This window comes from Cyprinodon tularosa, unplaced genomic scaffold, assembly GCF_016077235.1.
Source record: "Cyprinodon tularosa strain WSP-4 unplaced genomic scaffold, ASM1607723v1 ctg760, whole genome shotgun sequence".
Classification (NCBI taxonomy): domain Eukaryota; kingdom Metazoa; phylum Chordata; class Actinopteri; order Cyprinodontiformes; family Cyprinodontidae; genus Cyprinodon; species Cyprinodon tularosa.
The window spans coordinates 522,103-591,310 of NW_024039519.1; the positions used below are offsets into that span (position 1 = coordinate 522,103).

General features: G+C 45.8%; 7 protein-coding genes across 10 annotated transcripts in view; 5 read left to right on the forward strand and 2 right to left on the reverse strand.

Annotated features, from left to right (window-relative positions):
* Positions 1–325, forward strand: part of mlsl (malate synthase-like) — a 17,850-nt gene extending 17,525 nt beyond the window's left edge. The window contains exon 14 of the mRNA XM_038270450.1: positions 1–325. This exon is cut by the window's left edge and continues 6 nt beyond it. Within this exon, the coding sequence (XP_038126378.1) occupies positions 1–151 (151 nt within the window). The 3' untranslated portion in view covers positions 152–325.
* A 3,632-nt stretch (positions 326–3,957) lies between these two features.
* Positions 3,958–5,169, forward strand: ndufc1 (NADH:ubiquinone oxidoreductase subunit C1). Its single transcript, XM_038270461.1, has 3 exons — positions 3,958–4,090; positions 4,707–4,810; positions 4,923–5,169. Exons 1-3 carry the CDS (start codon positions 4,045–4,047, stop codon positions 4,980–4,982), a joined length of 210 nt encoding a protein of 69 aa, XP_038126389.1. The 5' UTR covers positions 3,958–4,044; the 3' UTR covers positions 4,983–5,169.
* A 1,625-nt stretch (positions 5,170–6,794) lies between these two features.
* Positions 6,795–23,617, forward strand: si:ch211-235e9.8 (uncharacterized protein LOC100002196 homolog). 2 transcript variants are annotated; one of them, XM_038270453.1, is made up of 8 exons: positions 6,795–6,969; positions 10,350–10,450; positions 10,550–10,655; positions 11,644–11,661; positions 16,199–16,269; positions 16,312–16,447; positions 19,192–20,459; positions 22,527–23,617. In XM_038270453.1, the coding sequence occupies exons 1-8, from the start codon at positions 6,894–6,896 to the stop codon at positions 22,527–22,529; spliced, it is 1,779 nt and encodes a 592-aa protein (XP_038126381.1). In that variant the 5' UTR covers positions 6,795–6,893; the 3' UTR covers positions 22,530–23,617. The 2 variants fall into 2 exon arrangements, with proteins under 2 accessions (XP_038126381.1, XP_038126379.1); XM_038270451.1 differs by having other exon boundaries at positions 16,199–16,447.
* Positions 23,618–38,846: 15,229 nt separating this feature from the next.
* elf2a (E74-like factor 2a (ets domain transcription factor)) lies at positions 38,847–50,856 on the forward strand. 2 transcript variants are annotated; one of them, XM_038270459.1, is made up of 9 exons: positions 38,847–39,168; positions 40,708–40,791; positions 46,545–46,794; positions 46,954–47,061; positions 47,202–47,318; positions 49,073–49,156; positions 49,230–49,422; positions 49,497–49,757; positions 49,833–50,307. In XM_038270459.1, exons 2-9 carry the CDS (start codon positions 40,717–40,719, stop codon positions 50,305–50,307), a joined length of 1,563 nt encoding a protein of 520 aa, XP_038126387.1. In that variant the 5' UTR covers positions 38,847–39,168; positions 40,708–40,716. The 2 variants fall into 2 exon arrangements, with proteins under 2 accessions (XP_038126387.1, XP_038126388.1); XM_038270460.1 differs by lacking the exon at positions 38,847–39,168 and having other exon boundaries at positions 40,717–40,791; positions 49,833–50,856.
* A 457-nt stretch (positions 50,857–51,313) lies between these two features.
* LOC119773485 (skin secretory protein xP2-like) lies at positions 51,314–52,052 on the forward strand (the record flags this gene model as incomplete). The annotated part of the gene is made up of 2 exons (XM_038270455.1): positions 51,314–51,979; positions 52,023–52,052. Coding segments are annotated over 2 exons (696 nt in total), but the record flags the coding sequence as incomplete, so codon positions are not given.
* On the reverse strand, positions 52,049–53,990 carry LOC119773486 (involucrin-like). Its single transcript, XM_038270456.1, has 2 exons — positions 52,096–53,990; positions 52,049–52,061 (listed from the first exon to the last, which is right to left on the reverse strand). The coding sequence occupies exons 1-2, from the start codon at positions 53,988–53,990 to the stop codon at positions 52,049–52,051; spliced, it is 1,908 nt and encodes a 635-aa protein (XP_038126384.1).
* Positions 53,991–59,268: 5,278 nt separating this feature from the next.
* nocta (nocturnin a) lies at positions 59,269–63,185 on the reverse strand. Of its 2 annotated transcripts, XM_038270448.1 has the most exons (4): positions 63,043–63,185; positions 62,557–62,969; positions 60,284–60,538; positions 59,269–60,214 (listed from the first exon to the last, which is right to left on the reverse strand). In XM_038270448.1, the coding sequence occupies exons 2-4, from the start codon at positions 62,765–62,767 to the stop codon at positions 59,349–59,351; spliced, it is 1,332 nt and encodes a 443-aa protein (XP_038126376.1). In that variant the 5' UTR covers positions 62,768–62,969; positions 63,043–63,185; the 3' UTR covers positions 59,269–59,348. The 2 variants fall into 2 exon arrangements, with proteins under 2 accessions (XP_038126376.1, XP_038126377.1); XM_038270449.1 differs by lacking the exons at positions 62,557–62,969; positions 63,043–63,185 and adding an exon at positions 61,195–61,282.
* Positions 63,186–69,208: the final 6,023 nt, after the last annotated feature.

A 69,208-nucleotide genomic window follows, 5' to 3' on the forward strand; every position in this document is an offset into this window, starting at 1 on the left:
ACAGAACCTCCACACAGCAGCAGACATGTTCCTGGAGGTGGTTCTGAAGAGACACTTCCCAGAGTTCCTCACCTCATACTTGAACCTGGACCACACCTTCCTCCGCTCCCACAGCAGGAGGGAGGAAGGCCGATGGCGCGCCAGGCTGTGAGGAGAGAGCAGGACCAGGTTCTCCTTCCACCAAACCTTCCAGCACCACAGAAGAACAGGTTCTGTTCTTAGGGTCCAGAACCAGCTAAAACCCAGGAAGGAGTTATGTTCTAGAATCAGGCCGGTTCTGATGTCTGAAGCTGAGCGGTTGGACCGGTTCTGAGCTTCCTGCTCATCGGAAAGCTGGGAGATCAGAACCAAGCAAATGGGTCTTAATCTAAACCAGGGCTTCTTAACCCTGGTCCTCAGTGCCCACAGTCCTTCATGTTTTAAATGTGTCTCTGATTCAAAGGACTGCATTTCCTCAAATGCTGCAAAGAATGTTAATTACCTTTTCATTCAGGTCAGGTGTGTGGAAGCAGGGAAACACCTAAGACATGGAGTGGGCCCTGAGGACCAGGGTTAGCAAACCCTGATCTAAACAATGTTCATCAATAAATCCTCTCCTGCTCTGCTTTGCTGTCTGACATAATTTCTTCAATCTGCAGCCATCTGGACCCGCCCCGAACTTTGCTCTGGTTCTGGTGGAACAGGTCCATCATTTTCAGGAGCTTTAGAAATGAAACAAAGTTGTTTTTTTTTGGTTCTGGTGGAACCCCGGGTCAGGAGGATGGATGATGTTCTGGTTTTCTGTTACAAACACGTTTCCTGCTGCAGAGAACATCTCAGAGAATCCAGAGCCTCCAGGTGAGGTTCTGCTGAGATGAAGTGAAGCTGCAGGCTCCACGTGTTTCTGAAAGGTGAGCACCTTCTCCCCCCTACTACCACCCCCCACCCACCGATCCACCACCAGTGAAGTTAATAAACTGATGTGAGAACCTTGAACACAGTAAGGACGTGTTTATCCTTGTCTAGAGTAGAGGGGGTTTAGGGTTAGCACCCCTGCTTCAACTTCCTACATTCCAGCAGAGACTGGAACAAGGCTTCTAAAAAATCACCCCTACTTAGGCAGAGAAAAGGCACACTTTAAACATTTTATTTCACCAACAGACTAACGAAAAATATACTCTCACAGTTGATATGAATAACATTAACAAGGTAAAAAGCATAAAAAACCAGAACCATGGACATAACCAGCTAAACAGTTCTCTTCCCACAATCCTTTGCCTCCAAAGTTGGGTTGTTCCTTCCTGTAGCCAGGCTTTGGTTGTTCTGGTCCAGTGGTTCAGTGGATCATCATCAGGTTGTGGTGCTTCCCCTCCAAAAGGTCACCGTTGGTGCCCACCGGGGTGCTTTTGCCATGGCAGCAAGCAGGCATGAAGGCCAGGCAGTAGGGGAAGACACTGTGTCGGGAAGCAGGGTATGCCTCAACCTCCTTCTGCTGACCAAGCTGCCCTCTTCTCAGCACGTCCAGAACCTCTGAGCAGACCTGTGGGATGAATGCAGGGTGATAACAGCTGAGAGAGAGGAGGTGAGGAAGACAATGGCGGTATGTCAGAGTCAGGGACTTGTCCAGCAGAGTGGTGATCTCACAGGCCATCTTCTCAAAAGAAGGCTCCAGGTACACCATTATCTTAGCAGCTGCAAACGCACAGCTTACAGCTCGCCGCGAGGCCTCGGATCTGAGAGGAGGTCAAGGTGCAATGCAGCATGATACTGAACGGTCCAGCGATGTACAGGCCAGGGGGTGGGGGGTGCAGTTGCAGTTCTGGCTCAGGAAGTTCTTGTTCAAGCTCTGAGGATTGCTGTCTCCAAACAGCCTACAGATTTCCTCTTCAACACGGTCCACACTGCCACAGCCAGGTCAGAACTCCCCACAGTGGGAGCAGCAGACAGTCAGCCTCCATTGGTCCATCCAAAGGCACTGATACAAACCTCTGATCTCAGCTTTTTTGGAGAACCGGACCAAATACTGATGCAGCCATGAGTCGGAATGCTGGGTGGCCAATGTCCCCTTTATGGACTTGAGCATCCGCAGTCGTTTTTCCCTGGGGGGAGACAGACATGACAGAGCAGACATGACAGAGGAAGAGGAAGTTGTCCCGTCAGAGACAAACCATCAACAGGAAGCAGACAGATGTCAGCATAGCTCATCAAACATGGCGCCATGCTGCGTCCAAGAGAAACACAGGTTTCTACACGGTCAGTAGAGGTGGTACCCGTCCATAGAGGCGGTACCAGTCTACAATGGCGGTACCGGTCCATAGATGTGGTACTTGCTCAAAGAGGCGGTACCGGTCCATAGATGTGGTACCAGTCGATGGTATAGGGTTTGTTTAGAGTACCAGAGAAGCACCAAGCAGATTTGCAGATACTAAGGTAAATTCTAGATCCGGTCCGGCTCATAGTGTCTTATCTACTGAGAGAGTCAGATGACAAGAAGGTCCACAGGAAGACAGGAAGGTCCAAAGGGGGGATAGGAAGGTCCAAAAGGCAGCAAGAAGGTCCAGAGGGGGATAGATAGTCCTTAGGAGGACAGGAATGTTCAGAGGAGGACAAGAAGGTCCAGAGAGGGACAGGAAGGTTTAAGGGGGGCTAGGAAGGTCCAAAGGGGGACAGAAGGTCCAGAGGGGGACAGGAAGGTTCAGAGGAGGATAAGAAGGTCCAGAGGGCTACAGGAAGGTCCAGATGAGGACAGGAAGCTCAGTAGGAGGACAGGAAGGTCCAGAGGGGGACAGGAAGCTCCAAGGGGGATATGAAGGTCCAGAGGGCTACAGGAAGGTCCAGATGAGGACAGGAAGCTCAGTAGGAGGACAGGAAGGTCCAGAGGGGGACAGGAAGCTCCAAGGGGGGATAGGAAGGTCCAGAGGGCTACAGGAAGGTCCAGAGGGGGACAGGAAGCTCCAAGGGGGATAGGAAGGTCCAGAGGGCTACAGGAAGGTCCAGATGAGGACAGGAAGCTCAGTAGGAGGACAGGAAGGTCCAGAGGGGGACAGGGAGCTCCAAGGGGGGATAGGAAGGTCCAGAGGAAGACAGGAAGGTTCAGAGGGCGATATGAAGATCCAAGGGAGAACAAGAAGGTCCAGAGGAGGATAGGAAGGTCCTGGGAGTTACATGAGGGTCCATATGAGAAAAGAAAGCTCAGTAGGATGACAGGAAGGTCCAGAGGGGGACAGAAGTTTCAGAGGAGGACAGGAAGGTTCAGAGGGGGACAATAAGATCCAGAGGGGGGCAGGAAGGTCCAAGGGGGGATAGGGAGGTCCAGAGTACGACAGAAAGGTTCAGAGGGGGACAGGAAGGTCCAAGGGGGACAGAAGGTCAAGATGAGGATAGGGAGGTCCAAAGGGGGACAATAAGATCCAGACGAGGACAGGAAGGTCCAATCCTTAGATGATGGAAACAACAATGTTCTACCTTCTCCACCCATCAAAACATGAATTGGATAAAAAAAAGCAATAATAATAATAATTATTCTTATTTTTATTATTATTATCCCTACATAATGGTGAGTTTAGGAGGTGCTGTTTTACTTCACGGATAATGTGTTTCCCTTTGCTTTATTAATATAAATTATGAGGCAGATATTAAATCTTTCTTAATAACCAACATTAAATGTTATATTATTGTACATTAATACAATTATGCAACAAACTGTTTAACGTTCTTATGGCCTTTACAGCTATGGCCACATTTTGTGATAGCTCTCAATAACAATGATCAACTGAATAATGATAAAATACTAAATACAACGAAAAATTTAAACCATCAGAAAATCTACTTTTTATCCAACTGTCCTTAATTTGAAACAAATTCATAATAATAAAATTCTTTATTAGGTTCTGACACCAAATAAACCGGGATTTTTCTCCCAACATTTATGAGTATGTTTTTTAATTTCAAGGTGCCAGTTCGACTGCTCTGCGCTCTGTTAGTCAGGACTTCCGGTCCCTGTAATCAGCATCAGCAGCATTAGCAGCGTTAGCATCGTTAGCATCAGCAGCTGTTCCTGCTAAGATGACTTTCAGCCGTTTGTTCTCCACAGCAGTCCGCATTAACAGAGGTGAGTCTCTGACAGCGTCCACATTTCAGAGGGACGGCAGTTAAAAGGCGCTGATTTTTAATTCAAACTCTGCGTTTGATTTAAAGCCTGACCTTAGCTTAGCTTAGCATTAGCGCATCGATGGGAGCTTTCACTCTGATTTTCACAGTGAAAGTTAGTTTAGTTTAACCCTAAAGGCTCTACTGTAGTTTATTTAAATCCTTAGATGATGGAAACCCTGAACCAGCGGTTTAGTGTCATGTTAGCCTGAGCTAACAGCTAACAGCCTGCTTTATTAGCGCAGCTACTGACTGACATTGCAGAAGCTGCTCAATCCGACCTAAAGTGAATTAAATATATAATTAAGAAAAGTAACTTTCAAAAACTATTTTTGGAGGTTTATAAAACAATTTAAAAACATATATTTTTGAATATTAACAATAAATAATATTAATGAGTAAATTAATATTACTAGATGTTTACATCTAGGAACCAGTAGACCAATCTGCTTGTTTTAGTTCTAACCCAAGTGATTGACACATTTGTCCAAAGTCTCTTCCTATCCACACATAAAGATGCTGTTTTTAGCAATGAGCTGATTCTTCCACGTCTCATAGATGGTGTTTTGTTCCTACAGCTGGATCCAGATCCGCCTTCACCAGCTCCAGGCCGGACACAGCCAACCCCAACTGGCTGCGGGTGGGTCTGGCCTTTGGGACGTCAGCTTTCCTCTGGGGCCTGGTGAGACACACTGGCATAGAGCCCACCTGCCCATCAGAATGGACTCTGTCAGGATCTGGCTGACCCAGCGGGTCACGCCGCTCACCTCCTGCTTTGTCTCTTCTCTCTGCAGCTTTTCAAACAGCACAGCGCAGACGAACACGAGTACCGGCTGAGAAACGGCCTTCAGTGATCCCAGCCGATGGAGGCCCACTTCCTGCTGCGCTGATGGCGGGGCTGATGGCGACCTTATGACTTCATGTCAGCATGGAACCAAGCACGTCTGGAACCTGCTGGAGTCTGGGTCCTCCCTGATGGACCCGCCTGGTTCTGTTCCCCCTGCCTGAACTCTGTAAAATAAATAAATGTTGACCTGTAAACTGGGTCCTGTTGGTGTGATAAAGACCTGTGGAGGGACAGGGTCTGCTAAAGCAGCATCAAAGCTTATGAGCAGCATCATTACAGAGAACTAAGGTTCTAAGGTTATAGAATAATAATGATCACATCATAAAACATAGAAATAGAGCAGAACTATTTCCAAAGTCTAATTCAGTAGTTCTCCTCTAGACCACAAGGGAGCAGCAGTGATACCCTTTCAGTAGAAAACAAATTTTAAATCTTGGTAAATTAGCATAAAACTGACCAGAGCAGTGGAGTTCTAGGTTCCTCCAATCAATCTACTGATGCTAACGATGATGAAAACAGAATTCAGCCTCTTTCAAAGCTAATCTTAGTGTTTTATAGGCTGAAGAGAAAATAATGGCATCCAGGAGTCTTTAAACCAACATTAACTTTTTAAACCTTATAGAATATTTTTTTTAGCTTCTGGGATTATATGTCAACCTGAAACTGGCTGATTGACCACCTGTCATGACCTGAGGGGGTCTGCATCACTTTCACCGGCACTAAGCGACTTTGAGGAAGGTGGAAGGAACTCGATTGACGGCATACGTGACTCCTCGTATTCCTTATTCATTATAAAGAGGGAGCAAACTTTCCCTGAGGACTGTTTACTGGTGCAAAGTGTACAGAGTTGATAATCAGGCTGATTCCTGCTGGGATCCATACAGAGATGTCAAAAGTAAAACTAAAAGTATAAAAGTAAAGCAGGAAAAACACTACCCTATTAAAGGAACATTTTTCTACTATTCTGGATGATAAGTTCCTTAGACTTCATTTTCTTAGTTTTATAACTAATGGCAACAGTGTCACATTTAACTTTGCATCGTCTTGATAAACTATTTATTTTGGTATGTTGAGAGTAAAAAAAACAAAACAAAAAAAAATATATATATATATAGGAAGGGAGAGAGAGAATAGAAAATCCATTTATTGTCCCACAGTTGGTAAATTGTTGTGTTACAGCAGCACAAGATTACAGCAAAATGCTCACAAAACTTTTTACCTTAAAAAGTGTATAAAAATAACAGAATAAGTCACAGTGTTAAAATATATATATAATAAAACTGTATACAGTGCATTTACAAATGTTAATACTGTGCATCTGAACAATGAATAATCAATACAGCTACAGACATTTTTACAGCATTTTACAGTATAATATATATATATATATATATATATATATATATATATATATATATATATATATATATATATTGTAGAGAGGTGTGCATATATATGTGTAAACCTAAATATTTTTCTGTATATAGTAAAACATTATAAATGTGTCTGTGCTTTGCAGCATGCATCCATCCTATCAGAATATTAAATTACTCTTAAACACAGTAAGTACATTTAAATTTGTTTGTTTTCAGCAAAAACAAAAAACGTGAAATTTAGTGAAACTGGTTCGGTTCCTGTTCATCACACTGAGTGGAGCTACTGACCGCCCCAAGATGGCGCCACCAAATGAGAGAAGCTGTGGATGCGGGTCTGCCCATAGATATCCATAATAAAGGATTATGGATATCTATGGGTCTGCCCTGATCTTATGGGGCGTCACGAGCAGCCCGTCACAACTTCCTGTCTACCTCGGTGGGCGGGGTTAGCTCCAGGCTCCGCCCCCCTGCGTGTTCCCCAGATCTCCCAGCTCTCTGATCCACTCAGCAGTTCGGAGCTCCGAGGCCCCCGGAGAGCAGAGATGTTTACCTGCAGAGCGGCCTGGCAGCGGTGTGGGCCCCTGGCCCGGAGAGCGGCCTACAGGAGGCCCCTGGACGGTGAGTTCACCCCCCACCCTGAATGTCCTGTGATGTAACAGCTCTACCTGCGGTAGGACACGCTGTCCTCTTGTGGATGTCTATGCATGGCCCTATAGGCTGGGTGGTGGGGGGGGGGGGGGACAGGTTGGAGCCCTGGCTGGGTTGGGGCCCAGGCTGGTTGGGGGTCCAGGTTGGGAGTCCAGGTTGCAGCCCTGCACTGTGTCGCTGGCATGTTTGATTCATTCAGGGACTCCTCTGGGCTCCATGTTTTATCGGAGCCACGTGAGGCAGCGCTTCTCCGTGGAACCTGCAGCCCGGTGGCCCCCTGGGGCCCCTGCGGTCCTCTGCTCCCCCAGCACCAGGCTCCTGCAGAGTGACCTTCAGGAATCTGCGGGGAAACGTGGAAACATGGTCGCCGCTGTCTGTCACGTGGGGTGTGACAGCGCGGAGGCACGAGCCGCTGCTGTGAGCGCGCGCCGCTATAGGACGGTCAGCGCGTGTGACCTCGGCTCTGATGGGTTCAGTCATCAGCTCCAGGCTCTGAGCCAATCAGAACGCAGGAACTTAACCAGCGGTTCCTCAGAGGTTGAGGTTGACCTGTGGACCCACGCGTGGGCAGAAGGTCCTCCAGAGGAGAAGATGTTCTCGTCCTCAGCCGCTCCTCCAGCCGATTAAAGAGATGAAATAATCCAGGATTAGATGTGGATGTCTGAGCTTAGAGCCAACCACAGACCTCAGCTTGTCCTTCAGCAGCAGGAACCTTTAACAGATTCATCATTTCATTTAGTAGTTTTTCCTTTTATGGATTAAAGAAAGAAAAAGCTGCAGATGTTTACAGATCAACAGCGTCTGAACTGAGGCTGCAGCCAGGGGCGGATTTAGGAAATGTGGGGCCCTAGGCAAAGACAGGCAGGGGCCCTCTGAATGGAGAAGACATAAAACAGCCCCATTCTCCAGATAGAGGAATGTGAATAGAATAGACATCCATTATCTGTTCTAGGTTTTGTCCCTCTCTTCTTGTCCCTTTTCTTCTTGTTTTCCTCTCTATGTGTTGTACTCTGCTGCCTTTTCGTTAGGGTTGAGCATGGATAAGATTTTCATAATTCCAATCCCTTAACGATTCTGTGAAACGGTTCGATTCCTTATCAATTCTCTTATCAATTCTGTTAATAAAGAGCTTGGTGAATTCATGGTGACATACCTCTACCTTCACCTGGAACATTCTATTTCTGCCCTTCTCGGTGAAAACAGAAGCCAGTGAACGGGAGCTGCAGCCTCTGATCCAACCAGGCTACCCGTCTCCTCACAGTCATCTAAATCTAATGGAGAAGGCATCCGTTTAATGAAAAAGCATTACTGTACAATTTCTGGAAATAAACTGATCTCCCCCTGATTTAAATAAACCAGTGTCACCTTTCTCTCGCTGCCTGAACTGCGGAGCAACTTCATGCGTGTTTAATAACCCCAGAGAGAGGTAGGAAACTGGTTTATTTCCAGAAATGGCATCTGATTTACTAGAAACCACATTAAGCTCAGCCAGTTATAGAAAACTAGCTACTTCCTACCAGAGTTTCCTTCCATGCTGGTCGTAACTTTAGCTTCTGTCCGGAAGCATCAAAAACATGGCATTCGTTAAAATGTATGCCATGTTGTGTACGCAGGTGTTTCTGCATGTTGGATGTATTTCCTCCAACAGATGTGTTTGCCACTTTACATCCAAACTGTCGATCGGTTTACCCGATAGGACGCCATTTTTTTTTTGCTTTTCTAGACTTATGCCTGGCGTAACTTGTGCAAAAAATGTGCTGTAACCTACGTAGAAAATGTGACATAAGTCGTGCTGCCCAGCGCCCTAGGCTCTGGTGCTGCCTGGAATCGTTAGAACCGTGAAGCGAGCTGGTAAACGGTGCCATGGAATTGGAACACACGGAACCGGTTCTGAACAGGAACCGGTTTCCGATTCCCATCCCTTCTAAGCTCACTTAGCTGATTGCTCCTTCCTGTGTTTCCAAAAAGGCCAAAGTAAATAACCCAGTCCTTCTTTTCACTGTAGACAAGCCATGATCTGCTTCTCTGTTCTCCATTTTTCATTTGGATGAAATAATAGCTGCATGAATCATGACAGCAGACAAGATGGAGGAGAGCAGGAGGCGGGGTTACCAATCTACTCGCTCTGGAGACCAGAGTTCGCTGCTTTTAGATGTTGTCTCCAAAGTTCCTCCATGGCGTTCCTCTGCGCTCCATCTTGTTCCTCTATCCTCCATGGCGTTCCTCTATCCTCCATGGCGTTCCTTTATGCTCCATGGCGTTCCTCTATCCTCCATGGCGTTCCTTTATGCTCCATGGCGTTCCTCTATCCTCCATGGCGTTCCTCTGCGCTCCATCTTGTTCCTCTTTCCTCCATGGCGTTCCTCTATCCTCCATGGCGTTCCTTTATGCTCCATGGCGTTCCTCTATCCTCCATGGCGTTCCTCTATCCTCCATGGCGTTCCTTTATGCTCCATGGCGTTCCTCTATCCTCCATGGCGTTCCTTTATGCTCCATGGCGTTCCTCTATCCTCCATGGCGTTCCTCTATCCTCCATGGCGTTCCTTTATGCTCCATGGCGTTCCTCTATCCTCCATGGCGTTCCTCTATCCTCCATGGCGTTCCTTTATGCTCCATGGCGTTCCTCTATCCTCCATGGCGTTCCTTTATGCTCCATGGCGTTCCTCTATCCTCCATGGCGTTCCTCTATCCTCCATGGCGTTCCTTTATGCTCCATGGCGTTCCTCTATCATCCATGGCGTTCCTTTATGCTCCATGGCGTTCCTTTATGCTCCATGGCGTTCCTCTATCCTCCATGGCGTTCCTTTATGCTCCATGGCGTTCCTCTATCCTCCATGGCGTTCCTTTATGCTCCATGGCGTTCCTTTATGCTCCATGGCGTTCCTTTATGCTCCATGGCGTTCCTTTATGCTCCATGGCGTTCCTCTATCCTCCATGGCGTTCCTTTATGCTCCATGGCGTTCCTCTATCCTCCATGGCGTTCCTTTATGCTCCATGGCGTTCCTTTATGCTCCATGGCGTTCCTCTATCCTCCATGGCGTTCCTTTATGCTCCATGGCGTTCCTTTATGCTCCATGGCGTTCCTCTATCCTCCATGGCGTTCCTTTATGCTCCATGGCGTTCCTCTATCCTCCATGGCGTTCCTCTATCCTCCATGGCGTTCCTTTATGCTCCATGGCGTTCCTCTATCCTCCATGGCGTTCCTTTATGCTCCATGGCGTTCCTTTATGCTCCATGGCGTTCCTCTATCCTCCATGGCGTTCCTTTATGCTCCATGGCGTTCCTTTATGCTCCATGGCGTTCCTCTATCCTCCATGGCGTTCCTTTATGCTCCATCTGTTCTCTTGCAGGCGTGCAGCGGCGGCCCATGTCGTCAGTCCCTGGCGGTTCCGGGGAGAACATCCTGTACACCGTGCTGTGTGGCGGAGCGCTGGTCGGCGCGCTGTCCTACGTAAGTCACCTCAGCCTTTCAGCTTATTCGCCTCATCTATGGGGGCGGGGCTTCAGACTAGCAGCAGCGCTAACACTGCCATGTTCTTCTGTTCTACAGGGATATCTGACCGTCACCTCGGACCATGCCAGGTTCAACGAGCGCATCAGTGAAATTAGAGCCCGGCCAAAGACGGACTGGACCCCTAAACCCTGGCCGCCTAAAGGCAAGTCCCGCCCCCCCTTTGGACAGAGACGTCCTCACTTCCTGTTTGAGTCCAACACTCAGATCTCAGATTAGTGATAATAATGGTAACAGGCCGATCCTCCTCTAAACGGCATCATCACGTCGTTTAAACCAAAGAAAATCCATAAAAAGTTCTGACTAAATTAAACTATTAATAGGAAGTGTAGGAATGCTGGACCGCTGCTGGAGCTGAAGGCAGCCATCTTGGATCCTGGGTCTGCCCAGTTTGCCCCTGTCTGCTACTAGCTGGTTCAGCAGGTTTCTATCTGAACAGAGCCTGATTTGGACCCTGAAGTCAGGCGAGTCTCTCCGACCGACTCTCGGGGCTCCAACTGAGTTCTAAAACCAGTGAGCTAACTGGGAATCAGAGGGACTGACCTCCAGAAACCAGTCCAGCTTCCAGCGGCTCCACTCTACCTCCACCAGGCTGATTTTTTAACAGATGAATTCTTACGGATTGAACAATTTTAATCCAACTTTTTGACCCGGCAGACAAACTGACCGCAGCGCCAGTTAAACCCCCACGATCCTTTGCTGCATGATGCCGTGTTTCCTCCTCCTGCTTATTCTGGAAAAGATGTTTCTCAGTTCCACTAATCTTATTTAATTTATCAGATTAAACTGATCAAGTAGTCCAGTTGTTTTCTAAAACCTCAAGAACTGACCTGTTTAACCTCGTTGGTTTTGTCTGTCACCATGACAACCGCCTCCTTCCACATGGGCTGCTGAGGTTGATGTCTGGCTGGACCGAACCGGACCGGGCAGAAAATTAGACAGAACTACTGAAGTAAATCCAGCATTTATTGTCTGAAGCTCCCAGCTGGACTCGGCTGGAGATCTATCGGACTCGGCTAGATCTAGGTCCCAATTTCTAGGTTACAGGAGTTGTGATGAGTCACTGCAGCTCCAGATGTTCAGCTTTTCTCCTGTTGGTCCGACTAACTTCTCTTCTGTTTGTTTGTCTGCAGGAAAAGATGAAGATGAAGGTGAGTTTGCTCCGCCCTCTGACTCAGTGCCTGGATGGAAACACTGTCACCCCCCCTGCTGTGAGCACTAATAAACTGAGCCGACTTTCACGCTGTAGCTCTGCGTCCAGCAGGAGGACACGTCCTTATTCTGGCTCCTCTGCAGGGCCACCTCAGCTGCTTCCATCATGGAAAAACAAAGTCAGTTTCCTCAAATCAGTGGTTTAAATCTGCCAATAGAAGGAGGCTTCTGCCCCAAAAATAGATAAGACAATATTCTGCAGATATTCTGCAGATGTTCTGGTCCGGGTGGACCTGGAGGCTGCAGACCTGATGGCGATGCAGCTGTCTGTACTTCCTGTCTGGGCCGTCCCGGCGCCGCTGATGGCGATGATCCTGATGTTTTGACTAGGGGTATAAATCACATCCATCATGGCGATTCGATTCAGTATCAATTTCCTGACCCAGCGATTCGATTATTTTCGATACTCAAGAATACACCACAATACGATACGGTTCGATTTGATTAATCGGTTAATCGGTAAATTTTTTTTTTTTTTTTTTTTTTTTTTTTACACCTTACAGGCTAAACAAAGTTTAAAGTTTGAAATAAATAAATGAAAGCTGTAATATCGTTATGCATTTTTTTTTAGAAACAGCAAATAACAGAAGTAGAAAAGTTGCATCAAAAAAATACTGCAGAAAATCAGTGCAATGAGTGCAATGCAATACCTCGGCTCCTGACGTCCCGCCCCCCCCACAGACGCTCCACTGCTCCTCTCCCAAATTGTAGCTGACCGCAGACAGCGCCACAGACAGGAGGCCGGCTTGTTTTGTTTTTATGACCGGAAAACAACTCGTGAAGTTTGACCCACTAGAAGACTGAGGTGAGCTAGAATGCTGGGACCCTTTTTCCACCTGGATCTCCGCTCTTTTTGGCCCTCATGTCCCTCCGTCTTCGGACTAAACTCGCCCCCACTTCCTCGCCGCCTCGGCCGTATCTAGACCCACAGTGTGTAGATCAGACCACGCTTCAATACTGAGCATAATTTAAAAATGTCTGTGTCAAGCTCACTGCAACACACTGCTGTAAGAGTATAACCAGGAAGCGCGGTAAAAACATGAATCGATTCTCTTGCGAACGTGTCGATGCGTCGGATCGTCGCCTGTTGGATCGATGCAAAACGATTATTATTTACACCCCTAGTTTGGACCGCCTCTCTGATCTGATGCCCATTAATAACACCATCAGATCCAGTTGAGCAGAATCTCCCAGAGCGGCGATCGGGTCGGCCCAGAACAGCTCTGACCCAGAAAGGTCGGAGATGCAGAAGTTACTGTGATGATCAGAACCATCAGCGGACCCCCCATGCTACCGTGTGTTTGGACCTCCAGAACTAACCCGTGTTACTGAAGCAGACGCTGCTCCCTCCTCCTCTCTAACTCTCTGTATCTTTGCTCTTTCAGCCTAAGCTTAAAGCTCAGGTCCTCTGAGGAGAACCGGCTAGAACTGGATGTGAACAGGGAAACCAATCCCTCTCTTCCTCCTCCTCTTCCTCCTCTTTCCTCCTGTCCCTGGGGGGCCAGTCTCTGAAGGATGTGGGTGTGGAGCTGTGGGGGCCGTCTGCATGTCCTGCTGCTGTAGCTGTCCTCTGCTAGCTGCTGTCCTCCCTGGGGGGGTTCAGCCTGTTGTGTCTCAGCTGCGTGTACTCTGTGATTCTAATAAAGACCCTCCACATTCCTCACTGTCAGACCTGCTTTCACTGAAAACCCCCTAACCTGTTAACCTGATGGTAAGAACCAACTCTCCACTTCACCCTCTTTCTCCCCTCCCCCCTCCCCCACCTGGTCCTTCCTCCCTGTCTTTCAGTTTGCATGCGGTTTGTTCAGTGCATGTCTGTGAACTAGAGGTGAGGCGGGTCTTAAAGCAGGGGAAGGTTTTATTTCTTATTTTTAGACATTTTGACTCATTTTTGGATCCATTTTTGCAGGAAAAAGTTCAGACTGAAGGATGACGGATGGATTGTGTCGTTAAAATGGTTCAACTTTAAACGAATCAGAATCATTAGAGCCCTCATCAATAGTCTCTCCTGTCATTTAAAGGGGAACGCGTCATGTTCTACTCACCCATATGAGTTTTGTGTCATTTGGAGCTAAAGATATTCCGTTAGGTTATATCCAAGTAACGTCTTCCTATGGGCAACGACTTAAAGGCACAAACTAAACTGTTCATCATTTATTCTTCATGGTACGCCAGCATTCAGAACATGTAGGCCAATCACTGTCCCCCAGACATCCGCGCTTATGTTTTTTATATGTATATTTTTAAAAACAAAGCGGCGTGTGTATGACGTCATCCGGGCGCCGTACTGGAGTTGTGACAGGCAGCCCGGGCCACAGGCGGCTACGCTCTACCCCTTCTATTCATTCTAGCTAATCTGAATCGTTCAATTCCATTTGGAGAGCGAGATCATCTATGGTAGCAGCACTAGACATCTTCCAGGCATGTGAGGAAAACTAGCAGCAGCTCAGCGGACAGGATGAATGAGTGGTAGCCGGCATAAGCGGATGATGTCATACACACGCCGCTTTGTTTTTAAAATATATAACCTTGGATGTCTGGAGGACAGTGATTGGCCTACATGTTCTGAATGCTGGCGTACCATAAAGAATAAATGATGAACAGTTTAGTTTGTGCCTTCAAGTCGTTGCCCATAGGAAGACGTTACTGGATATAACCTAACGGAATATCTTCAGAACGGCTCCAAATGACACAAAACTCATATGGGAGAGTAGAGCATGATGTAATAACGTAAAATCAAGGGCGCAATGTAAAAAAACGGCGTTCCCCTTTAATCTTTTTTAAAAAATGCACGTCCTCGTGCACGCTGTGTTTAAAATGTGCTTTTCTCATCACTCATACAAGCTAACTGTGTCCACATACAGCAGGGACTATATAGTGAACTATAGTTAACTGACCTTTCAGACAGATGATCACTGCTTTTTGCTCCGTTGGTCATGTAACTCCTCCACCACGGGGTGCCATCGCCTATGGCGACAGCGGGCCGCTGTGACTGCAAATCCCATAATGCTTTGTGAGGAGAGCTTTCCATGCAAAGCATTCTGGGATATAGCTGCCTCTTCTGAGGCCTTTCTTTTCTCCTCTTCACTTCGTAGACACATTTTCTCTTCCGACCCTCTTACATTTTCAAAGAACTGCAGTGAGAAAGGTGAGCTTCAACGACTGTCTGAAACCGCAGCTCACCACAGATATACGCCTGAAAGTGCGCAGAAAAACATAGCTAACGGGCCGAGCACGCAGGACGGCCTTAAGCACATCACCAGAATGATTGACAGTTAGGAGGACCACTGATTGAGATGATCCACCTGGAAATAAACGACCCTCCTCTATAGCTGTAAACTGATTAACCAGTAGTCCTCTATTTTAACATCCCTCTTCAATCAAGCAGCTTTAGGCTTGGAACGTATTGTACCTGCAGGGGGCGCTGCTAAAAAAAGTAGACTCAGACCACTGCTATTCAGGGCCGCCACTAGGAATTTGGGGCCCCATGAAAGACATTGATAGAACTCCCCCCCCCCCCCCCCCCGCAACCAAAAAAATGTCTGCAAGCTTCAAAACAGCCATAAACATGCACCAAATAATTTACAATTTCAGTCTTCATTTTTATGTACAATTTCAACAAGGCTAATTTATCCTAGCACTAAAAATGTAAATATACAACTTTAAACTTTACATTAAAAATCATCCTCTTACAATAATTACAGTGTATTTAAAACAGTACAACTTAGCTGTATGTGTGTAAACTTGGGCTGATCAATATATTAATGTTTTGTTTTGCTGTTTACTGCTGAAAAATCCCAAAGAAAACAAAGATCATTTACTTCACTGCTGGAGTTTCCTTTTATATTTGAATCTTTAGCAAACATATCATTTCTTCTTTCTTTGAGGCCTCCCTCAGTCGAGGGCCCTTAGAATATTCCTTTACCTCCCCATACGGCGCCCCCGCTGCTATCAGAAATATGACTGCAGAATAACTAAGCAACGAAATTAACTCTCTGCATTTAACTCATCCCCTGTGGAGAGAACTGCCATTGTGCGGCGCCCAGGGAGCAGTACAGGGTTAAGGCTCTTTGCCCAGGGACCCAGAGTGGCAGGCCGAGGGAGTAAAACTCGAACTCAGAACCTCTGGTGGCCCTAATCCTTTTCCGTACTCTTTCCATCTAGAAGGCTTTCTCAATTCAAAATGTCAGACATGGCGTTGAGATCCAGGCTTTATACAGAGGACCAAAAACAAAGCCTGGTTTTGGTTTAGAAAACATGGAAGTTGAACCTGACGAGCGGTCCATCCCTTTGGAAAGGGGGCTGTTTCGTTTCTGTGTTAACCTGTAATACCCGACGATGGATACCAGACGATGGAGGATTCAGTTTGGTCCAAAACCAATAACCATAGCCTAATCCTATGAGTCTACTTAAGTTCTGCTCTTATTAGACTCTTCATAAACAGCGGCGTCTAAACATCAGTTTCTTTTCTTCCAGATGTAGAGGCTGAAGCTGAGGAAGAGGAGGCCGCTGCTGAGGCAGAGGCCGTAGTGGAGGAAGCAGCTGAGGCTGAGGCCGCTGAGGCGGTCGCTGAGGCTGAGGCCGCTGAGGCGGTCGCTGAGGCTGACGCCCAGGTGACACAGGAAGCGGAGGCAGCTGCAGAGGAAGTGGCCGAGGCGGTGGAAGACGCCGCTCAGGCCGTGGCGGAACCCGCCGAGGCCGGCGCCGAGGAGACCCAAAGCGATGGTACGAGCTCTTAATCTGAGGAAGCCTGAGGTTCCTCTCATTCACTGCAGGGAGACGCACACGGCAGACCGCTTAGCATCCACACTCGACCAGCATCACAGGGAGCAAAGGGACCAGTCCCAGTTGGTAGAACCAGTAGAGGCTAGCCGATCGGCCTCACCTCTTAATGCACATCCTCTCTTGTTGTCCTTAAAGTGTATATTTGCTTTTTAATTTATTGGAGCGGGTGCTGCTGATGGGGATCTTTGGGGTCTGCAGTGTAGACCGCCGTGCATCTGATCTTCTGGTTCTTTCCTTTGTTTTTTTGCTCCGTTAAAAAGCACAAACTCTCCGAGGTAAATCTGCACTTTCCTTCCCGGCCGTGAGCTCTCATGCAATGCTCATTTGCAGTTATGGGTGAAATAAATGTGATCACTCAACAAGCCTCACCATATTCCTCCAACTTTAACCCTCAGCAGCATATGGGCCCAAATTTCCAACGCCGTTAGCTGGTAAGGAAACACCTCTAGCCATTTTGTTTCAATGCTCTGAGTGCCGTTGGCTAAGATTTGACCAAACGCTGTTTTTCTTTGCTTTAAGCGTCTGTAAGCTGCTGTTCTGATATCACAGCGTACATGTATGGATGTTTAGCTCTGGCTGTGATACACCTGTGTCTTCATGCAATGTTCCCCCTCTGTAACAGTGTGTTCTTCTCTAATGTCACGACAAATGCTGTGAATCATTCATTCTAGGTTTACAAACCAATCCACATCAATAATGTGATCATATTTCTATTTTGCTTATAACTGGACAATGAGCACTGTGAACAGATATTATTTCATCAGGTCTACAATAAAGTCTTTGTTAAATGAAGATATTTACTGCCGTCTTTGATTTGTCTGATTGGGTGTTTTAATCCAGCTTAGTAATGAGACTCTCCAGTCTTCACACTTGAAGCCACAGCTTTAATCTCAAACTCATGTTTGGTATCAGCGGCTGACATTTAATCAGAACCAACTCTACGGTTACAGCAATTGTCTCGTTTTACTTCCATCTCTCGGGTGTTTGGTCCATCTGGGTACAGAGGTCTGGTGCAAAAGTCTGCTTCACCCAGTCCTCCTGGCAAAGAGGTGTAACCCCAAAATCACGCATCCTCCTTATCCGTTCCGCTCCTGACGCAAAGGAAACCTGCAGCCTCCCGTCTCCGAGTTCCTTTGAGCTCCTCAATTCATAGGAGCAAAACATGAGGTAGGCCTAATAAACACTTAGTTTGATATGACAATAAAAAAAATCAGCATCTAGCATACATGCAGTTTCTGCACAAACATTATTTGTTGTGGATTTTTGTAATAGAGGATAATTGGGATCATACATTGGTTTATGCACTACTTCCAACCTCAGCATCTCTTCACCCATCCATGAGTTTCTTTTGAAGTTGTGAGAAATGTCAGAAATAGCGTTGAGTTCCAGGTTTAATACAGTAGCTCAACAAAGCCTTGTTTTTAATTAGAAAACATGCAAATGAAAACTTTGTTAGCCTGCAATGCCCCATACCTGTCTATGTCTCTAAAAAGGGGGGTCGTTAAAGGGAATTGTTGGCCTGGCTGAATAGGCAAGGTCTTCTTTTCTCCTATAAAGGGGCTGCAATGGTAGCGGGAAGGAATCAACTCTATCGCTACATTGTAGGTTTTTTAAAGCTGAAAGTCCAACCCCCCTCTGTTTAAGGTTGGTTTTTCTTTCTTAACATAGATGGCTTCCTTGACGCCCCTCTCAAACCAAAGGAGGGGGGACCTGTTCATCTGTTTCAATTTTCATGTTTTCTAATCAAAAACAAGGCTTTGTTGGGCTACTGAATAAAGCCTGGAACTTAACGCTATTTCTGGCATTTTCAATTGAAAAAGCTTCCTGGATGGAAGAGAAACATTTTCAGACTTAGAAACAAAGTCCAGTGGATTTTTTGTTGTTTGTTATTAACTCTAATTAGTAGTTACCGATCTATTGTTTTCCATATTTTAATTTGGCAAGCTGGGTTTTCTCAACGTTCTTTTTCCTGTTTGGTGTGATTGCAATTCCGGATCTTGACCTGGCAAGACTGGAGTGGAGCTGGTGGAGGTTGATTGCAAATATAAACATTTAGTCTGATGATTTGGCTCATAAATACCAGCGATGTCAGCGGATTAAAAGAAAAATCTTGGGAAATAGTTGCTGTCACTCTTGGATGACACCAAGAGGCAGAGAAAATATTCATCTACTATGTTTTCTACTTCTACATTTGGTGTTTTAAGCTCAAGGTCTGTGTCCTACACTTCCCCCTAGAGTCACTCAGAGAAGAAAATGCTACAGACTGCGGCCAAGTCCCAAATCAGCCCCCAAGCACTAACCTCATATCAGTCTATGATTGACGTTTGGGTGGTTCCTTGCCTTTCATCTCCAAACTGAAGTGAGGGACCCTGCATCAAATGCATGATAGTAAACAGGAGGAGTAGTTGAAGACTTTTAAGGTTTTGGTAGGTTTTAGAGAACTTTAATATAATTTGATTTAAACAAACTTGTGTCCGAGTATTCCCAGGCCCTAGAAGTCATAAACTGTTTGAACTAATCAATGAATGGTACATGTTGTTGACCTACCTACAGCATGTAGTTGCTATTCACTTCATGGGTCATTTTACAGATGATCAATATACTACATCAACTCATGTGCTAGATTTGGTGAATTTTTAGCTTGAGCAGTTGTGACGTTTACATCGATCGATTTTGTGTTGCAGTGCCACTAGCAGCTGCCTCTGCATTAGAGTTACTGAAGAAAGGTGAAGGTGAAGATGACTTTACACCTGCTGATCAAGAGCCCCTATCTCAAGCAGTGGAGAAGCCTGTTGAAGAAATGGCCCTTGCTTCTGCAGAGGATCCTGTACCAGTGGAGGTTGCATCAGTTCTTGAGGAGTCACCTGCCCCCTCGGAGATCGCACCGGTCATAAAGGAGACCCCAGCATTAACATTGGTTGAGCCAGATGTGGAGGAGCCCTCTGCACCTGTAGAGGTTGTGTCAGTTGTCAAGGAGGTCCCTGAACCCATAGAGGTTGTGCCAGGTGCTGAGGAGGACCCAGCACCCGCAGAGGATGCACCGGTTATCAAGATGCCCCCCTTACCAGAAGAAGTTGTACCAGTTGCTGAGAATGCATCTTCTCCAGAGGAAGTTGTGCCAGTTGCCATGGAAGCCCCTGGACCTGTAGAGGTTTCACCAATTGAAAAGGAGACCCCTTCAGCAGATGAGGTTGCCCCAGTTGTTGGGGAGGCTCCAGAACCTGAAGAGGTTGCGCCAGTTGTAGGAGAGGCCCCTGCACCAGAAGAGGTTGTGCCAGTTGTCGGGGAGGTCCCTGCACCAGAAGAGGTTGCACCAGAGGCCATTGAAGCCCCTACACCTATAGAGATCATAGCAGGTGTTGAAGAGTCCTCTGCTCCAAAAGAAGTTGTGCCAGTTGTTGAGGTGCCCCCTGCACCAGAAGAGGTTGCACCAATTGTCATTGAAGAAGATGCACACATAGAGGTTTCGCCTGTTATGGTGGAGGCCACTTCACCAGAAGAAGTTGTTCCAGATGTCAAGGAGGCCATTGCACCCATAGAGGTTCCATCAATTGTTGAAGAGGCCCTTGAACCAGAAGAAGTTCTGCTGGTTGTTGAGGTGGCCTCTTTATCTGTAGAGGTTGCATCAATCGTTGAGGAGGCCCTTGACCCAGAAGATGTTGCACCTGTTGTCATGGAAGCCCCTGCATCTGTAGAGATACTACCTGTTGTTGAGGAGGTTCCTTCACCAGAAGAAGTTGTGTCAGGTGTAAAGGAGGCCTCTGCACCTGTCGAGGTGGCACCAGTTATGCAGGAGACCCCAACGTTTTTAGAAAGCACTGACAAAGAATATATCGTAGTTGTCCTTGAAGGAACACCTAAAGAGGAGAAAAGACCCAAGGTACTGGGAATTGGTCCCATGACTGGTAGAATCATCCTGGCTCCAGAAAATGAATCTGGACCCACCTCTGAGGTAAGTTACATGACATTTCAGATTCTAAGTAGCATTAAATGTAAAGATATAACAACAAAATTGCATTGCACCCCTCAGCAAGAGAGAGATTTTTATATTTTTTTTATGTTCTCCAACCCAATCTGTGGCGTAAGTCAAATACTAGAAAATCTAATTTCTTGACATATACTTAAAGAATAATTCCTCAGATGTAAAAACATAACCATACAATCAGGCCCTTTTTGAAAAAAAAACCCCCAAAAAAGTGGTTGGTGTCAAGAGACCATGAATGGTGGGGCTAACTGTTATAATGAGCCGGGTGGTCAGGATGTTGGCCTTATTAAGCATTGGCAGTGAGGAGAGGGGATACTGGTTGTTACACCATACATAGATCTTCAGAGGTGGAGGATATTTCACCCTTTTTGTAGAGCCCAGTGGGCCCGAGCTTGATCAGCTCAAGCTTCTTGCTTCAAAGCGCAGACTGAGCAATGCCCAAAGTCAAACCTGCCAAGGTGCGAGGTGTGTGTCTGAGTGAGTTGCTTTTATACCCAGGCTATGGGTACTTGTGACAAGCATTTATCAATAGGACAATTCTGCTGCAATAGCTACTGTTCAACCACTTTGGCAGCACTAAGGTTGCTTTAAGAAGGATATTGCAAAACTTAAATATCTCACATTAAAAATGTGAAGATACAATAACAATAAATTGGTATCATATTACCACAAATTATACAGTTTAAATGTAAAAAAGTACATTTTGGAGTGAGTTGGGAAGCATACTGGGGTAAAAATCCTTCATGCCTTTGAAAAGATAAAGCAGAGGCAGTATAAATGAAAACGATCTCTACAATACATCAAGCATAACAATTGTAGTTGGTTCCAGCTCCGTCTCTTCACGGCAGCCGCCCATCTCACTCATCAGCGTTTAGCCCTCAGGGCAGCACTAAGAAGACATTCGCAATGTTCCATTTAGTCGGCTGCATCCTCCTAGGACCTGGTCTGCCTGGACTGGGACTGGGAGAGTTTGGCTATGGATTCAAACAGGTCCAGCCTTCTCCAGCTTTCACAGCCCGTACATTGACTCACAAAGCAGGCAAAAATGGATGCAGAATTTATCACTGCTGTCCTGGGTGCTAATTACGTTTCTGAGGAGCTTCAGCAGCAGTACCGCCTTCTCAGATATCAGATTTATAGTCCCCACACTGCAGAGATGTTGGAATCTGAGCTTAAATGTCAGCCAAACCCATTTACACAGGGACAGATAGAACCTTTCAATAATCAAACATTACCACCACATATCTGACTCAACAACCATTAAAACAAGTATTTTCATTCATTTTAGACAGAATTATTCACAGACTGCATTATATTAAACTGCACTTCCAATATTCACCACTGTGCCATTTCCCCTTTTTCCTCTGAGCGCGATAACGATGAGTCTTCCAATTAGAACAGGCCTCGGCACTGCGCTATGATGTAATTGGCCGACAGGTCTGGCCTTCGGAGGACGCAGCAGCCGAATACGCCATTTAATGCAAGCAAGTTTACAGGGAAATTATAAAAAAATTACCCAGCAACATAAAGATGGCACCCTTAGGCCCAGTTTATAATTACATTTAATGTTTAGTTTGTTATACATAAGATATAGAAAGAAAAGAAAAATCTGGTGTGGTTTTAAATTTAAAAACAACCAGTTTCTTTCAGTTTCATTTTTTTTTCTTTTTTTTTTATATATATAATATTTTTTAAGAATCTAATCTTAGAGAAATCAGCTTTTTATTCGTGAACAGGGAGAATTCAGTTTTCTGTCTTGGATTCAGGGCCTCTATGTGATCTGAAAACACTAAGAATATAACGTGACTCTTTAAACTCTGCTATTCAGGGTAGGCGCCGTCACTCATGTAAATGTAGTAAAATCATCAAACACAGCCTGTGTATATATCAATGAACATCGTCTCCTGAGTAAAACATGGATCTCCTCTCATGTCCATACTCGGACCCTTTCAGCCATGTGATGGAGCCAAAGATGGATGTTTCAGAAAGGTTTGATGGTCTGTAAATCTGACATGTTGCTTTCATGTGTTGCAGTAAAGCTCTCCCAACTGATGGCCTCCAGTCCTGCAGTAGAAGACGGAGGATGTGCCTTTCTCCTTCACTTCATCCGTTAGCTTACATCACTTTAAGAGCCGCTGCTACGTTGAGCCCGTCACTCTGAAACACCACATGTATGAGAATATTTAGTGTTTTATTTCTGAGAATTTCCAGGAACATTTCCTCACTCTGTTTACAGCTTTAGACTAAACTGAGCCTCTCCATCCTCCCTGATCCTTACTGTTACAGCTTACTTCTAAGAAATCACTCCAGAGGAGCGTGCCCATGTGTTGCATCTCCTCCAAACCCTGCCGCCTCAGTATTAGCTCTCCAAATGAGCGGCACTCTGTTACAATCACCTCCTTCTGGTTCAAGCTTGAATAACTGGAAACTCTGACATTATTTCCACTTGTTTTCTTCTACCTCACTTTTTTCCTCATGTATTTGATGCTAAAATCACCCCATCGCCCTGATGCACTCCATTCGATGTTAGCAGCCAAACCACCGACTCTTTAGAATCACGCTGAGCACATGGTTGTAGAACCGTCAGCAGCAGGTTTACCTTTATTGTCACTTATCAATATTCAGTTTAAGCAAAGCTTCAAAAATGTTTTGGCCACAGGTTAAGTTAGAGAAGGGAAATTATGACGGGATCGTTGTCTGCGTCAGACAATCAGCAGCATTTCTATGGTAAACCTGCACGCTCTAGAAATGTAGCTCTTTGACTGGTGTCCTAATGCTAATACTCCTCTGGGAATGAGAAGGGAAAATAAAGCAGCATCTTGTGTGTTTTTGTCCTCTTTGTTTCTTTGCTTTCCTCCAGAACACCTACTGTATGTTTGGTCTTAATGGTGATAATGGTGTGTCTGAAGGAAGGCCTCCAATGTGAACCAGCTTTGACGGCTCTGTTGCTCTCCTCTTCCTTTCTGAAATCCTTTCTTTAGCCCCAGGGATCACAGAAACCAAACTGTTAGACTCTGTGTTAATTAAGACAGGTTTCTGTCTTAGGATCTAAGTAGTCGCCATTGAACAGCAGATACTGTGAAACTTTTCCCTTGTTTTACCAAATAAAGAACTTGAAAAGAGAATTTGTTTGTTGGTTGTTTGACTCTGGGACTCGATTATAATATTGGTCAGACACCAGATGGAGCTACGCTCCAAAGGACCTGGTGACCAAACCATCTTTACAATTCTATTCAGTTTATTTATATAGCGCCAATTCCCAACACGTCATCTCAAGACACTTTCCAGTTCATCAGATGATCCAGTCAGATTGATTCAAAGTTTTCTATCTAAGGAAAGCCAGCTGATTGCATCGACTCATCGACTCAAATACAATCCCTCCCACTAAGCATGCTTGTAGCGACAGTGGAGAGGAAAAACTCCCTTTGAACAGGAAGAAACCTCCAGCAGAACCAGGCTCAGTGTGAGCGGCCATCTGCCGAGGCCGACTGGGGTTCAAGGAGACAGAAGCAGACATAGAAAAAGAAGCATAGATACAAAAGGCAACAGTAAAAGGCGGCCCCGTCCAGGAAACACACAGCCAGGCAGACGAGCTCCGAGCCAGCTCCCATGTCAGAGGATGAAGAGAGCACATCCAGTTAGTCACAGTCAGAGAAACAGGACTACACTGAAAAACAGGCCGATCTCCAACATCTATAAACAAAGGTGTTGATGGCAGCAGCACAGCTGATATTTTTCTCCAGGATGGAGTCACAGCCAAACAGGAACAGACCAGATGAAGCTACTATGAGAAAAAGCAGAGAGAGCAGAACGTTAGAGATTGAACTAACAGATTCTGCAGAGTGGGAGAATAGAGATAGAATGAAGCAGAATCATGAAATAGGGGTCCCTATGTCCTCCAGCAGTCTAAGCCTATAGCAGCATAACTATAGAGATAGCTCAGGATAACCTGAGCCACTCAGGAAAGTTTTTTTTGTTGTTTCTCGGGTTATAAGATTAACGTGACTAAATCTGAGGCGATACCTCTCAGCACCCTCGTTTAAATGGTCTCCCAACGGGTTTGTGTACTTAGGAATCTCCATCACCCCATCCTTTGATCAATTATATAAAGCCCCTTCATTTTGTAAGATTAAACAGGACCTAGAGCGATGGATGTTGCTTCCCATTTCCTGCCTGGGATGCATTGCTGTGGTCAAAATGAATGTGCTGCTTAGGTTATTGTATCCTATCAAAAGTATTCCTGTGCTGTTCTTTAAAAGGGTGCTGAAGGATTTAGATGGTTGGCTTAGCGCAGACCCAGGCTTAAGATGGCTGTGTTACCTCTACCAAGCACGAGAGGCAGCCTAGATTTACCCGATATTAAAATGTACCAGCTTTGAGCCCGTTGGAGGTTTTTACCTGAATGGGTCACAGGTAAAACCTCAGTTTGGATGGACATGGAGACAGCATTATCATACTGTAGATTAGGTGACCTATTATTGTTTAATAATTTTACAGAAACCCAAACCCTCTCTGGAAATCCTGTAACAATCAATGCTCTAAAAGCATGGCGGATTACCCAGCGCCTTGAGAGAAGATCAAATATCGCGTTTTCACCCCAATAAATATACCTGCTTTTCCCCCAGGTTCTTCGGACCCTGGTTTTCGACAATGGTCTAACAAGAACATAAAATCCCTTAGTGACCTATTTGCAGATGATAAGCTAATGTCATTTGAACAGCTTGCTAACATTTACAAGCTCTCCATACAGGATTCTACCGTTTCTTACAAATAAGGCATTATATTACTCACAGCACAGGCCTCAAATCAAGCCAGCGAAAATTCTGTTTAATCAACAAGTGAAAGCGTCTATGAGCTCACTGTGCCATACACTGAACAGAGTTTCTGCTACTGATGGGGGGAGGGTCAGGGGTGTGTGGGAGAGGGAGTTGTCAGTAACCATAGATGAGGATAAGTGGGTTACTATGGTCTCTTGCAAAAGGGATCTAAGTTTGTACTCTGACAACAGAAATACAGTTTAAGATCTTACAAAGACTACATATCTCCCCCCATCATAGGAGCGTCTTTAACCGCTCATTTTCCCCTCTCTGTCTCAAGTGCAAAATTGACGTGGGAACTCTAACTCACTGTCTCTGGACTTGACACAAACTTCAAAGATACTGGGCTGAAATATTAAGGGAAATGGTAAAAATGTTTCTTATTAATTAAGACATGGGATCCTGGGTCTGCCGTGTGTCTGTCTGAAAACAGACGCCAACTAAAGACCACAGTATCTTAACCTTTGCAGCTAGAAAAAATGTTCTTCTGCAGTGGGTCAGTGACAATGTTCCTTCTGTCTGTGGTTGGCGTGAAATTATTTTTGAACTAATTCCTCTGGAATATCTAACCAATGTCATGCATCACAGTGAAGACCAGTTTTACAGAGTATGGCTCCCATTTTTGGACTATATTAAACCAGAACTCTCCTCCACACTATTAAGAGACCTGCTGTGGACCTAAAGAGTATAAGTGCATTATAAGACTGATTTACCACGTTGCTGATGAAGATTCTCAGTCCTCCAGGTCATAGTCATTCCATAAAAGTTTAAAAAACAATCCACTGGACTTGGTTTCCAAGATTTGAAGACGTTTCGCTTCCCATCCAGGAAGCTTTCTCAATTCAAATGTCTGAGGGGAGGGGAAGCGAAATGTCTTCAAATCTCAGAAACCAAGTCCAGTGGATTGTTTTTTAAACTTTACAGACTGATTTACCACCTTTTGCAACATGTTATATGTTTATCTGCTATGTTAGAGCTGTCAACTGTTTGTTGAAACACTGAAAATTCAATAAAAAAATTTAAAAAAGGAAAGTTTTAAGCCTACCCCAAGATCACAGGGTGTCTGCCTGACGGACTAGACTAACTAGAAGTCAAACAAATGATTACACCCATTTTCATTTGATATGTGGCATATTGATGCATTTATCATTGACACTTGCTCTGAAGAATATTTGCAAAGATTGACTTTGATAAGTCATTAAGGGGAAATACACTTTTTTTAAGAATTTTTAAATTCATTTTAAATACTCTTCAGTGGTTTGAGTGACAAGTCTGAGTTGCCAATGATTCCAAAATGGCAGCACCCATAAGAAACAAGAGGAAAAAAATTTAGTTTTACTCCATAAAGGTGCAAATTGTTTACAAAGTTACTGGTGATAAAAAAGTTCTTAATCAATTAATGAAGAAAACAAGAACATTTTGCAAAGTTTGTTTGGTTCGACTTTGAGATGCGTCAAGCAACAAAGTACAAATACTTTGCTTCCTTTCTTAAGTAGGAATGTTGTCTATCTATACTTTCCTGAAGTAATTATTTTTTAGAATTTTTTACTTTCTATTCCTTACATTTCAGTAATAGTTTCGTTTCATTTAAGCTCATTTTCATTATGCCCTGCTGGTATTAAAAAATAATAATAATAAAATCCTCAAAATCAAAATAATTAGTGTCATACAGACAATTCATTTCTTTGTGGTTGGACTCGGTGCTGCCCCAACTTGTTGCTCACCACACAGTAAAATTCAGAGAGCCAAAATGTGAGTGTCAGAATCTGTTAACCCTATAAGAGTCATTCCAACAACAGTGAGTGTAAAATGCCTCATTATGTATGCAGAGCTGGTGAACCACTGCACCATTTATCTGCTTCTCCTCGCTGGAAAACCACAGTATGTGCCTCAATTTTAACTTTGTTCCCCTTTGAATTTCATCTGGAATAAGTCTGATAACCTTGTTAAAATAACTGTGTTTACAGTATATTTTTTATAAATACATTTTAAATGTCTTTTTCTGTAAATGTATTGAAGGATTTCATAAATTTACAGAAAAAGAACGAGCTGGTAGCTATACACTGCAATCTGTTCTCACATAACCAAATGTATGTGGAATGTTTTCATCTAAACATGTTTCAAAGGTTGGTTTGTATTTAGATTTAAAAGATGGTCTATATATGGAAAAATCATCCTCTATTTTTCCAAGGAGAAAAATGCAAATGTTTTTTTTATTATTTTATTCTATGCCTTTTTTATTCTAATTTATTATTGGCATTTTGTTGATGTGTTGAAATTAATAAATTGATAAGACATGGATATATTGAGGGTTGTTTTCCCTAAAAATTCTTATTTAAGTTTAGGCAGCACTGAGCCAGGTTACATATGGTCCAGCCCTGTATAGTGTTAAACTTACACTGATCTCAGCATCAGAATGTCTGAGTTAATTTTTACAAGTGTTAAACTAAGTTAACAATTGTCAGAGTAATTTTTATTTTACTCTATAACTACAATTAACTAACTAACTAACTGACACTGTGATCAGTGTAAGTTTTACACTGTACAGAGCAGGACCATATGTAACCTGGCTCAGTGTTGATTGACTCTTTAAGTGTTACATTTTACTTTGTGTCCTTAACATTTTTTCCTGCATTACTTTATCTTTTATACTTAAAGTAGTTTTAAAAATGGTACTTTTACACTTTTAATGCAGTAAAAAGCTGAAGTTGATCCTCTAACTTCTACAAAAGTGTTTTAATCAGCAGGATTAATACTTGAATGGAGTAATACACATGACCTCTACTGACTTTAAACTTCTGGCCCATTGTTGCTTCAGGGCAGCGAATGTTGAGCTTATTCTGTTTCCATAAAGCCACATGGTCTCTGGCAGTTCTTGGTTGTTAAGATGCGTCAAAATAAAACTCCTAGAGATAAATCAGTTGTTTCCCAGAGCATCAGACCTCACCTTGTGGTCATAGAAAAAAATGAACCCAACATGGCTGACCTTTATAGAGGGAGGTCAGCATGGACACCCTGATGGTGGAATCTGAGCTCCACAGAAGAAGAAGAAAAGATTAGTCCTGCAATATTTTTCAAATATAAAAAGAAAATCCAGCAGTAAAATAAATAATCTTCATGTTTTCAGTGAAACAAAGCATGAATATATTGACACCCCCCATCCCGTTAAATTGCAAAAAATGGATTGGTGCTCATGACATCAGGTCTCCCCATCTGGCCCCGGCAGTTCGCTCGTACCGTGATCCAGGTTTTTCCTCCCTCTCTTCTTTTCCAGTAAGGTTTTTAGATATTAGGTAGATTATTAACCTGTTGAGTGAAATAAGATCTGATAGGTACAACTCCGTAGTTATCCTTCCTCAATGTCGGAGGGGAATCACATCATTAATGATGGCGCCCAGCTGGGTGTGTCTGAAACGGAGCATGACTGCAAGTTTTTTATTATTATTTCGTAGTTTTTGGTTTTTTAGCTATCAAGGAAAAAAAAACAGGATTAATCCAGTATTTATTGAGCCTGCTGTGGGTCTGCATAACTAGACATCTAAAAAACCTAGAGGCCAAACAGCCAGAAAGCTCACAGAGTGGAGAATTTACTTTAATCAACCAGACCAGGAAACAGGAAAACACCATCAGAGGGTTAGCATCAGCTAACGCTAGTAGATTTTTAGCTGGATATTTACATTAAATAATAGTCTTTGTTCCTCCTTCATCATGTAAACAGATGATCCACCATCTGCAGCCCCATTTCTTCAAGTTGAGGGCCCAATATCTACCATGTCATTCATGGGGCCCCAAATTCCTGGCGGCCCCCCCTCTACCTGGCTGTACCTGTTATTTAGGCATTTGACTGAATTAGATGAGCCATTGGAGGATTTATTACTTACTATAAAGTAAGTTGAAAAAAAAAAGTTGCGAAAAAAAGGTAAAAATCTGAGCGAAAAGTTAAAAAGATAAGTGTTGTAAAAAATGGAAATGTCAGAATTAATGCTCTAAGGTTATGATGTAACGTAGAAGAGTGTTTTTCATTAATGTATTAAAGAAGCACTTTGTTATTTTTCTGAATATATCAACTCAATTTAGAAAATAATTCATTGATTAAAGAAAGGAAATTATCCTTCTTTGTGAAAAGGAGCTGTGGAGTGTCTGATCTCTCCCCCCATCATCTTCTAGGGTAACCACATCATCCTCCTCCATCATCTGCTGCGGTAACAACATCACCTTCCTCCATCATCTGCCAGGGTAACAGCATCATCTTCCTCCATCATCTGCCAGGGTAACAGCATCATCTTCCTCCATCATCTGCCAGGGTAACAGCATCACCTTCCTCCATCATCTGCCAGGGTAACAACATCACCTTCCTCCATCATCTGCCAGGGTAACAGCATCATCTTCCTCCATCATCTGCCAGGGTAACAGCATCACCTTCCTCCATCATCTGCCAGGGTAACAACATCACCTTCCTCCATCATCTGCCAGGGTAACAGCATCACCTTCCTCCATCATCTGCCAGGGTAACAGCATCATCTTCCTCCATCATCTGCCAGGGTAACAGCATCATCTTCCTCCATCATCTGCCAGGGTAACAGCATCATCTTCCTCCATCATCTTCTGGGGTAACAGCATCATCTTCCTCCATCATCTTCTGGGGTAACAGCATCATCTTCCTCCATCATCTTCTGGGGTAACAGCATCATCTTCCTCCATCATCTTCTGGGGTAACAGCATCATCTTCCTCCATCATCTTCTGGGGTAACAGCATCATCTTCCTCCATCATCTTCTGGGGTAACAGCATCATCTTCCTCCATCATCTTCTGGGGTAACAGCATCATCTTCCTCCATCATCTTCTGGGGTAACAGCATCATCTTCCTTCATCATCTTCTGGGGTAACAGCATCATCTTCCTCCATCATCTGCTGCGGTAACAACATCATCTTCCTCCATCATCTGCCAGGGTAACAGCATAATCTTCCTCCGTCATCTTCTGGGGTAACAGCATCATCTTCCTCCATCATCTTCTGGGGTAACAGCATCATCTTCCTTCATCATCTTCTGGGGTAACAGCATCATCTTCCTCCATCATCTTCTGGGGTAACAGCATGCTCTTCCTCCATCATCTTCTGGGGTAACAGCATCATCTTCCTCCATCATCTTCTGGGGTAACAGCATCATCTTCCTCCATCATCTTCTGGGGTAACAGCATCATCTTCCTCCATCATCTTCTGGGGTAACAGCATCATCTTCCTCCATCATCTTCTGGGGTAACAGCATCATCTTCCTCCATCATCTTCTGGGGTAACAGCATCATCTTCCTCCATCATCTTCTGGGGTAACAGCATCATCTTCCTTCATCATCTTCTGGGGTAACAGCATCATCTTCCTCCATCATCTTCTGGGGTAACAGCATGCTCTTCCTCCATCATCTTCTGGGGTAACAGCATCATCTTCCTTCATCATATTCTGGGGTAACAGCATCATCTTCCTCCATCATCTTCTGGGGTAACCACATCATCCTCCTCCATCATCTGCCAGGGTAACAGCATCATCTTCCTCCATCATCTGCCAGGGTAACAGCATCATCTTCCTCCATCATCTTCTGGGGTAACAGCATCATCTTCCTCCATCATCTTCTGGGGTAACAGCATCATCTTCCTCCATCATCTTCTGGGGTAACAGCATCATCTTCCTTCATCATCTTCTGGGGTAACAGCATCATCTTCCTCCATCATATTCTGGGGTAACAGCATCATCTTCCTCCATCATATTCTGGGGTAACAGCATCATCTTCCTCAATCATCTTCTGGGGTAACCACATCATCCTCCTCCATCATCTGCTGCGGTAACAACATCACCTTCCTCCATCATCTGCCAGGGTAACAGCATCATCTTCCTCCATCATCTGCCAGGGTAACAGCATCATCTTCCTCCATCATCTTCTGGGGTAACAGCATCATCTTCCTCCATCATCTTCTGGGGTAACAGCATCATCTTCCTCCATCATCTTCTGGGGTAACAGCATCATCTTCCTTCATCATCTTCTGGGGTAACAGCATCATCTTCCTCCATCATCTTCTGGGGTAACAGCATCATCTTCCTCCATCATCTTCTGGGGTAACAGCATCATCTTCCTTCATCATCTTCTGGGGTAACAGCATCATCTTCTGGGGTAACAGCATCATCTTCCTCCATCATCTGCTGCGGTAACAACATCATCTTCCTCCATCATCAGCCAGGGTAACAGCATCATCTTCCTCCGTCATCTTCTGGGGTAACAGCATCATCTTCCTCCATCATCTTCTGGGGTAACAGCATCATCTTCCTCCATCATCTTCTGGGGTAACAGCATCATCTTCCTCCATCATCTTCTGGGGTAACAGCATCATCTTCCTCCATCATCTTCTGGGGTAACAGCATCATCTTCCTCCATCATCTTCTGGGGTAACAGCATCATCTTCCTTCATCATCTTCTGGGGTAACAGCATCATCTTCCACCATCATCTTCTGGGGTAACAGCATGCTCTTCCTCCATCATCTTCTGGGGTAACAGCATCATCTTCCTTCATCATATTCTGGGGTAACAGCATCATCTTCCTCCATCATCTTCTGGGGTAACAGCATGCTCTTCCTCCATCATCTTCTGGGGTAACAGCATCATCTTCCTCCATCATCTTCTGGGGTAACAGCATCATCTTCCTCCATCATCTTCTGGGGTAACAGCATGCTCTTCCTCCATCATCTTCTGGGGTAACAGCATCATCTTCCTCCATCATCTTCTGGGGTAATAGCATCATCTTCCTCCATCATCTGCTGCGGTAACAACATCATCTTCCTCCATCATCTGCCAGGGTAACAGCATCATCTTCCTTCATCATATTCTGGGGTAACAGCATCATCTTCCTCCATCATCTTCTGGGGTAACAGCATCATCTTCCTCCATCATCTTCTGGGGTAACAGCATCATCTTCCTTCATCATCTTCTGGGGTAACAGCATCATCTTCCTCCATCATCTTCTGGGGTAACAGCATCATCTTCCTCCATAATCTGCTGCGGTAACAACATCATCTTCCTCCATCATCTGCCCGGGTAACAGCATCATCTTCCTCCGTCATCTTCTGGGGTAACAGCATCATCTTCCTTCATCATCTTCTGGGGTAACAGCATCATCTTCCTCCATCATCTTCTGGGGTAACAGCATGCTCTTCCTCCATCATCTTCTGGGGTAACAGCATCATCTTCCTTCATCATCTTCTGGGGTAACAGCATCATCTTCCTCCATCATCTTCTGGGGTAACAGCATCATCTTCCTCCATCATCTTCTGGGGTAACAGCATCATCTTCCTCCATCATCTTCTGGGGTAACAGCATCATCTTCCTCCATCATCTTCTGGGGTAACAGCATCATCTTCCTTCATCATCTTCTGGGGTAACAGCATCATCTTCCTCCATCATCTTCTGGGGTAACAGCATGCTCTTCCTCCATCATCTTCTGGGGTAACAGCATCATCTTCCTTCATCATATTCTGGGGTAACAGCATCATCTTCCTCCATCATCTTCTGGGGTAACAGCATGCTCTTCCTCCATCATCTTCTGGGGTAACAGCATCATCTTCCTCCATCATCTTCTGGGGTAACAGCATCATCTTCCTCCATCATCTTCTGGGGTAACAGCATCATCTTCCTCCATCATCTTCTGGGGTAACAGCATCATCTTCCTTCATCATCTTCTGGGGTAACAGCATCATCTTCCTCCATCCTCTGCCGGGGTAACAGCATCATCTTCCTCCATCATCTTCTGGGGTAACAGCATGCTCTTCCTCCATCATCTTCTGGGGTAACAGCATCATCTTCCTTCATCATCTTCTGGGGTAACAGCATCATCTTCCTCCATCATCTTCTGGGGTAACAGCATCATCTTCCTCCATCATCTTCTGGGGTAACAGCATCATCTTCCTCCATCATCTTCTGGGGTAACAGCATCATCTTCCTCCATCATCTTCTGGGGTAACAGCATCATCTTCCTTCATCATCTTCTGGGGTAACAGCATCATCTTCCTCCATCATCTTCTGGGGTAACAGCATGCTCTTCCTCCATCATCTTCTGGGGTAACAGCATCATCTTCCTTCATCATATTCTGGGGTAACAGCATCATCTTCCTCCATCATCTTCTGGGGTAACAGCATGCTCTTCCTCCATCATCTTCTGGGGTAACAGCATCATCTTCCTCCATCATCTTCTGGGGTAACAGCATCATCTTCCTCCATCATCTTCTGGGGTAACAGCATCATCTTCCTCCATCATCTTCTGGGGTAACAGCATCATCTTCCTTCATCATCTTCTGGGGTAACAGCATCATCTTCCTCCATCCTCTGCCGGGGTAACAGCATCATCTTCCTCCATCATCTTCTGGGGTAACAGCATGCTCTTCCTCCATCATCTTCTGAGGTAACAGCATGCTCTTCCTCCATCCTCTGCCGGGGTAACAGCATCATCTTCCTTCATCATCTTCTGGGGTAACAGCATCATCTTCCTCCATCATCTTCTGGGGTAACAGCATCATCTTCCTTCATCATCTTCTGGGGTAACAGCATCATCTTCCTCCATCCTCTGCCGGGGTAACAGCATCATCTTCCTTCATCATCTTCTGGGGTAACAGCATCATCTTCCTCCATCATCTTCTGGGGTAACAGCATGCTCTTCCTCCATCATCTTCTGGGGTAACAGCATCATCTTCCTCCATCCTCTGCCGGGGTAACAGCATCATCTTCCTCCATCATCTTCTGGGGTAACAGCATCATCTTCCTTCATCATCTTCTGGGGTAACAGCATCATCTTCCTCCATCATCTTCTGGGGTAACAGCATGCTCTTCCTCCATCATCTTCTGGGGTAACAGCATCATCTTCCTTCATCATATTCTGGGGTAACAGCATCATCTTCCTCCATCTTCTTCTGGGGTAACAGCATGCTCTTCCTCCATCATCTTCTGGAGTAACAGCATCATCTTCCTCCATCATCTTCTGGGGTAACAGCATCATCTTCCTCCATCATCTTCTGGGGTAACAGCATCATCTTCCTCCATCATCTTCTGAGGTAACAGCATCATCTTCCTTCATCATCTTCTGGGGTAACAGCATCATCTTCCTCCATCCTCTGCCGGGGTAACAGCATCATCTTCCTCCATCATCTTCTGGGGTAACAGCATGCTCTTCCTCCATCATCTTCTGGGGTAACAGCATGCTCTTCCTCCATCATCTTCTGGGGTAACAGCATTATCTTCCTCCATCATCTTCTGGGGTAACAGCATCATCTTCCTCCATCATCTGCTGCGGTAACAACATCATCTTCCTCCATCATCTGCCAGGGTAACAGCATCATCTTCCTTCATCATATTCTGGGGTAACAGCATCATCTTCCTCCATCATCTTCTGGGGTAACAGCATCATCTTCCTCCATCATCTTCTGGGGTAACAGCATCATCTTCCTTCATCATCTTCTGGGGTAACAGCATCATCTTCCTCCATCATCTTCTGGGGTAACAGCATCATCTTCCTCCATCATCTGCTGCGGTAACAACATCATCTTCCTCCATCATCTACCAGGGTAACAGCATCATCTTCCTCCATAATCTTATGGGGTAACAGCATCATCTTCCTCCATCATCTTCTGGGGTAACAGCATCATCTTCCTTCATCATCTTCTGTGGTAACAGCATCATCTTCCTCCATCATCTTCTGGGGTAACAGCATGCTCTTCCTCCATCATCTTCTGGGGTAACAGCATCATCTTCCTCCATCATCTTCTGGGGTAACAGCATCATCTTCCTCCATCATCTTCTGGGGTAACAGATTCATCTTCCTCCATCATCTTCTGGGGTAACAGCATGCTCTTCCTCCATCATCTTCTGGGGTAACAGCATCATCTTCCTCCATCATCTTCTGGGGTAACAGCATCATCTTCCTCCATCATCTTCTGGGGTAACAGCATCATCTTCCTTCATCATCTTCTGGGGTAACAGCATCATCTTCCTCCATCATCTTCTGGGGTAACAGCATGCTCTTCCTCCATCATCTTCTGGGGTAACAGCATCATCTTCCTTCATCATATTCTGGGGTAACAGCATCATCTTCCTCCATCATCTTCTGGGGTAACAGCATGCTCTTCCTCCATCATCTTCTGGGGTAACAGCATCATCTTCCTCCATCATCTTCTGGGGTAACAGCATCATCTTCCTCCATCATCTTCTGGGGTAACAGCATAATCTTCCCCCATCATCTTCTGGGGTAACAGCATCATCTTCCTTCATCATCTTCTGGGGTAACAGCATTATCTTCCTCCATCCTCTGCCGGGGTAACAGCATCATCTTCCTCCATCATCTTCTGGGGTAACAGCATCATCTTCCTTCATCATCTTCTGGGGTAACAGCATCATCTTCCTCAATCATCTTCTGGGGTAACAGCATGCTCTTCCTCCATCATCTTCTGGGGTAACAGCATCATCTTCCTTCATCATATTCTGGGGTAACAGCATCATCTTCCTCCATCATCTTCTGGGGTAACAGCATGCTCTTCCTCCATCATCTTCTGGGGTAACAGCATCATCTTCCTCCATCATCTTCTGGGGTAACAGCATCATCTTCCTCCATCATCTTCTGGGGTAACAGCATAATCTTCCCCCATCATCTTCTGGGGTAACAGCATCATCTTCCTTCATCATCTTCTGGGGTAACAGCATTATCTTCCTCCATCCTCTGCCGGGGTAACAGCATCATCTTCCTCCATCATCTTCTGGGGTAACAGCATGCTCTTCCTCCATCATCTTCTGAGGTAACAGCATGCTCTTCCTCCATCCTCTGCCGGGGTAACAGCATCATCTTCCTTCATCATCTTCTGGGGTAACAGCATCATCTTCCTCCATCATCTTCTGGGGTAACAGCATCATCTTCCTTCATCATCTTCTGGGGTAACAGCATCATCTTCCTCCATCCTCTGCCGGGGTAACAGCATCATCTTCCTCCATCCTCTGCTGGGGTAACAGCATCATCTTGCTTCATCATATTCTGGGGTAACAGCATCATCTTCCTCCATCATCTTCTGGGGTAACAGCATGCTCTTCCTCCATCATCTTCTGGGGTAACAGCATCATCTTCCTTCATCATCTTCTGGGGTAACAGCATCATCTTCCTCCATCCTCTGCCGGGGTAACAGCATCATCTTCCTCCATCATCTTCTGGGGTAACAGCATGCTCTTCCTCCATCATCTTCTGAGGTAACAGCATGCTCTTCCTCCATCCTCTGCCGGGGTAACAGCATCATCTTCCTTCATCATCTTCTGGGGTAACAGCATCATCTTCCTCCATCATCTTCTGGGGTAACAGCATCATCTTCCTTCATCATCTTCTGGGGTAACAGCATCATCTTCCTCCATCCTCTGCCGGGGTAACAGCATCATCTTCCTCCATCCTCTGCTGGGGTAACAGCATCATCTTCCTCCATCATATTCTGGGGTAACAGCATCATCTTCCTCCATCATCTTCTGGGGTAACAGCATGCTCTTCCTCCATCATCTTCTGGGGTAACAGCATCATCCTCCTTCATCATATTCTGGGGTAACAGCATCATCTTCCTCCATCATCTTCTGGGGTAACAGCATCATCTTCCTCCATCATCTTCTGGGGTAACAGCATGCTCTTCCTCCATCATCTTCTGAGGTAACAGCATGCTCTTCCTCCATCCTCTGCCGGGGTAACAGCATCATCTTCCTCCATCATCTTCTGGGGTAACGGCATCATCTTCCTCCATCATCTTCTGGGGTAACAGCATCATCTTCCTTCATCATCTTCTGGGGTAACAGCATCATCTTCCTCCATCCTCTGCCGGGGTAACAGCATCATCTTCCTCCATCATCTTCTGGGGTAACAGCATGCTCTTCCTCCATCATCTTCTGGGGTAACAGCATCATCTTCCTTCATCATCTTCTGGGGTAACAGCATCATCTTCCTCCATCATCTTCTGGGGTAACAGCATCATCTTCCTTCATCATCTTCTGGGGTAACAGCATCATCTTCCTCCATCCTCTGCCGGGGTAACAGCATCATCTTCCTCCATCCTCTGCCGGGGTAACAGCATCATCTTCCTCCATCATATTCTGGGGTAACAGCATCATCTTCCTCCATCATCTTCCGGGGTAACAGCATGCTCTTCCTCCATCATCTTCTGGGGTAACAGCATCATCTTCCTTCATCATATTCTGGGGTAACAGCATCATCTTCCGGGGTAACAGCATCATCTTCCTCCATCATCTTCTGGGGTAACAGCATGCTCTTCCTCCATCATCTTCTGAGGTAACAGCATGCTCTTCCTCCATCATCTTCTGGGGTAACAGCATCATCTTCCTCCATCATCTTCTGGGGTAACAGCATCATCTTCCTCCATCATCTTCTGGGGTAACAGCATCATCTTCCTCCATCATCTTCTAGGGTAACAGCATCATCTTCCTTCATCATCTTCTGGGGTAACAGCATCATCTTCCTCCATCCTCTGCCGGGGTAACAGCATCATCTTCCTCCATCATCTTCTGGGGTAACAGCATGCTCTTCCTCCATCATCTTCTGGGGTGACAGCATCATCTTCCTTCATCATATTCTGGGGCAACAGCATCATCTTCCTCCATCATCTTCTGGGGTAACAGCATCATCTTCCTTCATCATCTTCTGGGGTAACAGCATCATCTTCCTCCATCATCTTCTGGGGTAACAGCATGCTCTTCCTCCATCATCTTCTGGGGTAACAGCATCATCTTCCTCCATCATCTTCTGGGGTAACAGCATCATCTTCCTCCATCATCTTCTGGGGTAACAGCATCATCTTCCTCCATCATCTTCTGGGGTAACAGCATCATCTTCCTCCATCATCTTCTGGGGTAACAGCATCATCTTCTTCTAGCCTCTGCTGGGGTAACAGCATCCATTCATCCATCCATCATCCATCCATCATCCATCCATCCATCCATCCATCCATCCATTCATCCATCCATCACCATTTCAGCCATCCATCCATCCATCCATCCATCCATCCATCACCATTTCAACCATCCATCTATCCATCCATCCATCCATCCATCCATCCATCCATCCATCTATCCATCCATCACCATTTCAACCATCCATCCATCCATCCATCCATCCATCCATCCATCCATCCATCTATCCATCCATCCATCACCATTTCAACCATCCATCCATCCATCCATCCATCCATCCATCCATCCATCCATCCATCCATCCATCACAATCCAAGCTTATGTCAGCTGGGGTCACCAGGGGTAATGGTGCCTTAAAAAAGTTTAATTTAATTTGTGATAAGTAATTTCTCGCCAGAAATAATTTAATTAAACTACTTTACGTCACTAAGCTCCAGAGCCTGGTTCAGTTTCCAATAAAATCGATTCTATTTGCCTGTAAACAAAACTTTCTCTTCTCGCTCCACTAGATGGCGCATCCGCCTCTGCCCAAATTTAGAGCAGTTTGCGCTTCTGTGCGTGTGACGTCAGGGCGGTGTGCTTTGACCCGTCGGATCATTTGTAGCAGAGAGGCGGCACACCGGAAAGCTAACGGGCTATCAGGACTCCATCGGAAGCAGAAGCTCAACTCGGAGCCCTGAGAGGCGCATCGACCCGCGGGTTTAACCTCCAGCGCCCTGAGAGGGTCCCGGGTTCGGACTTCCGCGGCACCGAGGCCTGGGGAACTATCCGCAGAGGCGGCGGAAGGGAGTATTTGGTCCCGTAAAGTCGGCTAACAGAGGCTAAGTTGGGGCCTAGCTGCTGCTAGCAGTGGAGCTCACTTCCCGCTAACAGAAGCAAAACAAGGTAGGAGAAGGAAAGTCCTGCGGGCTTTTATCACCATTAAAGCTTCCTGTTGTTGCTCCTTATAGACTCTGAACGTTGACTTTCTTTAAACGCGTTTAGAGGCTAGCTGCCTGCTAGCTCTGAGAAGCTGCTCAGGTCGCTGTTCCTAGAGAAAAGCAGCTGCTGTGATTTCCAGATGTTTTCTGCTTTAACGGGCAGTGATGAGCTAACAGCTAATGTAGCCCGGATGCTGTGGAGCTCCCATCCCGCTCAGAAGGTAAACATTAGCTGCTGATGGGACCTGCCGGGGGCTCCAGACATCCTCACAGCCTCCAGCCTTTACTGAATGATGATTTTAACCCGGGTCTGAGCTAGCAGGCTGTTTGTTTTCTGTTGCTGCCTGTTTGCAGAGCAGGATCTCTGGTTTGTTTACAGTAAAGCTGTCAGGAAGCAGCCCTGCAGACACGGTCACCCGATTACACCTGCGCTGGATCTCCTGCTGACATGTTGGGTTTAAAAGAAGAAAATCCGATCTGTTCAGAAGTTGAAGCTGTTGTTTAGAGGATCATTTAGCATCACAGGGAAGCTCTGAGCCACAGCCTGGCTCTCCTCAGGGAGAGCAGGTGATCCAGGCCTCCTAGACCTGATGGTCAACCGCAGCCCTCCCTCTGCTCAGCTCGCTGCAGCATTAAAGGCTGATCAGATGATCATTGTTTAGGTGCTGGGTTTTCTATCTCAGCAGGGAAATGTTGTGTTCTGCTGTCAAAGGAGACCCCACTCCCCCCTCACACTCTTCAATTCAGGTTATTTATATAGCTTCAATTCACGACACATTTAATCTCAGGTCACTTTCCAGTTCACCAGATCATCCAGTCAAATCGATTCAAAGCTTTCTATCTAAGGAAAACCAGGTGATTGCATCGACTCATTGACTCTTCAGCAATCCCTCACACTAAGCATGCTTGTAGCGACAGTGGAGAGGAAAAACTCCCTTTGAACAAGAAGAAACCTCCAGCAGAACCAGGCTCAGTGTGAGCGGCCATCTGCTGAGGCCCACTGGGGTTCAAGGAGACAGAAGCAGACATAGAAAAAGAAGCATAGATACAAAAGGCACCTGTCAACCAGCTCCACAGACGGCCCCGTCCAGGAAACACACAGCCAGGCAGACGAGCTCCGAGCCAGCTCCCATGTCAGAGGATGAAGAGAGCACATCCAGTTAGTCACAGTCAGAGAAACAGGACTACACTGAAAAAAAGGCTGATCTCCAACATCTAGAAACAAAGGTGTTGATGGCAGCAGCACAGCTGATATTTCTCTCCAGGATGGAGTCACAGCCAAACAGGAACAGACCAGATGAAGCTACTATGAGAAAAAGCAGAGAGAGCAGAACGTTAGAGATTGAACTAACAGATTCTGCAGAGTGAGAGAATAGAGACAGAATGAAGCAGAATGATGAAAAAGGGGTAGCAAAGTGCTCTGTGAGGAACATAAGGAACAATCAGATCTCTGATATCAGATGGAGCTTTTCCTCCTCCTGACTTGTTGCTCCTCTCTTGGCAGGAATGAGTGATGAACTCTGTGGTGGTGTCAGATGGAGGAGGAAACCTAGTGGAGTATGTTACTGTGGTGGAGGAGTCCCAGCAGGTGAGTCTGATGCTTTTCTCTCACGCCAATTCTGTTCTGGGAGACTGGATGACGCAGTCCGAGCTGCTCTGGGTGGAGCGATGATGATGATTGAAGCAAAAGTTTAAATTGGTTTGGTTTCCATTTCTTTAAAAATGTTAATTGGTTGAGAAACTCATCTCATTTCCTGCCAGAAATTTCTTGTTGTCATGAAATTGACTCCATCATTAACTGCCCAGAGTTTGGAGTGTTAGGAGCTAAAATTGAAACGTTGCTCATATCGTTTCTGCTCAAAGCTGCTGATGTTGGAGCAGAGACTCTCCTTCTCTGTCCAGAGGAGCTCATCCAGGGTTCTCCTTCACATCTGACTTTATAAAAGAGACAAAAACTCTCTCCCCAAAAATAACGAGTTTTAATAAACCACCGTGTCTTTTCAAGTTGAAAGTTTTCCTTTCGTGTTAACGTTATGGTGTATGGTTATGAAATAAACAACTGAAATGCAGATAAACATGGTTTCATTATATTTTTCCGTACTAATCTGAGCATGACCCATGATGATGTCACAGAAGCAGTTTAACAAAGAAAATCTAAAAAGCATTAAACCCAAAAACCATAAAACATTTTATGAAGCTGTGTTCTATCATATTATAGTTAACGCTAGAACTACCGTCATGTTGACGGTTCTGAGATTTTAAAGTAAAAGAAGTTTATTTCCATTAATCTTATGTTGCTCATGTTAACTGACTTTTCCTTAAATAAAATAAAAACGTAAAAAAATAAATATGGTTAACTTTACCCTGATGATTGACAACTCTATTGCATTGCAAATTCTTCCCCCGGTTGATTGACGTTCGACGCTGTTGCCTAGCAACTAACATTGCTTCCAACAGAGTAGGGGTGTATATCACATCCATCATGGCGATTCCATTCAGTATCGATATCCTGACCCAACGATTCGATTATATTCGATACTCAAGAACACCCCACGATACGATTCGATTCCATTAATTGGTTTACTTTATTTTTATTTTTTTATACCTTACAGGCTAAACAATGTTTTAAATTTGAACTAAATCAATGAAAGCTCTAATATCGTTTTGCATTTTATTTGAGAAACAACCGCAGATAACAGAAGTAGAAAAGTTGCACTCCACCTATTCCTGTTAAAACCTCATTCACTGAAAAATAATAATGCCTCATTGTTATAGAATCTGAAAGGCCTTGCATCAAAAATTCTGCACAAAATCAGTGCGATGAGTGCAATTCAATACCTCGGCTCCAGACGTCCCCGCCCCCTCCACAGACGCTCCGCTGCTCCTCTCCTAAATTGTAGCTGACCGCAGACAGTGCTGCAGACAGGAGGCCGGTCTGTTTTGTTTTTATGACCGAAATTGCGGAGAACAACTCATGAGGTTTGAGCGCTAGAACACTGGGACCCTTTTTCCACCTGGATCTCCGCTCTTTTTGGCCCTCATGTCCCTCCCTCGTCGGACTAAACTTGCCCCCACTTCCTCGCCGCCTCGGCCGTATCTAGACCCACAGTGTGTAGCTCAGACCACGCTTCAATGTTGAGCATAAATCAAAAACGTGTGTGTCAAGCTCACTGCAACACACTGCTGTAAGAGTATAATAATAATCAATATAATAATTTAATATGTCGATTCTTTGCTTTTGTACATAACAGACCACTAATTGTTTAAAATTACTTACTTCAGAATTGTTTGGGTTAACCATACGTACTGAACTTTGCTGAATCGAGCTACTAAACTACTTTAAATAGCAGTTTCAGCTGATGCTCTTATAAGTGGTGTAGTAGCACAGGCACACTCAGTAGGGTTAAACAAGCGCACCCTTTCCTAAGCTGTCGTTCTATTGGCTGGAAAGGTTGCAGGCGACGATCCAAGTGCAATCTGAGAGAGAGCAGAAAAAATCCGCAAGCAGAGCCTACGGGTATGCGAGCGTATCTGAGACTCGAGCAGAGCGCGGTTTGTGCGCGAAGAGAAGGAGGCAAGCGAGAGGAGAGAATATCTGTGCAAGAAGCATTAAATCTGAGAGAAGAAAGAAAGATTTGAGAGAGAAGAGAAAATATTTGAGAGAGAGCGCATGTTTGGAGTGTGAGCATTATAAGTTTTGAGTGCAAGAAGATGAAATTCTTTTCTCAAATTGAAATTATGTGCTCTTGCATTATGGCAGGATAATTCTCCCATAGAGCTCCTCTGTGCAAGCAGATATTTATCCATCTCACCATTACGCACTTTATACTAGAAGGATAACAAGAAAGGAAAAAATAGCTAAAAATCTACTCGGACTAGATTTATGTTTAAATCCAAAGCCGATACAGTTAGCTGCTGAAAGTAGCGTAGGATCCCATTTCCACTACAGATGGTCACAGAGTGATAAAACAAAGGAATTTAATGCATTTTTTTTCTCCCAAGAAATAAATTATTAACCTTTAACATGTTATAGTTTAGCTTTTCTACTGTTTTTAGGGAGGGATAATGTAATTTATGTTTTTTCCAAATTAAAATCAAGGGCGACCCGAATGAATATCTGGCTGAGCGGATGGGACGGATGGGGTAGCGATAAGCTGGGCTAGCGGCTAACACAGCTAGCAGCTGGCTACAATGAACCCACAGACGGTAGCAGAGTGGATGGAGGAACACAGGCTGTAGGACCAACAGTCATGAAAATGATCCCACAGCAGGGCTGCAGCTAATCTTTATTTAGCTAATTGATTAATCTGTCCATTACTGTTTGGATGAAGTCATTAAGAATCATATAGACAAGGCTTCATTAATGAAGATATTTTAATGAAATTAAACCAGATGAAACTAAAACTTCAGGAGCTCTGGAGCAGAGTGACAGGTTAGAAAGTTTATCTTAAATGCAAAATGTTTATATATTTTTAAACTATTTTTCCATAACTGCTGCTCTAAGTGGGTCTCTGTCGGCTAAAGGCAGGTTATATAGTCTCTGTACTCTAGGTAACCATTAATAGATCACTACAGGGTTCCTATGGATCCTTAAAAAGTCTTAAAGGCATCGAATTCTCCAATAAAAATATCTACGGAGGCCCTCGATGTGGCCGACTTGGGTTCGAGTCCGACCTCTGGTCCTCTCATTCTCCCTTTCCTGTCTGCCTACTGTCCAAAAACCAGCCACTAGTGCCGTAAAAACAACAATGTTTGTGGCTGTAACCGTTGCTGGTTCCATCCCAATAGCGGAACCAATGAGAACCATGCTGCTGCTGGACCTTTTTGGGGTGATGCACCGCTAACTTTTTATCTAGACCACATGGGGAAGTGTGAAATAATGAAAATCTTCTTTCTATCTGGCTAAAACCAGAACTAGAGAATGTAGATGAGACACGGTGGGAATCAAAGCAGTGGAGACAGACGTGCGAAGCGTCATTATCAAAGCAGCAGGTGTTCTCCCTCCTCTCTGCAACGCCTCCACATCATCATCACCAGCAGCAGCTACAAACCTCTGGATGATGTTTGACGGTTCGCCTGCGATGAAAGCAGAGCTAAAGAGTCGGGAACGAAACAAAGGAATTGTTAAAATAGATGTTATTTGCTTTTAGATTTCTTCCTCTATTGAAAGTTTTTCAGCATTTGAAACATTTCTACTGGGCCAGAAAGTAATGGTTTATGTTCAATAAATGTTTGGGTAAATCTCTCGCTGTTGGTCTCGACATTAAAAAGTCTTACAAAGTCTTGGATCTAACTCGCCGTAAGCTGTGGGAACCCTCTACTAAATCAGCTGATGAATATTTAAATAATTGATTCATCGGATTAACAAGATGTCTGCGCCTGAAGGCGGCGTTTTCGTACAGCTCCGAACAAATACACAAACTAGTCTGATTAGAAAGCTACAGATCAGGCATGGATCCTGCATCTACCACCGCCAGCGCCTGCTGGAGCTACGGCCACTAAATGTTGTTTCTGGACTCTTAAATCCAGCTCCTCTTGACCGTTTAAAAAGCTGTGGAGCGCTTTAGACGGATATAAACAACAAAAGTAGCAGCCGCGCTCTGGGAGGCGGCGTAAGACAGCTAAGAAAAAAATCCCCTCAGACCTCCGTTACATCACTCCTGCTCTGCATCGTCCGTCACTGATAACAGAATGGACCAACTCTCATAGATGCTCTAAACTTCCAGATCAGTGCATTTTTTTGCAATAATGGAAACGTTCATTTACTGTTTGGAAAGCTGCAGTAAACAAAATGTAGTTTTTTGTTCACTCTGTGTTTAGAAAATAACAAAAGTTGTCTAAGTCTAATTGTTACTAGATCTAGAGCTGGACGATATGAAGATAATCAAACATCACAATATAATTGGGCTATAATCACCCTATATATCATCTTATGTTTAAATTACCTTCAAAAACAATAAATCTACTCATTCAAATTTTTGGTTTTAAATGGAAAACATTTGATTTTAACCAGATCAAAGCTTTTCTGCCACATTCTGTCTTTGGGTGTCAGGATTAGACCTTTAACAAGATCCCAGCAACCAAACAGGAATGGAAACTAAAACACACGATACTAGATAAAATGGAAAATAAAAAAGGCTCTTTGATGCAGAATAAAAAAAAAAATGACCTCAGCTCCCAAAAAAACAAAAGTGGAAATATTGTCCAGAAACCCGAGCATCTATTATCACTGATCTTTACCTGCTGGGGATTAGAAAGAGGCACAACAAGTTATAAAGCTGAGAACATTGCCAAGTTTAGTAAAACATCTGAACATCACATCTGGTATTAGAGCATCTAAACAACACTTAGATACGTCCTAAATATCGTCTCTGATTTCCCTCCATTGCTTCCTGTTTCTCTCTTATGGGATCGTTTCTTCAAACACGAGGCCAACGCCATCGGCTTCACAGCCGATTGAACGTTTTAATTGGTGAGCAGGGAGACGCTGACATGCAGAGTTTGCAGCGGATTACTTTTTAGCTGGTGGAATAAATTTATACTCCTTCTTTTTCTTTTTCGCATCCTAAAAATGATGGCCTTTCGCTTGACGTCCGCGGCGTGAAATCCAAACCGCTGCCGCATATCGTTCAGCTGAAGCACCTGCTGTCACCATGTTTAGTTTAGCAGTTGCTGTAGAGTGCGAGAAAATAATCCTGTTTGGAGGAGGGGTTTATGATGCATTCAAAGTGGGAAAAATAAAACTCTCAGTGAAATAGACGCAGACGACTTGATGTCTTCATGTGAATTTGTACTCGATGGCTGCCATAGTCTTTTTAAATATTGTGCGTGGGAACCCCCATCCCCCCACCCCCCACCTAATGATGATAATGGATGTTAGAGAAGCCTCAGTTTGAGCTTCTAAGATGCGTTTATGAACAAACCACGCTGTAGATGTGAGATGGAAGGAGCAGCAGCGCCTCAGCTGCTGAACCAGAGAATAAGCTGATTCTGGTTATTGTCCTGAAGGTTTGCAGCCTCTAACTATAGAAGAGCCGATTCCTTCTAAACTCAACTGATTCATTGTAAAGTTGACTGGTTTTCCACCAGTTTCCAGCGGAGCTAAAGCTGCTCTTAATGGGTTATTAACCAGCTGAGGGCTGAACAGGGGGAGCTTTCATTCCTCAGTGACTGAACATCCAGTGGGACGTTTGCTCCTCTGACTGCAGGAGGCTCAGGAGGAGGAAACTGCAGCTGCTTCAGCTCCAGCTGCTCCTCTGGGAATCTAGAAAAGTCCCAGACTTCATGTCAGAGCGGCTGCAGAAACAAAACCTTTTCCTGTCTGTCCGCTTTGTGCCGCAGCCCGCTGAGGAAGAGGAGGAGGAGGTGGTGGAGCAGGATGGAGAGGCGGTGATCATGGTGGAGGAGGAGGAGGAGGAGGGGGTGGTGGTGCAGGAGGAGGAGGGCTCTCCCGCCGTCATCGTGGAGGAGGTGCCCAGCGCCCAGGTGGAGGAGTGCTACTCGGCCCAGGTCCTGGTGTACGACGACGGGACGTACCTGATGCAGGACGTGGCTGAGGAGCAGGAGGTGGTGACGGAGGTGGCAGAGTCCGGTGAGTTCTGGCTTCAGGCTGCCCCCTGCTGGCAGGAACGGAGCAGGACGGTCAGAGGAAACGAGAAGGGAGGAACCCAGAGTCACACCAGGAAGTAAACATTTGAAAAAGGCAGCGGCTGAACGGTTCTGACCGGTTCCGTCTGGTTCTCTTCCTCAGTGGAGATCAGCGGCCACGACATGGTGTGTTTCGACAAGACGTTTGAGGCGGCAGAAGCTCTGCTCCACATGGAGTCTCCTGGAGGCCTCCACAGCGAGCGCAGCACAGGTAAACGGTCCGAGAGGTCCGCTTCATCATGAACAGAACCGCCCAGGCTGATCCGGACGCAGCAGAGCCTGAGCTGGGTCCAACAGAGCAGCTGAGGCATCCCGTAATCTCTGTTTCTATGGCGCTGTGTCTCCTTCCAGCTGAGGACGTGATGATGGAGACGGTGGTGGAGGTCTCTACGGAGTGCGGACCCATCGAGGAGGATGCCTTCCCCATCGCTGCCGACTGCGAACCCGCTGCCAAGAAGAAGAGAGGAGGTGAGTTTGGGCCGACCGACTCGGCAAACAGAACCCGTGCTCACTCCATATATGGACCTTAACTGCATAAAATCATCCACCTCCAGATGAATAAAGAATTCTACGTTTATTTAATCTCTTTATTCTAATTAGTTTATTTCTGGAGCTCCAGGCCAGAACACATCAGTTTATAGAAACGGTTCAATCAGATCATCAGAGGAGTTTCAACCTGCGAAAAACCAGCCATTGACTCTGCAGCAATCCCTCCCACTGAACATGCATACAGTGACACTGGAGAGGAAAAACTTTGACCGGGGGTTCAAGGAGACATAAAAAAGCACTGATCTATAACCACTTTCTACATTAGATAACCTGAGCCACTCTAACTAGAAGCTTTATCAAAGAGGAAAGTTTTAAGCCTAGCCTTAAAAGTAGACAGGGTGTCTGCCTCACGGACTAAAACTGGTAGTTGGTTCCACAGGAGAGGAGCCTGATAACTAAAAGATCTGCCTCCCATTCTACTTTTAGAAATTCTAGGAACCACTAGTAAACCTGCAGATTGAGAGCGAAGTGCTCTGTTAGGAACATAAGGAACAATCAGATGGTTGGACGGCGTATCATGGCCATTGAAAGACAACCTGAGTTTAATGTGGCATATTTACAAGATAAAGATGCACAGAGAAACAAGTAGAACAGTCAGGAGAATAAAACATTCACATTTCAAGATTTTAAACATGCAAAATGAGAAGAAAATCTAGCAAATTTACAAGATTATATACATGCAAATTTTGTCTCATTGATTTTTAGTTTAAAAACTTCCATGAGGCCACCTACTGATAATAAAGAATTACAATAGTCCAGCCTTGAGGTAACAAATGCATGGACTAGTTTCTCAGCATCAATCCTGGACAGGATATTTCTAATTTTTGCAATGTTCCTCAGATGAAAGAAGGAAATTCTAGAAACCTCTTTGATATGGGATTTAAATGACAGGTCCTGATCAAAAATAACACCAAGATTTTTTACTTTATTATCTGAAATCAGTTTAATCCCATCCAAATGAAGTGACTGGCTAATCAGTTTCTTTTTCAGAGACTCTGGTCCAAAGACTATAACTTCTGTTTTGTCTGCATTCAGAAGCAGAAAGTTAAGAGTCATCCAGGTTTTTATGTCTTCAGACATGCCTGTAATCTATGTAATGGGTTAGCTTCATCTGGATTTATAGACAGATATAGCTGGGTATCATCAGCATAACAGTGGAAATTAATCCCATGCTGTCTAATAATTCTACCGATTGGGAGCATGTATAAAGTAAAGAGAATTGGTCCTAGCACTGATCCCTGTGGTACTCCACAGGTAACCTTTGAGCGTGTTGAAGATCTATCATTAACGTGAACAAACTGAATTCGATCAGATAGATAAGATTTAAACCAGTCTAGTGCTGTTCCTTTAATTCCAACAAAATATTCAAGTCTTTCTAAAAGAATATTATGGTCAACTGTATCAAATGCAGCACTAAGATCCAACAGGACGAGCACAGATACAAGTCCATTATCTGAGGCCATGAGAATATCATTAGTGACTTTCACCAGAGCTGTTTCAGTGCTATGATGAGCTCTAAAGCCAGACTGAAACTCTTCAAAAAGTTCATTATGGTGGAAGTGATCGCAAACTTGTTTGGCAACTACTTTCTCAAGAATTTTGGATAAGAAAGGAAGATTGGATATAGGTCTATAATTTTTTGTTCTGAAATCCAATGTGTTTGCTGAGTGCAGGTGGGCGTAAACCCAGAACACAGCAGCCTGCCTCCAATGGCTCCTACGACCTGGGCATCAAGAAGAGGCCGAGGGAAGGAAAAGGTTGGTCTTTACTTCCTGTCTGTCCAGGAAGTGTCCGTTCTGAGGCTCTGATGCTGCTGTGTCCGTTCCCCAGGAAACACCACGTATCTGTGGGAGTTCCTGCTGGAGCTGCTGCAGGATAAGAACACCTGTCCCAGGTACATCAAGTGGATGCAGAGGGACAAAGGCATCTTCAAGCTGGTCGACTCCAAAGCCGTGTCCCGACTGTGGGGGAAGCACAAGAATAAGCCAGACATGAACTATGAGACCATGGGCCGGGCCCTCAGGTCAGCGCCGACCCCATTCCCTCAGCAGCCACCTCTGCATGATGATGATGATGACTCTGAGCCTTCCTCTGCAGGTATTACTACCAGAGAGGCATCCTGGCCAAGGTGGAGGGTCAGCGACTCGCCTACCAGTTTAAAGAAATGCCCAAAAACATCCGAGTGATCGATGAAGACGAGGGAGGAATGGAGATGAAGGTGGAGGAAAGCGAGGTGATGATGTCCACTTCGCACCCGGGTCACCAGCAGAGCCCTGCCAGCCTGGGCTCCAGCTCCCCGGCCAGCTCGCAGCCTCAGCAGACCTACGTGACGGTGATCCCCAGCAGCGCCGCCACCAGGTCTGCCAGTCGCCTCCAGAACCAGGTCAGAGTAGAACCATGGCAACGCTGACTTCCTGTGCTTCTGTCCTGCAGGCCCATCCGCGCCGTGCCGCTGGTCATGACCAACTCTCTGGGTCAGGTTACGCTGAACTCCTCCCCCATCCTCACCACCGCCTCCGGGGTCCCGGTGAGCAGTGCTGCGCCCAAGCTGGTGATCCAGGCGCTGCCCACGATGCTGCCGGCCGGCTCCAAGGCGGGGGAGAAGATCACCATCATCACCATCCCAGCCAACCAGCTGGCCACGCTGATGCAGACTAGCCCCCCCGGCCAGCTGACCCAGATCATCCAGGCTAAGCCTGTCGCCACGCAGACCGCCATCAAACCGACCGCCGTCCAGCTGGCCCCGGGCCGGACCGCCCCCCAGCTCATCCTGGCCAAACCGGCCGCCGTGGCCCAGCCTCTGCCTCACCTGTCCCTGCAGGTGAGCCAGGCGGCTCCCGCCCAGGCAGAGGCCGCCGAGCCGCCTCCGCTGTCCAGCCCAGCGCCAGCTGAGGAACCTTCGTCCTGAAGGCCCGGGTCGGACCGGGGGTTCTAGTGAATGTGGACACTGCTCAGGAAGTGAAGGACACCCAGACCCCCCCGCCCCACCCACTGTAGCTAAGAGCTGCTTCCTGATTGCCCCCCCAACATGGGCGGCCTTGGATTGTAAATGAATTTGTTCTTTTTTTTACCCCCATCACAGACTCTGAAATGTAAAATGAAATGTAAAAAGCTTTTTGATACTCAGTTCATGTTAGCTCCACAGCGCCCCCTGCTGTTCCACTCAGAACACTATGCAAAGCCTGAAGGAGAAAGTTTATCTGATCAGACTCTGCCCCCTGCTGGCCGACAGAGGGAACAGCTGCAGTCAGCCTTCAGTTGGTCCTCAGCACCGACCCCCCCGCGCTTCTTCTTTTTCTACTCTTCCTTAAAAGGGAACCTTAGGATGTCTGCATCCATGTAAAGACGAAAAAAGTTCCACATTTGAAGTATAATATACTATTTTTTTCTTGTACTTTCAGTGTATTGAAGTAGATTTTACTGAGATGTGAATTATAAAAAAAACAAATGTGAACGAATGGTGTGTGAGATTTTATTTAGCCATGAGGAGACATAGAGGTTAGACGACGGTTCTGCTCCGGTTCCTTGTTTGGACGACGGTTCTGCTCCGGTTCCTCGTTTGGACGACGGTTCTGCTCCGGTTCCTTGTTTGGACGACGGTTCTGCTCCTGTTCTGCTCCGGTTCCTTGTTTGGACGACGGTTCTGCTCCGGTTACTTGTTTGGACGACGGTTCTGCTCCGGTTCCTTGTTTGGACGACGGTTCTGCGCCGGTTCCTCGTTTGGCTGACGGTTCTGCTCCGATTCCTCGTTTGGCTGACGGTTCTGCTCCGATTCCTCGTTTGGCTGACGGTTCTGCTCCGGTTCCTCGTTTGGCTGACGGTTCTGCTCCGGTTCCTTGTTTGGACGACGGTTCTGCTCCGCTTCCTCGTTTGGACGACGGTTCTGCTCCGGTTCCTCGTTTGGACGACGGTTCTGCTCCGGTTCCTCGTTGGGACGACGGTTCTGCTACGGTTCTGCTCCGATTCCTCGTTTGGATGACGGTTCTGCTCCGGTTCCTCGTTTGGACGACGGTTCTGCTCCGGTTCCTCGTTGGGACGACGGTTCTGCTCCGGTTCCTCGTTGGGACGACGGTTCTGCTCCGGTTCCTCGTTGGGACGACGGTTCTGCTCCGGTTCCTCGTTTGGACGACGGTTCTGCTCCGGTTCCTCGTTTGGACGACGGTTCTGCTCCGGTTCCTCGTTGGGACGACGGTTCTGCTCCGGTTCCTCGTTGGGACGACGGTTCTGCTCCGGTTCCTCGTTTGGACGACGGTTCTGCTCCGGTTCCTCGTTTGGACGACGGTTCTGCTCCGGTTCCTCGTTGGGACGACGGTTCTGCTCCGGTTCCTTGTTTGGACGACGGTTCTGCTCCGGTTCCTTGTTTGGACGACGGTTCTGCTCGGGTTCCTCGTTTGAACGGCAGTTCTGCTCCGGTTCCTTGTTTGAATGGCAGTTCTGCTCTGGGTTCTCGTTCTGCTCCGGTTCCTCTTTTAGATGGCAGTTCTGCTCCGGTTCCTCTTTTAGATGGCAGTTCTGCTCCGGTTCCTCTTTTAGATGGCAGTTCTGCTCCGGTTCCTCTTTTAGATGGCAGTTCTGCTCCGGTTCCTCTTTTAGATGGCAGTTCTGCTCCGGTTCCTCTTTTAGATGGCAGTTCTGCTCCGGTTCCTCTTTTAGATGGCAGTTCTGCTCCGGTTCCTCTTTTAGATGGCAGTTCTGCTCTGGTTCCTCTTTCTTCTCCGGTTCCTCGTTTGAATGGCAGTTCTTCTCCAGTTCGTTGTTCTGCTCCGGTTCCTCTTTGGGATGGCAGTTCTGCTCCGGTTCCTTGTTTAGATGGCAGTTCTGCTCCGGTTCCTTGTTTAGATGGCAGTTCTGCTGCGGTTCCTCGTTCTGCTCCTGTTTCTTGTTTAGATGGCAGTTCTGCTTCGGTTCCTCGTTCTGCTCCTGTTTCTTGTTTAGATGGCAGTTCTGCTTCGGTTCCTTGTTTGAATGGCAGTTCTGCTCTGGTTCCTCGTTTAGATGGCAGTTCTGCTCTGGTTCCTCGTTTAGATGGCAGTTCTGCTTCGGTTCCTCGTTCTGCTCCGGTTTCTTGTTTAGATGGCAGTTCTGCTTCGGTTCCTCGTTCTGCTTCGGTTCCTCATTCTGCTCCGGTTTCTTATTGGGATGGCTGTTCTGCTCTGGTTCCTCGTTTAGATGGCAGTTCTGCTCTGGTTCCTCGTTTAGATGGCAGTTCTGCTCTGGTTCCTCGTTTAGATGGCAGTTCTGCTTTGGTTCCTCGTTCTGCTTCGGTTCCTCATTCTGCTCCGGTTTCTTATTGGGATGGCTGTTCTGCTCTGGTTCCTCGTTTAGATGGCAGTTCTGCTCTGGTTCCTCGTTTAGATGGCAGTTCTGCTTCGGTTCCTCGTTTAGATGGCAGTTCTGCTTTGGTTCCTCGTTTAGATGGCAGTTCTGCTTTGGTTCCTCGTTCTGCTTCGGTTCCTCGTTCTGCTCCTGTTTCTTGTTTAGATGGCAGTTCTGCTCTGGTTCCTCGTTTAGATGGCAGTTCTGCTCTGGTTCCTCGTTTAGATGGCAGTTCTGCTCTGGTTCCTCGTTTAGATGGCAGTTCTGCTTTGGTTCCTCGTTTAGATGGCAGTTCTGCTCTGGTTCCTCGTTTAGATGGCAGTTCTGCTCTGGTTCCTCGTTTAGATGGCAGTTCTGCTCTGGTTCCTCGTTTAGATGGCAGTTCTGCTCTGGTTCCTCGTTTAGATGGCAGTTCTGCTTTGGTTCCTCGTTTAGATGGCAGTTCTGCTCTGGTTCCTCGTTTAGATGGCAGTTCTGCTCTGGTTCCTCGTTTAGATGGCAGTTCTGCTTCGGTTCCTTGTTTGAATGGCAGTTCTGCTCTGGTTCCTCGTTTAGATGGCAGTTCTGCTCTGGTTCCTCGTTTAGATGGCAGTTCTGCTTCGGTTCCTCGTTCTGCTCCGGTTTCTTGTTTAGATGGCAGTTCTGCTTCGGTTCCTCGTTCTGCTTCGGTTCCTCATTCTGCTCCGGTTTCTTATTGGGATGGCTGTTCTGCTCTGGTTCCTCGTTTAGATGGCAGTTCTGCTCTGGTTCCTCGTTTAGATGGCAGTTCTGCTCTGGTTCCTCGTTTAGATGGCAGTTCTGCTCTGGTTCCTCGTTTAGATGGCAGTTCTGCTCTGGTTCCTCGTTTAGATGGCAGTTCTGCTCTGGTTCCTCGTTTAGATGGCAGTTCTGCTTTGGTTCCTCGTTTAGATGGCAGTTCTGCTCTGGTTCCTCGTTTAGATGGCAGTTCTGCTCTGGTTCCTCGTTTAGATGGCAGTTCTGCTTCGGTTCCTTGTCTGAATGGCAGTTCTGCTCTGGTTCCTCGTTTAGATGGCAGTTCTGCTCTGGTTCCTCGTTTAGATGGCAGTTCTGCTTTGGTTCCTCGTTCTGCTTCGGTTCCTCGTTCTGCTCCTGTTTCTTGTTTAGATGGCAGTTCTGCTTCGGTTCCTCATTCTGCTCCGGTTTCTTTTTGGGATGGCTGTTCTGCTCCGGTTTCATGTCAGTTTTTCCAACCCTGTGTTCGTTATTAACTGAAGTGTTTTTGCTCATGGAGCTGCTGGTTGTCAGGTTGATCATGGCTGAAGATCAGAGAAGGTCTGTCCTACCATTTAGTTGTTAGCAATGTTTCAGCTCCTCATGTCATCGTTTCTAATCCGTCAGATTTTCTTTTTCATAGTATAATTCTGAATCAGTCACAAACTGTCTCCTGAGAAACTTTAGCTCATAAGATGAAAGATATTCTTGTTAAAGACACAGTCATGAAAAAGGTTGGGCACCCCTATTAACCTTGATTATTTCATTTATAAATATTTAGCTGTTTGCACCAGCTTTTTCAGTTTGATATATCTAATAACTGATTGACACAGTAATATTTGAGGTTCATTGCACTAACACAAAATGTGCAGTACGCATTAAAACAAAATATGACAGGTGTAAAAATATTAGCACCTCAGCAAAAAGAGACTAATATTTTGTAGATCTTTCTTTTGCAGTCTCTAGTTGCTTCCTGTTGCATTGAATGAGTTCCTGGATGAAGGGATTTTTGACCGTTTTGCTTTGCAAAACAATTCCAGTTCGGTTAAGTTTGATGGTCGCCAAGCATGGACAGCCTGTTTCAATTCATCCCAGATGTTCAATGATATTCAATTCTGTTCAGTTTATTTCTATAGCACATATTCACATGTCATTTCAGGTCACTTTCCAGTTCATCAGATCATCCAGTCAGATTGATTCAAAGCTTTCTATCTTAGGAAAACCAGCTGATTGCATCGACTCGCTGGCTCTGTTCCAATTCATGGGCTGCATCCTTCAAGGACGCGGTCTACCTGGACTGGATCCTTAGAAGTCCTTGAAAATAAGGAGAGTAGAAGAGTTTTGGCTGTGAATTCAAACCCCCTTTGGTGGGTTTTACTGCCATAGGCTATCTTGCTTAGCAACCATGAGAATGTACACACAAAGCAGGAAAAGAATGAATTCTGAAGTTTTCAAAACTGTAAAACTGTATAATACAAAAAATTTTGTATTATAAAGTGAACAAAGACTCATGAGAATCCAGAGTGGAATAAAGGTTCCACCCACCGGGAGCAGGAACAGATAAAATCAAATGTAATGATAGAAACCTTAGTCAGATAAATAACCTGCTGCTGTCAGTCTGCACATCTCTGATGTTGCTGCTAAACATATTTACACAGTAACAGAAACAACTATTTTCATTCATTTCAGACGGAACTATTCACTGACTTGGATTATATTAAACTGAACTTCCAATATTCACCACTGTTCCTGTGATCACGGAGCAGTCGGCTTGCTTGGTCTCGCAATGAATCCTGGGAAAACCAAGGATACATACGATACATCGGACCCGTCCTTCAAATCGGGCAAAAACAAGGACGAATTTGTAGGCCCCATAACGAGGAGTCTTGAAATCCGAGAAGACCTTGATGTAATCGTCCTTTGCATCTGGCCTTCTGAGGACGCAGCCCATTAATTCGAACAGAGCCATTGACTGTTCAGCAATCCCTCACACTAAGCATGCTTGTAGTGACAATGGAGAGGAAAAACTCCCTTTGAACAGGAAGAAACCTCCAGCAGAACCAGACTCAGTGTGAGCGGCCATCTGCTGAGGCCCACTGGGGTTCAAGGAGACAGAAGCAGACATAGAAAAAGAAGCATAGATACAAAAGGCAACTGTCAACCAGCTCCACAGGCGGCCCCGTCCAGGAAACACACAGCCAGGCAGACGAGCTCCGAGCCAGCTCCCATGTCAGAGGACGAAGAGAGCACATCCAGTTAGTCACAGTCAGAGAAACAGGACTACACTGGAAAACAGGCCGATCTCAAACATCTAGAAACAAAGGTGTTGATGGCAGCAGCACAGCTGACAGCCAAACAGGAACAGACCAGATGAAGCTACTATGAGAAAAAGCAGAGAGAGCAGAACGTTAGAGATTGAACTAACAGATTCTGCAGAGTGGGAGAATAGAGATAGAATGAAGCAGAATGATGAAATGGGGGTCCCTATGTCCTCCAGCAGTCTAAGCCTATAGCAGCAGAACTATAGAGATAGCTCAGGATAACCTGAGCCACCCTAACTATAAGCTTTATCAAAGAGGAAAGTTTTAAGCCTAGCCTTAAAAGTAGACAGGGTGTCTGCCTCACGGACTAAAACTGGTAGTTGGTTCCACAGGAGAGGAGCCTGAGAACTAAAAGACCTGCCTCCCATTCTACTTTTAGAAATTCTAGGAACCACTAGTAAACCTGCAGATTGAGAGCGAAGTGCTCTGTTAGGAACATAAGGAACAATCAGATCTCTGATATAAGATGGAGCTTGGCCATTTAAGGCTTTATATGTGAGAAGGAGGATTTTAAATTCTATTCTGGATTTAACAGGAAGCCAATGAAGAGAAGCCAGGATAGGAGAGATATGATCTCTCTTTTTCATTTTCATCAGAACTCTGGCTGCAGCATTTTGGATCAGCTGAAGGCTTTTAACTACAGTTTGTGGACTTCCTGATAGTAAAGAATTACCATAGTCCAGCCTTGAAGTAACAAATGCATGGACTAGTTTTTCAGCTCCAAAATGGACGAGAGCAGTCTGATGATTCTGATGAATTCTAGGAACCACTAGTAAACCTGCAGATTGATGAAGCCAGGTCTGGGGATCAGGATGGCCATTCCACCACATAGGAATTGTTCCTCGGCATGAATGCCTGAGGAGATGTGAAGCGGTGTTTTGGATCATTGTCTTGCTGAAATATCCCTCTCCGGCATATATTCAACTTCCCAACTGATTCTTGAACATTATTCTCAAGAATCTGCTGATATTAAGTGGAATCCATGCGACCCTCAACTTTAACAAGATTCCCAGTGCCAGTATTGGCAAAGCATGATGGAACCTCCACCTAACGTTACAGTGGGTAGCAAGGGTTTCTATTGGAACACTGTTTTTTTGCCATGATGCCTTTTTTTTTTATAACCAAACAACTCAACCTTTGTTTCATCAGTCCAAAGGACCTTATACCATAATGAAGCTGGCTTGTCCAAATGTGCTTTTGTGAACCTTAAGCGATTCTGTTTGTGGCGTTGCAGAAACGGCTTCTGACGCATCACTCTCCCATCCAGCTTCTCCTGGTGCAAAGTGGTGAATTGTTGAACGATGCACAGGGACACCATCTGCAGCAAGATGATGCTGCAGGTCTTTGGGTTGTCCTTCACCATTCTTCTTCTCTGCCTCTGATATTCTTCTGGGATTAATTAGAACTGTCCCTGTGGTCTTCCATTCCCTTACTATGTTCCTCAAAGTGGAAACCGACAGTTTAAATCCCTGAGAAACCTTTTTGGATCCTTCCCCTGAACCACTACTTTGAACAATCTTTGTTTTCAGATCATTTGAGCGTTGTTTTAAGGCGCCCATGATGAATCTTCAAACAGGAGATCATCTTCCAACCGGCCACCTTAAATACATTTTCTCACACCTGGCTATGAAGTTCATATCTTAATGAAGTTACCAAACCAACTTTGTGTTTCAGTGAAAAATAGTTAAGGGTTCCAATCAATAAAATGATTAAGGTGCCCAAATTTTTGCACCTGTCAAGTTTTATTTTAATGCATATTAAACATTTTCTGTTAGTCCAATAAACCTCAATTGAATTCTGAAATATTACTGTGCCCATCAGTTATATGTTGTTGTGCATTCGTTAATGTTGTGTTTTGCACCTCAGGGCCACCGTAGTTATTAGATCACTGTTGCAAACTATTTTTGGAAATAAAACATTTATAGGGGTGTCCAAACTTTTTCATGTGACTCTACAACCCAAACAGACACAACCAAAGATCAGAAATGTAAAATGAAGCGTTAGCATCTAACCCGGGTATGTTATACATTTATCTTATAGTTTTACAGAATAACCTTTACCTCCCAGACATTCAAAGTGTTCATCTCCAGTCTTACTGATGCACTCATTTTCTCCATAACATAAATCCTTGACTCCAATGTAGGCTCACTGCGCCATCTCCTGGATACGGATTTTTTAGCAGCCAGCAGTATTCTCAACTTTTTGTCATCTCTTTAAATCTAATGTGTCAATATTCCCAAGATACGCCATTTTAAAACAAAGGGAATTTTATTTTTATCCCGTCTTCACCTCTTTATTTCAAATGACTTTTCCAGCACCATAGGATTTCTGGGAATCACCAGATTTCCTCTGTTATTCCATCCATAATCTCTGCCAATCAGGGATTTTCCATTCATTTTCATTAAACTCTTAGATTGAACCGGCCTTAACAACTGGAACTGGTTTGAAAAGGCCTTAGCAACCGGAACCAGTTTGAAACGGCCTTAGCAACCGGAACCAGATTGAACTGGCCCTAGCAACCGGAACCAGATTGAACCGGCCTTAACAACTGGAACTGGTTTGAAAAGGCCTTAGCAACCGGAACCAGTTTGAAACGGCCTTAGCAACCGGAACCAGATTGAACCGGCCCTAGCAACCAGAACCAGATTGAACCAGCCCGAGATTGAACCGGCCCTAGCAACTGGAACCAGATTGAACCGGCCCTAGCAACTGGAACCAGTTTGAAAAGGCCTTAGCAACTGGAACCAGATTGAACCGGCCCTAGCAACCGGAACCAGATTGAACCGGCCCTAGCAACCGGAAACAGATTGAACCGGCCCTAGCAACCGGAATCAGACTGAACCGGCCTTTGCAACCGGAACCGGTTTGAAAAGGCCTTAGCAACTGGAACCAGTTTGAACCGGCCTTAGGAAATGGAACCAGATTGAACCGGCCTTTGCAACCGGAACCGGTTTGAAAAGGCCTTAGCAACTGGAACCAGTTTGAACCGGCCTTAGGAAATGGAACCAGATTGAACCGGCCTTAGGAAATGGAACCAGATTGAACCGGCCTTAGGAAATGGAACCAGATTGAACCGGCCTTAGGAAATGGAACCAGATTGAACCGGCCTTAGGAAATGGAACCAGATTGAACCGGCCTTAGGAAATGGAACCAGATTGAACCGGCCTTAGGAAATGGAACCAGATTGAACCGGCCTTAGGAAATGGAACCAGATTGAACCGGCCTTAGGAAATGGAACCAGATTGAACCGGCCTTAGGAAATGGAACCAGATTGAATCGGCCTTAGGAAATGGAACCAGATTGAACCGGCCTTAGGAAATGGAACCAGATTGAATCGGCCTTAGGAAATGGAACCAGATTGAACCGGCCTTAGGAAATGGAACCAGATTGAACCGGCCTTAGCAACTGGAACCAGATTGAACCGGCCTTAGCAACTGGAACCAGTGTGAACCGGTCTGGGTGACGCTGCAAGCAGACAGAAGCTCAGGCAGGAAAACACGTTCAGAGTAAAAATCACTTTATTTCCAACATGAAGTCCAAACAGCAGCGATGAGAACCTTGGAGGGAAGCAGAAGCAGTCCTACAGGAGCCTGTGAGGCTCCTCCTCCCTGAAGCTGATGTCACAGAGCAGGGACAGGTGGTCGGAGGGGTAGTGGTAGGAGGGCAGGCGGTCGGGTCCGATCTGCTCCTCGGTGGGGAGCTCCAGCAGGCCCTCCACGCTCAGCGCCTGCTGGCTGTACCAGATGTAGTCCAGAGTTCCGCGGCTCTCGCCGCTCGGCCGGATCTTCCAGGTGGTGTAGGCTGGCTCTGATTGGCCATCGGAGCTCAGCAGCTTATAGGCTGAGCTCAGACCCAAAGGGGAGGAGCTAAAGCGCCTGTAAACGTCCTCCGAAGGCTCTGCGTTGAAGTCCCCACACACCACCAGAGGGACGGCTCCTGGCTCCGCCCCCTCCAGGCCGCTGCCGTGCGCCGTGATGCTCTGCAGGCTCTGCAGCAGGTCGGCGCCCTGCGCGCTCCTCAGACGCTCCCAGCCGCTGCGAGCCTTCAGATGGGTGACAGCCACGCACAGCCGGCGGCCTGTCACCCGGCAACGCAGCGTCTGCGCGATGGCCACCTGGTTGGTGGGCAGCATCATGGCGGAGAGGCGGAGGCGCGCCGTGGAGAGCGGGCTGAAGCGGGAGCGGCGGTAGAACAGGGCGCATCCGTCCGGCCCGTTGTTGTCCTCCACGTCCAGACACGGCGACCAGGGTTTGGGCAGGAAGCTGCCGTGGTAACCGAGGCGGGCCATGATTGGCTGGAAGGTGTCGTGGTAGTGGTCCACTTCCTGCAGACACAGGACGTCGGGTCGCAGGCTCAGCATCTCCTCCAGGATCTGGTACTTCCTCTGATGCCAGCAAAGCGCGTCCAGCGGACACCTGATGAAGCCGTCCTTCCACTCGCCCAGCGCTGCACACATCAGAACCACATCAGAAACAGAACCAGAATCAGAACCAGAAGCTCTGGGCAGGGTCCTACCTTGAGCCAGGATGTTCCACTGCATGATCCGGATGGGTGGGTTGTGCTTGCTGGTGCAGGGGGGGCCTGGTCTGGGTCGGACCAGCTCTCTGTGGGGGCGGGCCGGGCGGCTCTGCAGCGCCTCCTCACACTCTCTGAGCAGCTGGTCCGGTTCCAGGTCCGGTTCTAGGTCCAGTTCCAGGTCTTCCTTGGTGTATGGGTCGGGTTGGACCATTGTCCCAAAGAACCTGCTGCTGGCGCCGCTCACTGGACCAACTGGGAGGGAAGCAGAGAACAGAACCCATCAGAACCAGCCGATCAGAACCTGCCGATCAGAGACGGACCCACAAGAACCAGCCGATCAGAACCGGCTTATCAGAGACGGACCCATAAGAACCAGCCAATCAGAACCGGCGCATCAGAGACGGACCCATAAGAACCAGCCAATCAGAACCGGCGCATCAGCGACGGACCCATAAGAACCAGCCGATCAGAACCGGCGCATCAGAGACGGACCCATAAGAACCAGCCGATCAGAACCGGCGCATCAGAGACGGACCCATAAGAACCAGCCTATCAGAACCGGCGCATCAGAGACGGACCCATAAGAACCAGCCGATCAGAACCGGCGCATCAGAGACGGACCCATAAGAACCAGCCGATCAGAACCGGCGCATCAGAGATGGACCCATAAGAACCAGCCTATCAGAACCGGCAGTGGTTCTGGTTCCTGTTTGTTTAGGTGAACCCTGAGTTCAGCAGAAAGTTCTGGAGGTTCCGTCCCTTCAGCTACCGGGTCAGTGGGCCAAACCATCTGGATCAGAGCTGCTCCAGAGTCCAGAACCAGCCGGACCCACTGCCCAGAGCAGCTGCCCTCTAAAGAGCGTCCTCTGAGGAAGAAGAGGAGGAAGAAGAGTAGATTCAGGTCCTACCAGGGTCGTCCATCTTTGGTCAGGACGGCGTGTCTGCCTTCTCCCAGACAGACTGACCCGCTTCCAGCCAGGACGTCTGCGGCTGACTCTGCTGTGACTCAGCAGATAACCCCCCCCCCGCCCCGGGTCAGTCATTAGCCATTCTGACCTGACAGGCTCCGCCCACCTTAAGCTGCTCCACTATGATGATGATGATGATGATGATAGAAACTTTTTCTATCAGCTGTATTTCAATTTCTGATTGATTCTGGATTCAAGTGATTTAAAATTAAATTCATTCATTTGAAAATGTTCATCATCATCAGAACCGTTACAGTCCGACCCATTCCACCCAGAATGCCTCTATTTAAAGCTCACAAACAGAACCTCTGGTTCTGGTATCAAACTCACAGCCTGCTGCTCCTCAGAGGTCCGAACCCTCAGAACCACCCGGCGCGGTCCTCTGGACCAGCAGTTCCTGTTCAGCAGACCAGGAACCGGGCCCATTGGGCCCATCAGCAGCTCGGTTCTGGATGTGAGGAGCAGCGTGTGGAACCGAACATCAGCCCTGTGGGTCCATGATCCGACAGAACCACTAGAACTAAAGGTTCTGGAACTTTAAGGACAATAAAGGTCTGCTCCCAGCGGTTCTGAGAAGAACAGAAGCGCCATGTTGTTCCTGAGGAGGAATGAGGAGCATCTGGTTCTCCAGAACACAGACCCGGTTCATCACAGCACAGAAACAGAACCCTGCTGTCTGCAGCGGATCAGAACCATAGAACCCACAGCGGCCCGGCCGGTTGGGTTCACTAACCAGAGAGGATGGTGAACAGAACAAGGCTGCGGTTCTGATGGACCGCCTCTGATGACAGAGCAGAACCTGGACTGAGATGGTCCAACCCGGCTCTGTAGAAATCTGACCCGCTCCAGAACCGGTTCTGTTGTTTAGTTGGACCTCAGAACCAGTGGACCCGGTTGGCCCAGTGTGTGACCCGTTCAGACCCGGAGCTGGTTCTGGTCAGGAAACCTCTGGGTTCAACGCTGTGGTTCTGTTGGCTTCTTTGGGCCTTCAGCACCAACCGCACCAGAACCAGTGGATTAAACCCAGTTCTACTGGAGGTATTAGAACCGGGTTCAATCCGGGTCAGAACCATCTCTGGACCGGTCCATGGTTCTTCCAGAACCAGAAGGTCCAAATGAACGCAGAGGTTCGGATCAGAACAGACCGCCTGGTTCTGATGAGGCAGCAGACCCTCCGGTTCGGATCCTCACTCACACCGAACCGCTCAGTTCGGTTGTCATGGTGACGCACAGCTCAGACAGTTCAGCTGGTGACGTCACGCCGCGGTGACAGAAGTGAATGAAGATGAAAGCAGTAGCTACCTGGTGCCGCCATGGTTCCGGTTCTGGTTCCGCTTCCTCCGCTGGGAGCCTTCGGGCCTCCGGGTCCCCCTCCCCCTCCACCGGGGCCGGTGTGGTCGAAGCGGGCCACCGTAGGAGCTGCGCCCACCGGGAGAAGCGGCGTCCGGGCTGTCTGTCCCCCCAGAGACGACATGTGGCTGAATAAGACGGAACAACGACGAGCTGGATTCATTCTGGGCCCTCCGGAACCGAACTCACAACCTCCCGCAGAGAATTGAGTCAAAGTTCCAGCGATGAACCGGAGTGAGGAGAAGAAAAGCCGGTGAGGAAGTTACATCATTTTCCCAGATGCCGGTAGGCAGGGGGGTCCGGTTGATGGGTCGGTCCACAACTTCCTGTCGAGACCTCCGAATGTCGATCAGACCCTCTGTTCTCTCTAGAAGGGGATACAGCTCTATTTAATCATTTCTATAGAGCTAGTTAGACCGCTGACCAAATAATACCTACCTGAATTTTAAGGCCGGATCCTCCTGCGCACCCCTCCGCTCTGCTGCGGTGGTTCGGTCCGCTCCAGGTTTCGTAACGTTGAGCGGAAACTCATGAAAAAAGGGGGCGTTGCTTGGTAAGACCTCAGCCAATCAGCGTTCTGAAACTTTACAAGGAAAGTATGAGCAATTGTGACGTCAAAGCCCCCCCCCACCCGTTCACACGACTTTTTGTTTCTTCACAATTGAATTTATTTGCAAAAAGTACATTTTAAAGCCAGACTGTTTAAAATAATGAGAATAAGTATGTTATGGACGCACTGCTTTGACGGGATTATAATTAAATAGACCAAATATAAGGAATTAGATTTATTTAATTGGTTCGGTGGATGCACATTAATTAACAATATTTAAATGTATCAGACTTCAGCCATTTTAAATTTCCCTAAAACCAGCACTTAACTACACAAATTTGTCAAATACAATCAATGTAAGCAATAAATATATAAGAATATTATGAAAATGTCCTAAAACGTAAAAAAGTAATTAAAACCAACTCATTGTTCATACTGAAATACAGACAGGAGGCCCCAGGATGGAGGTAGGAGGGTCTGGCCATGCACAATGATGACAGAAGTTGTTTTTTGAACAGAACGTTTTGGTTCCAGCAGAACCACCTCCTGATTACTGCAGGGAAAACCATGGAGCTACCATAGATCCACCCCACTGCTGTAACACCATAATCTCCCCATGTGGGGAAATAAAGTGATTTCTATTCAAATCTATTCAGTTTATTTCTATAGCACCAATTCACAACACATGTCATCTCAAGGCACTTTACAGTTCAACCAGATCATCCAGTCAGATTGATTCAAAGTTTTCTGTCTAAGGAAAACCAGTTGATTGCATCGACTCATTGACTCTTCAGCAATCCCTCACACTAAGCATGCTTGGAGCGACAGTGGAGAGGAAAAACTCCCTTTGAACAGGAAGAAACCTCCAGCAGAACCAGGCTCAGTGTGAGCGGCCATCTGCCGAGGCCGACTGGGGTTCAAGGAGACAGAAGCAGACATAGAAATAGAAGCATAGATAGAAAAGACAACTGTAAAAGGTGGCCCTGTCCAGGAAACTATTCTATTCTCTTCTAGTTGTCTTTTTGAATTGAATCTGTCAGATGTTGTGATTGGTAAATTTCCAATCCTTCGCAGCTTTTAATGAAAATGCACTCTGACCAAAAGCACTGTTCTGGAGAGGAAGAGTTTGATCTTCCCTGTTTGATCCATTTGTTGTTTCTTATATTTCTATATAAGCTGTTGGTGCAGAGGACCGATCAGTAACTACTTTATTAGGAAGACTGAGAATAACATTCAATGTTCTTTCTTTCTTTAAAGCAGATTTTCCCATTCTGACCAGAATATTACACGTTCTTCAAATAAACGTTCAGTATTCCACCATGACTCTGGCACTATTTATACATTATGTGTTTGAGGCAATGAGCAAATATTTCTCTGTTTTTAGCTTTAAAAGCTCCTTCGATGTTTAGATATGGGAGAAGTTTGTGAATACATTTTAATGCATTCTGTTTCAATTAAAATGAATTCATGAAGGTTTTTCCAGATGGACATTTAGTCCTAAAAAGCATTTACCGATTAATTAATGATGTTTCTGATTCGTTAGCAGACCCGCCCGGCCTCACTGATGGAGAATCAGTGATTGTTATCATTCATGGTGGATCAGTTTTAGGATCTGTGTGATGATTCTCATGTTTTGATGATTTTCTGCACGTTTGTTCTGATGTTTTTATGATGTATAGCACTTTGAACTGCCTCACCGCTAAAATGCGCTTTATGGAAAACCATTTGTAAATATTTAGTCACTTAAAGCCAGAGCAGCAGCCCTGTTAGATCCAGTTATTAGAACTACTCTCTTTTCCTTCTATAGCTCCAGAAATTAAACCAATAAACTATTTTCTCATGTAAAATCAGGAAGGTATTTGGCGAATGATCCAAAGCGGATGATGAGTTTAAGCTGCAAACTTTAACAAACTAGATGAACCAGCAGGGCAGAAGCGGCCCTCGCTGTGTGGGAAAGTTATGGCTTAATGTAATGAGTTTAGCCCCTGAAGGTCGAGCTCCGGTCCGGAAGCCATTATGAAAGCAGATCAGTGATGTCAGAGGTCAGGACGGTCTCTGTGTCTAAAGGTTGTCCTTCCATAACGTCACTGTGTGTATGTGTGTAAACAGGACATCCGTCACAGCTTCAGCAAACAAGAAGAAAACAAAACAGAACGCACCAAAACACGCAGCTCTACAAAGAACCTGATGTCCCTCAGACTTCCATGGATCTCCAGATTCCTCCAGGAAGCTAGAAAACAGCAAACATTCACTGCTAATCAGCTGCATCACTGAACTGCTCATGAACAGGTGGAAAAACATCTTTAAAAAAAATCACTGCATGGTTGGAAACAAAAACCAGAAAAACACAAAACATCAAAACCTAGCAGAAGCAATGAATGGTGTTCAGTAATGGAAATGGTAACAGGTTTCCAAAGAGTCTGATATTCTGCTGGTTGTTGGACTGAACGGCCGGGAAGGCAGACGAGGTGAGAGCAGCAGAGACGCCACGTGGTCAGGGCTAGCTGGACCTGCAAGGTCACTTTAAGAGACGTTACACCCCCCCCCCCCCCCCCATTTCAATTCTAATCAGTTTATTTCTATAGAGCCAATTCACAACACGTCATCTCAAGGCACTTTCCAGTTCACCAGATCATCCAGTCAGATTGATTCAAAGTTTTCTATCTAAGGAAAACCAGCTGATTGCATCGACTCATCGACTCTTCAGCAATCCCTCACACTAAGCATGCTTGTAGCGACAGTGGAGAGGAAAAACTCCCTTTTAACAGGAAAAAACCTCCAGCAGAACCAGGCTCAGTGTGAGCGGCCATCTGCTGAGGCCCACTGGGGTTCAAGGAGACAGAAGCAGACATAGAAAAAGAAGCATAGATACAAAAGGCAACTGTCAACCAGCTCCACAGGCGGCCCCGTCCAGGAAACACACAGCCAGGCAGACGAGCTCCGAGCCAGCTCCCATGTCAGAGGATGAAGAGAGCACATCCAGTTAGTCACAGTCAGAGAAACAGGACTACACTGGAAAACAGGCCAAGCTCCAGCATCTATAAACAAAGGTGTTGATGGCAGCAGCACAGCTGATATTTCTCTCCAGGATGGAGTCACAGCCAAACAGGAACAGACCAGATGAAGCTACTATGAGAAAAAGCAGAGAGAGCAGAACGTTAGAGATTGAACTAACATATTCTGCAGAGTGGGAGAATAGAGATAGAATGAAGCAGAATGATGAAATGTTGGTCCCCCAGTGGTCCCTGAGGCCCAGTCCTGGTATCGGCCATCTCCATGTACAGCACCAGCAGCCCCACTATGAATAGAAGAGAAAACATCTGACACATCATACGTCCTTTGGTATAAACAATACAAACCGAAGAAAAAAAAGAATAAAAAACCTGTGAACATGTAGCCTACGCAAAGTCTGCCAGGAGAGTCTGGGACGTTTTTCTGCATTCAGCAGCAATCTGTAACTATTCAGACAGAGATTCCCTCCCTGGAAATCAAACCTTCTTTTAAATCAAATGTCAAACTCTCAGACTTTTAACTCTCCTCTTGCTTTGGATGCTGGAACGGCCAACATGTGACCTGGTTGATAGTCAGCAGAATGACTGGATAACCTGCAGCCTCTTACTAAACTAATGGAGCTTTGTTTGTTTATAACTTCTGTAGTTTTTAAGAATGAGCAGAAAACCTGATGATAAAACCTCAGCACTACCAGCACCATGCTCAGGTTCATTTACAGCTGCTGATCATCTGCTGCCACCTGGTGGTCATTTGATAGCAGAGGAAAATGAATTAAACAGGATATTTGTTGCCTGTTTTAAAATTTCTAAGCCATTGTTTTCTTTTGAACCGAGTTTATTTTTGTTTATCTTTTAACCAGAATATTCTTCTCTGAGTTTAGGTTTATTTTAGTTAAATGACCAAATTTAGCTCAGAAAGAAAGAAAGTAGACTCCAACTGGTTCTTTAATTTAAATGAAGCCTGACTCCATGAAAACAGACACTCTCTGCCTCTCATGGTTCTTTCTGTTATTCAGAGATTGCTGAAATAAACAAAATTTCAAAGGACCAATTGCAGAAAACCTTTGTAAACAGTTATATGATCATTTTGTTTCGATGTCAACAACCCCTGTTCACCAGGTCTAAGAGAGCGTTTCCTTTACAGAAAAAGATGCACAGAATAAGAGTCGCAGTATCATAGGAAAGTCTTAAGAAAACTGATATAGGGGACTGTATAGATGTTGTAAAATATGAGTACAGGGTCTAAAGCCTGAATATCACACAGAGCCACAGTCATAACCATGACGTCTACAACGGTAGCTCACAAAACCAGCAGAAGGAAAGAAGGAAAGCACAGATATGGGATTTCTTTCTTTTCCTCGGGCCTCTTCTGAAGGGTCCTTGCAGCGATCATCTGCCTCCTCCCACCTTAGACAACTTTTATTGTTGTTTTCTAAACACAGAGTGCATACAAAATGAAATTTTGTTTAGTAGAGCTTTTTAGACAGTAAATGAACATTTTCATTCCTTAAAGTACAGCAGTGATCAAATATAAACAGCGTAAGAGTAAAATACATGGTGCAAATAAAACTAATTGATATAGAAGTTCAGAATATTAATATCTATGGTGCAGAAATACAGTATTTTGGTTTACTGTTCTCAGTGTGATGCAGAGTGACATGATTTTGTCATGAAACCAAGGACAGATGGACCCAGTATTCAAGGAGAGACAGTCAGTAGGAAAGTTCAAAACGTTTATTAAAATAAAACAAAAACTGAAGTGGAGCTGAGGCTCACGGATACTGCAGGAGGGGGGCGGGGCACCGCCCAATCTCAGACACTAAGGGAGAAACACAGGTAAGTGACCACGATCATCTGACTGAAGATGATGTTCTCAGTGAGTCACTTACCAGGTTTAGCGGTTCAGTCCATACCCCTTTAGAGTGGTGCAATCCAGCCGATGGGCCGACAGCTGACGCGGCTCGCGTCACCCAGTGTCCCCGGTGTTGCAGCTCTGGAGGAGTTGCAGGAAGCCGATCCTGATCAGGGATACAGATCAGGCAGGAACGGACAGAACAGGTTTCAGAACAGGTGGCAGGATCCAGGCTTCCAGGCAATACAGAGTACCAGGACATGTTCAGAGTCTGACAAGGTCCGAAAGCGTGACCAGGTGGTCACGCACAGGAGCAGACAGGATCAGGTGCAGCTGAGCAGGCTCAGTGGAAAAGGGTAGCAGAGACAGGACGTGGAACCAGAACTCGATGCAGGACTTTAAACTGGTCTCCTCCTTGGAGCCAGGCTTACTGAGATAAAAACTGAACCTCCCCCCATAATGAGCCAAAAACCCAGAGGACTCAGCGGGGGAGAAACAGCGGACGATCAGGAGACGAGACAAACACAAAACCCTCTTTCCACTGGCAGCCAGGATCCAGGACATGAACCAAGAAATAAACTGAACAGACAGGCTAACAGAAAGACAAGTAATGATCTCGCCCTGAATGCTCAGACTGAACTGAATATAAGTAAAGGGCCATGAAGGAGGCTATATAAGGCAATAAAACCTCTTCAGCATTCCCCCTGTTGTTCATTGCAGATGAAATGTTACACTGTAAAATCCAATAGCTACTCTGACTTGCATAGATCAGTTAAGTTTACTAGGTTATCAAAAATATGTTGTGATTACTTTGATTTATTAAGTAACAGTAACTTTCAATAATAACAATGCAAAATACTTAGAGCTTCGAGTGAACATGACTTATTTTAGAGTAAAGCTCACTAGCAATCAGCGTTACTTCTAAGAAGAAATACGCATGCGCAGTTTAGTCTTCTTCTGCTGCTTGTCTCCCGCTCAGCAACCCAACAGGATTAAGGATATTCTGCTGCCTCGACGTTTTCGCCGACCTGTTAATTTTAGCAAACAATAAGGTAAGTCGTTAAGAAAGTATGTATGTGAAAGTGTGTCATATGTTTACTGCTACAAGCGTTAGCTTTCGCTAACAAACGATAAGTTGGCTAGCTACCAACACAACCTGTTCAGGCCATGCTAGGGCGTGTTTGGGCATGT

What these genes read in the sequence shown, in the direction of transcription:
- ndufc1 (XM_038270461.1), top strand. Translation starts at nt 4,045, where the DNA reads ATGACTTTCAGCCGTTTGTTCTCCACAGCAGTCCGCATTAACAGAG. An exon ending in AGCAGTCCGCATTAACAGAG is followed by an intron (nt 4,091 to 4,706) that starts GTGAGTCTCTGA and finishes TTGTTCCTACAG; the next exon opens with CTGGATCCAGATCCGCCTTC. An exon ending in CAGCTTTCCTCTGGGGCCTG is followed by an intron (nt 4,811 to 4,922) that starts GTGAGACACACT and finishes TTCTCTCTGCAG; the next exon opens with CTTTTCAAACAGCACAGCGC.
- nocta (XM_038270448.1), bottom strand. Translation starts at nt 62,767, where the DNA reads ATGAATCCAGCTCGTCGTTGTTCCGTCTTATTCAGCCACATGTCGTCT. An exon ending in CGGAACCATGGCGGCACCAG is followed by an intron (nt 60,539 to 62,556) that starts GTAGCTACTGCT and finishes CTTCCCTCCCAG; the next exon opens with TTGGTCCAGTGAGCGGCGCC. An exon ending in GTGGAACATCCTGGCTCAAG is followed by an intron (nt 60,215 to 60,283) that starts GTAGGACCCTGC and finishes TGATGTGTGCAG; the next exon opens with CGCTGGGCGAGTGGAAGGAC.
- LOC119773486 (XM_038270456.1), bottom strand. Translation starts at nt 53,990, where the DNA reads ATGATCAACCTGACAACCAGCAGCTCCATGAGCAAAAACACTTCAGTT.
- elf2a (XM_038270459.1), top strand. Translation starts at nt 40,717, where the DNA reads ATGAACTCTGTGGTGGTGTCAGATGGAGGAGGAAACCTAGTGGAGTAT. An exon ending in CCACAGCGAGCGCAGCACAG is followed by an intron (nt 47,062 to 47,201) that starts GTAAACGGTCCG and finishes GTCTCCTTCCAG; the next exon opens with CTGAGGACGTGATGATGGAG. An exon ending in TGCCAAGAAGAAGAGAGGAG is followed by an intron (nt 47,319 to 49,072) that starts GTGAGTTTGGGC and finishes TGCTGAGTGCAG; the next exon opens with GTGGGCGTAAACCCAGAACA.
- si:ch211-235e9.8 (XM_038270451.1), top strand. Translation starts at nt 6,894, where the DNA reads ATGTTTACCTGCAGAGCGGCCTGGCAGCGGTGTGGGCCCCTGGCCCGG. An exon ending in CTACAGGAGGCCCCTGGACG is followed by an intron (nt 6,970 to 10,349) that starts GTGAGTTCACCC and finishes GTTCTCTTGCAG; the next exon opens with GCGTGCAGCGGCGGCCCATG. An exon ending in TGGTCGGCGCGCTGTCCTAC is followed by an intron (nt 10,451 to 10,549) that starts GTAAGTCACCTC and finishes TCTGTTCTACAG; the next exon opens with GGATATCTGACCGTCACCTC.